Source organism: Procambarus clarkii, chromosome 38 (assembly GCF_040958095.1).
Source record: "Procambarus clarkii isolate CNS0578487 chromosome 38, FALCON_Pclarkii_2.0, whole genome shotgun sequence".
Lineage (NCBI taxonomy): Eukaryota > Metazoa > Arthropoda > Malacostraca > Decapoda > Cambaridae > Procambarus > Procambarus clarkii.
The window spans coordinates 4357477-4429565 of NC_091187.1; the positions used below are offsets into that span (position 1 = coordinate 4357477).

Sequence of the window (72089 nt, forward strand, 5' to 3'; positions counted from 1 at the left end):
TAATAACAGCAAAAGGAGTGTGGGGGGGGGGGGGAGAAGCCATTTTGGTGATGGGTGTGGCAACATCTACATGATTTGTCATGTTGGTAGGGGTGGCCACTATGCTCTTTGGGCATTATACCGGCTTAGTTGAACAGTTATGGTGAACAAAACTTGTAGATACTTACATATAATGTCTGTATATACGGTAATAACACCACAAACAGTATTGTTGGGGGTGAAATTTTAGTGCGTGTGACCTTGAATGTGTGAGGGAAGCAGCCACCAGCTGACTGTGTGTAGCGACGTCTCTTAGTGCCTGAACTAACTATATCAACTTAGTTATACAGTTGTGGTGAACAAAACATGTAGATACTTACATATAACATCTGTATATAGTAAATACAAGCAAAAACAGTATTGTGGGAGGAGAATGTGGGTGAGTCAGGTGAGTTGAGGGAGGGAGGAAATAGCAGCTAGTGGCGGGCTGCCACTGCCACTCAGCATGCCAACTTAAGTGATTCATTATGGCGAACACGAATGTAGATACTTATATATAACGCCTGTATATAGTGAATAAAAGCTAAAACAGTATTGTGGGAGGAGAATGTGGGCGAGTGAACACGGACACGGGGGAGATACCAGATGCACTTAAAGTAGCAGACATAGCCCCTCTACACAAGGGAGGGAGCAAAGCATTGGCAAAAAATTATAGACCAGTTGCACTAACATCGCACATCATAAAAGTATTTGAGAGAGTGATTAGGAGTCAGGTCACCAATTTCATGGAGACCAATGACCTTCACAACCCAGGCCAACATGGATTTCGAGCGGGAAGATCGTGCCTCTCACAGCTACTTGAGCACTACGACAAAGTCACTGAGGCATTAGAAGAGAAACAGAATGCTGATGTGATATACACGGACTTCACAAAGGCTTTCGATAAATGTGACCATGGCGTGATAGCACACAAAATGAAGTCAATGGGAATAACCGGTAAAGTAGGACGCTGGATACTCAGTTTTCTGTCAAACAGGACTCAGCGAGTAACTGTCAACCATATAAAATCTAGTCCAAGTGCAGTGAAAAGCTCTGTACCTCAGGGTACAGTCCTTGCACCGCTGCTTTTCCTTATTCTCATATCAGATATAGACAAAAATACAAGTCACAGCTTCGTATCATCCTTTGCAGATGACACAAAAATCAGTATGAAAATTACCTCGGCTGAGGACATTGAAAAACTTCAAGCTGATATTAATAAAGTTTTCGACTGGGCATCAGAAAATAACATGATGTTTAACCGTGATAAATTCCAGGTACTCAGGTACGGTAAAAATGAGGACCTTAAACATAATACAGAGTACAAAACACAATCAAATGTACCCATAGTAGGAAAACAGCATGTAAAGGATTTGGGAATAATAATGTCTGACGACCTAACGTTTAAGGAGCATAACCAAGGAAATATTGCGACAGCCAGAAAAATGATAGGATGGATTACGAGAACTTTCAAATCCAGGGATCCCATCACAATGGTTGTACTCTTCAAGTCACTTGTGTTGTCCCGTCTTGAGTACTGCTCAGTACTCACTTCCCCCTTCAGAGCAGGAGAGATTGCTGAAATAGAGGGAATACAGAGAACATATACGGCACGCATAGATGCAATAAAGCACCTAAATTATTGGGATCGTCTCAAAGCCCTCCAAATGTACTCACTAGAAAGAAGACGAGAGAGATATCAAATAATATACACCTGGAAGATACTGGAGGGCCAAGTACCAAATCTACACAGTAAAATAACAACGTACTGGAGTGAACGACATGGAAGAAAATGTAGAATAGAACCAATGACGAGCAGAGGTGCCATAGGCACAATCAGAGAACACTGTATAAACATCAGAGGTCCGCGGTTGTTCAACGTCCTCCCAGCAAGCATAAGAAATATTGCCGGAACAACCGTGGACATTTTCAAGAGGAAACTAGATTTATTCCTCCAAGGAGTGCCGGACCAACCGGGCTGTGGTGGGTATGTGGGCCTGCGGGCCGCTCCAAGCAACAGCCTGGTGGACCAAACTCTCCAAGTCGAGCCTGGCCTCGGGCCGGGCTTGGGGAGTAGAAGAACTCCCAGAACCCCATCAACCAGGTAACCAGGTATCAACCAGTGAGGTGTTGAGGGAGTGAGTGGCAGCGAGTGGCTGGCTGGTGTGTTTTGGTTATTCCTCGTTGCTTTTTGACTCATAATACCAACTTAGTGGTTCGTTATGGTGAACAAAACATGCATCTACTTATATATAACCTGTGTATATAGTGTAATAACCGACAAAGCATTTGTTCACTGTTTGATGAACATAATAATTGAATCAACAATATGCACACCATATTTTTGAGTACAGCGATGATTCACTCATTTTATTATATAAATATATCGCACTACAACACAAATATAGAATAGTGGCAAGAGGCGGCATCAGCTAGGCTGTGTTTCCACAAGCCAAGAGGCCTACCCCAGGGCACGTCCCACAGTGATAAAATACGGAAAATATATAGTGTAATATGGAAATGTGGATCTAGGAATTAGTAATAAAGTCAGTGAATACCATTGCAAGCCGGAAATTAGGCAGAAAATTCCTTGTAAGAATACAAGCAAAGAATAAATCAATGTTATAAATCCAGTAACTGGAAACTGGTGACATCAACCTGGGACAACAAGAGGTCACCTGTAGCGACCTGGGACTAGCTTTGCTACCCTACGCTAAGTACCTGCCATAAAGTTTGAACAAAATAACATATATAATATTAGAAATATACGGTATACATATAATATTATAAATATTAAATATATACATATAATTTTATAAAGAGTTAAAAGGACTGACATCAACAAGTGATCCATACAGTGAAGCACAAATACAATACAATACAATACATCAGACAATGGAGAGGTGTGGCAAGTGTTCGGGAGTATTGGGAAAACGTAATGTAGGCGTCAAGTGTTGCATCTGTAACATAAGATTTCATCTGGGCTGTACAGAATTATCTACAGAATGCACACAAAGGCAAGGAATTTACTGGGTTTGCAAGGATGACAGATTAATGTTGGAGAACATAACTAAACTGATGAAAAACATTCCCGAGTCACAGCGATTTTCATTCACAGACAGGCTACCAGTGATATATGCAGACTGGGGAAAGACAACATTGGATAATGACCAAAACTCGGGAACAGATAGTTTAGAGATCCGCAACAGTAGTGTAGAGGCAGAGGGTATTGTGGTACAAAATAACAGCAATATTGCAGAGCCAGGTAATATAAACGATGAAAGCAACAGTGAGACAGAGTGCATAAATGAAGGAATTGGGACGATAGATGGAGATAGCTCCAATAAAGAGGAAGACAAGACACACAAGTATAATTACCTTGAAAAACGCAAAACCGAAACATATTTGTAAATTCTGCGCTAAAGGAATATGCAAATATGTATGGAAAATTAGGAGCAAAATGCAATTTTCTACATCCTCGAAAATGCAGGAACATGTTGGAGAGGGGTACATACCGTTTTGGAACAGGGTGTAGATACTTTCACCCTAAATTATGTCAATTTTCAATTAGGGACAAAAAATGCTACAATCTTCAGTGTCCGGAATTCCACGTGAGAGGTACACAGCATTATAGACAGGAAGATCAGTATGACACTACTGGAAATTTTTTAGAGAAAGGCAGAAACAGAGTAGTAAATATAAGAGAGAGGAACAGTCAGATGGAACCACTACAGGATTACAGAGGGGAAGGGAGACACCCACAAGACTGGAATACAAATTATCAACAAGCACACAGGTACTACACCACACAACACCCGTCCTACTACCAAAACTGGACGAATCACTTCGAAAACAACACACCCTGGACCGGGGTAGAGTGGGGGGAGAACTACCAAAGCCCACCAAAACTGACACGCAATGTGGAAAATCATTCATATTTGCAAACATACAAGGCTTGAAACCAAAATCAAGAAATAAAGCTAAGTTCATAAATGGCCTCCTAATAGAATCGAACTCAATATTTGGTGCATTTACAGAAACCCACACAAAAGACCACATGGATAGTGAAATCTGGATTCCGAAATATAATCTATATAGATGTGACAGAGTAATTAGGTCAAGTGGAGGAGTAGGTCTGTATATTAACCCTTAAATGGCGCATAGCTATATACCATTTGACACCCACAGGCGCATACCAAAAAAAAAAAAAAAATAAATGTTTTCTTCCTAACCTGTTAATTTGTGTTCACTGATCATGGGAAAATAATAAAAAAATCGTAAGTGGCATATATTGCACTCTATAGGGCGGGGAAGTGTGACAAAAATCAGGCGCTGACTGAGCGTGCGTCCCAGGCGGTCTGTTGATCACCAGCTGTCAGGCCAGAGTTTCCACAAAGAGATAATTACCTAATTATTTCAATGTCTGATTGATTTTTTGTAGTTTTTTTTCTGTAATATTATTCAATAGTGTGTAGTGTGATATATTTATATAATAAAATGAGTGAATCATCGCTGTACTCAAAAATATGGTGTGCATATTGTTGATTCAATTATGTTCATCAAACAGTGAACAAATACTTTGTCGGTTATTGCACTATATACACAGGTTATATATAAGTATCTGCATGTTTTGTTCACCATGACAAACCACTAAGTTGGTATGCTGAGTGGCAGTGGCAGGCAGCGACTGGCTGCCACTCCCTCCCGCACCTCACCTCACCTGACATGCCACGTTGCAACCCGTTCTCGCAAATTTAATAAGTCAATATTGACTTATTAGTTGCGTGCATAGGTGACATACTAAACATAATAGTTTCCCTTGAAAAGCTTCATAGAAAACACCGACCTTACCTAACCTACTTAGTATGTTAAAATAAGCATCTTATAGCTTCGTAATTACAATTGTTACTTAACCTATTATAGGTATAGGTTAGGTAATAATTGTAATTACGAAGCAATAAGATGCTTATCTTAACATACTAAGTAGGTTAGGTAAGGTCGGTGTTTTCTATGAAGCTTTTCAGGGGAAACTATTATGTTAAGTATGTCATTTATGCACATATTTAATAAGTCAATATTGACTTATTAAATTTGCGAGAACGGGTTGCACCATTCTCCACCCACCATACTGTTTTTGCTTTTATATACAGACGTTATATATAAGTATTTACATGTTTTGTTCACCATAACTGTACATCTAAGCTTGTATGGTGAGTAAAGGCACAAAGACGTAGCTACTTACACAATCAGCTGGTAGCTGCCACCCTCAAGACCAGGCGCACTAATATTTCTCCTCCAACAATACTGTGGTGTTATTACGCTATATACACACATTATATATAAGTATCTACCTGTTTTATTCGCCATACTTGTACAAGTAAACTGGTATGGTGCCCAAAGACCATCGTGATCATCAGTAAACAACATGATAAGTCCTGCAGACGACGCTCCACCCTCACCAAAATGGCGGCTCCCAACCTCCTACTCTCGCTGTTATCTCACACTATACACACGTTATATATAAGTATCTACATTTGTGTTCACCATAGCGAACCACTAAGCTGGTATGGTGAGTGCAGTCAATAAAAGGTGGCCACACACAGTCAGAAGACAACGGCACCACCCTCCCCTCCCACAGCATTACTCCTCCCTCCATGGAGCACTGCGCTAAATATCACCACAATCCTGCTATTATCAGAACCCTGGTCAGTTTTATCACAGTCAGGGGTCTTCTGTAATAATATCATCGCTACATAAAAGCATGAACAAGTATATTATGGCATTTTTAGGCGATGCTGTGGTCACAAGCTGAACAGCAGTGCTGTGAGCTCATGCTGCGTGTGTCAGGCTTGGTAGCTCACTCAATACTGAGGCCCCTAACACCCTGGAGTTTGGCCCACGATTTTTTTTAAAAATGGCGTCTGTTTACAAGAGCCCTGATGAAGGTGTGGTGTACCCCGTGTATCCGCGGGGCGTTTAAATCTTGCGTAGTACTCCAAAGCATCACATGATGCGATGCGCAATTTACTGCAAGTCGGTCAAAGCATCATATGATGCGATGCGCAATTGAAGGGTTAAAGAGGAGCTGGCATGCACAGAGCTCCTGAACTCGTCCAATGAGGTGGTAGAGATACTTGGAGTCAAGGTAGAAAATATGAATCTACTTATTATTTTAATATACAAACCGCCAGGTGCAACAGTTGAGGAATTCACTGAACAGATCCACAAAATAGAGAATATCCTTGATAACCTACTAAACCCAGTACCAGATATCTTCCTTGGAGACTTCAATCTACCCAGTTTAAAATGGAGAATAGTAAACAATAACATTATTGCAGTAAGTCAACCTGGAAATAACCAACCACAGGTCAGAGAACTACTGAGATTCTGTGACAAATTCTCGCTCAGTCAGCAGATTACAGAACCAACTAGGAACGAAAACACGCTGGACCTGATATTCACGAACAATGAGAAACTAATCAGAGACATTACTGTCTCAGACACTATGTACTCGGACCACAAGCTCATTGAAGTGCAAACTGACATTAATAACGGTAGTAGGCCCAAGAGAAACAACAAGCGAGAAGGGGCTTTCAATAAATTTAATTTTAATAATAAGAGGATAGACTGGGAGAAAATAAACAGGGAACTTACAAACATTCAATGGGAAAATGTTCTAAGAAATAAAAATCCTACGCAAGGAATAGAAAAACTGACTTCTGAAGCATATGAAGTGTTTGAAACATGTTCCTTTGAGGAAAGCCAGAAAGAGATCCAATGTAGAAGGAGAACGCAGACGACGTTACAAAAGGAGGAAGAAATTAACAGAAAAGCTTAAGCAGAGACGACTCTCCATACAGAGAAGAAATAATTTAAACAGGGAGACTGAAGAAATCGAACAGAGACTGAAGCATTCCTATCAGACTGAAGAAAGGCAACTAGAACAGAAAGCAGTTCAAGAAATAAAGAAAAACCCAAAATATTTCTTCACATATGCTAAATCAAAAGTGAAAACCACTGCCAGTATTGAACCTATTCGTATTAGCGAAGGTTCATACACTGAGGATAACAGAAATTAGTGAAATCCTAAAAAAGCAGTATGAGGACATGTTTAGCACTCCGATACTCAGCATAAAAGTGGAAGATTCGGACAATTTCTTTATGAATGATACTCAAACACCTGTAAATATAACAGATATCAACACGAGCGTGGCAGATTTTGAAAGAGAAATTGACAATATGCCCATGCACTCAACCCCGGGTCCAGACTCATGGAATTCAATATTTATAAAGAAATGCAAAGTGCCAGTAGCACAGGCACTCAGTATAGTGTGGAGGAAGAGCTTGGACACAGCGGAGATACCAGATGTGCTTAAAGCAGCAGACATTGCCCCTCTACACAAGGGTGGTAGCAAAGCATTGGCAAAGAATTATAGACCAGTTGCACTAACGTCCCACATAATAAAAGTATTTGAGAGAGTGATCAAGAGTCAGGTCACTAGATTCATGGAAACCAATGACCTCCACAATCCAGGCCAACATGAATTTAGAGCAGGAAGATCATGCCTCTCACAGCTACTTGACCACTATGACAAAATCACTGAGGCATTAGAGGAAAAACATAATGCAGATGTTGTGTACACAGATTTTGCAAAGGCATTCGACAAATGTGACCATGGAGTGATAGCACACAAATGAGGTCAATGGGTATAACTGGTAAAGTAGGAAGCTGGATACTCAATTTCTTGTCGAACAGAACACAAAGAGTAACAGTCAATCAAGTAAAATCGAGTTCGAGTGCAGTTAAAAGCTCTGTACCTCAAGGTACAGTCCTTGCACCACTGCTGTTCCTTATTCTCATATCAGATATAGACAAAAACACAAGTCACAGCTTCGTGTCATCCTTTGCAGATGATGCAAAAATTAGCATGAAAATTACCTCTGCTGAAGACATTGATAAACTACAAACAGATATTAACAAAGTTTTCGATTGGGCAGCAGAAAATAACATGATGTTTAACGGTGATAAATTCCAGGTACTCAGATACGGCAAAAATGAGGATCTTAAACATAATACAGGGTACAAAACACAATCGAATCTGCCCATAGTAGGAAAACAGCATGTCAAGGATTTGGGAATAATGATGTCCGACAACCTAACGTTTAGGGAGCATAACCAAGCAAGTATTGCGTCAGCCAGAAAAATGATAGGATGGATTACGAGAACCTTTAAGTCCAGATATCTCATCACAATGGTTGTACTCTTTAAATCACTTGTGTTGTCCCATCTTGAGTACTGCTCAGTACTCACTTCCCTCTTCAGAGCAGGAGAGATTGCTGAAATTGAGGAAATACAGAGAACATATACGGCACGCATAGACGAGATAAAGCACCTAAATTATTGGGATCGACTCAAAGCTCTGCAAATGTACTCACTAGAAAGGAGACGAGAGAGATACCAAATAATATACACATGGAAATACTGGAGGGACAGGTCCCAAATCTGCACAGTAAAATAACAACGTACTGGAGTGAACGACATGGAAGAAAATGCAAAATAGAACCAGTGAAGAGCAGAGGTGCCATTGGCACAATCAGAGAACACTGTATAAACATCAGAGGCCCACGGTTGTTCAACGTCCTACCAGCGAGCATCAGAAATATTACAGGAACAACCGTGGACATCTTCAAGAGGAAACTAGATTGTTTCCTTCAAGGAGTGCCAGACCAACCGGGCTGTAGTGGGTATGTGGGCCTGCGGGCTGTTCCAAGCAACAGCCTGGTGGACCAAACTCTCACAAGTCAAGTTTGGCCTCAGGCCGGGCTTTGGGAGTAGAAGAACTCCCAGAACCCCATCAATCAAGTATACACACTATTGAATAATAATACAGCAAAAAAACTACAAAAAATCAGAGACATTGAAATAATAAGGTTATCTCTTTGTGGCCACTCCTGCCTGACAGCTGGGAGCAACAGACCGTCTGGGACGCATGCTGAGTCAGCGCCTGTTTTTTGCCAGACTTTCCCGCCCTATAGCAGGCAATATATGCCACTTAAATTTTTTTTTATAATTTTTCCCATGATCAGAGAACACAAATTAACAGGTTTAGAAGAAAAAATATATATGTATTTTTTGGTATGCGACTGTGGATGACAAATGCTAATTAGCCCTGAGCAACACTAGGGTTAAGGGTAAGATCTGCCGACATGAGTAAACCCAAATCCTTTACATTGCTTTTTGTTCTATGTTATGATTTGACTGTGTTTTGTACGTTGTTTCCATTTTTATATTTTAATTTTTTCCATGGCACATAAGCTGGAACTTATCTTCATTAAACACCATATTATTTTCTGTAGCCTCTAGAAAGACCTGATTTACATCTGGAGGTTTGCTGTGTCCTCTATGTTGTCTACTCTCATAAAAATCGTAGTGTCATCAGCAAAGTATGATATGGTACTATAGATTGTGTCCTTCTCGATGTCTGATATAAGGATGAGAAAAGAGTACTGGAGAAAGCACAGTACCCTCAGGGACTGAGCTCTTCACGGTCGATGGACCGGATTTTATTTTGTTGACTATTACACATTGGGTTCTGTTAGTCAGGAAATTGTAGATCCATCTGCCTATTTTTTTTGGTAATAACTTATGAACGCATTTTATATGCAATAACACCATGGGTCACATTTGTCAAAGGCTTTTGCAAAATCTGTATAAATTACATCAGCGATTTGTCTGTCTTTCATGGCATCTAATGCCATGTCATAGTGGTCCAGCAACTATGATAGGCAAGAGCACCCTGTTGTGAAACCATGTTGTCTGGGGTTATGGAGATGCTGGGATTCCATGTGTTTTGTGATCATACATCTTAGCACTCAAAGATTTTTATGATGTTTTTTATGTTAGTGCTATCGGTCTGTAATTTTTACCTCTGTCTTATTTCCTCCTTTATGGAGTGGTGCTATCTCTGCTGTTTTTTTAGTATGTCAGGAATAACGCCAGTATCTAGTCTTTGTCTCAAAAGAATGTGAAGCACCTGCGATAGTGTTTTTTTTACAGTTGTTGATGAATATAGGTTCCAAGAATCCGGGCCTGGTGCAGAGTGCATAGACATACTGTCTATGGCTTCTTCAAAATCCAGTGGGGATAGGGTTACATCTGATATATGATTTGATGTTGGTATCATATCCATGAAAAATTCATTTGGGTTATTTTACATTGTGGTAGTCGTAATATTATTATTATGTTGTGAGTCGATAGATTGTCTCTCCCAGACAACCCACCAAACCCAAAACCTCTGTAGAGTGCTTACACTTAAATCAGGAGATCACCCTGCACGCTTCTTACTTTTGGAGAGGGGCTCAGCGTCACATTTCTAGGGGATGCGGCTCCAACACCAGCCTCGTTGTCATGTGCGCACACCCACTTAAGCCGCCATGACTCCCCACTATCTCCTCAGATGGTATGATCTCCCAAATCCCCTTTCCTGAATTATTATTCTGTACTACCCTGTCCACAGCTGTGGTGCTTTCTCTCTCTCTCTTGCTTCCTGGGAAGCCTCACTAAGACAAGGGCAAACACCTGATGATTATGAACATTTAATAACAACACAGAACATATATAAAACACTCACATACAGTATATTAGTATATAAACCTCAGCATCTTATGATGTAGTCTGGTTGCAAACCACTACCATCAAGACTATCAGTTGCTTATACCAAGTGGTAACCCAACTCCTGGCTTGCCACTTATGCTACCAACCTCACTTAGTGAGTTAAACCTTGTAAACAAATATGGCACTATCAGCCCTAAAACATATATATAGGTATGGCACTATCAGCCCTAGAAAATATTTATCTCTGCAGGTACTCCAGCCTACAGTTGTAACTCTTTAACCCTTGAATGGTGCCTGGCTATTTAGCATGTCACTCACAGGCACATACCAAAAAAAAATATATATATATTTTTTCTTCTAAACCTGTTAATTTGTGTTCACTGATCATGGGAAAAATAATAAAAAAAATCGTAAGTGGCATATATTGCCTGCTATAGGGCGGGGAAGTCTTGATAAAAAACAGGCGCTGACTCAGCGTGCGTCCCAGGCGGTCTGTTGCTCGCCAGCTGTCAGGCCGGAGTTTGCCACAAAGAGATAATTACCTAATTATTTCAATGTCTCTTGATTGATTTTTCGTAGTTTTTTTGCTGTAATATTATTCAATAGTGTGCAGTGTGATATATTTATATAATAAAATGAGTGAATCATTGCTGTACTCAAAAATATGGTGTGCATATTGTTGATTCAATTATGTTCATCAAACAGTGAACAAATACTTTGTCGGTTATTACACTATATACACAGGTTATATATAAGTATCTGCATGTTTTGTTCATTATAACGAACCACTAAGTTGCTATTATGAGTCAAAAGTAACGAGGAGTGACCGCCACACACCAGCCAGCCACTCACTCCCTCCCTCAACACCTCACTCGCCCACATTCTTCTCCCACCATACTGTTTTTGCTTTTATTCACTATATGCAGACGTTATATATAAGTATCTACATTCGTGTTCACTATAATGAACCACTAAGTTGGTATGCTGAGTGGCAGTGGCAGCCACCACTGGCTGCCACTCCCTACCTCCCTCACCTCACCTGACTTGCCACCATTCTTCTCCCACCATACTGTTTTTGCTTATATATACAGACGTTATATAAAAGTATTTACATGTTTTGTTCACCATAACTGTACATCTAAGCTTGTATGGTGAGTAAAGGCACAAAGATGTAGCTACTTACACAGTCAGCTGGTAGCTGCCACCCTCAAGACCAGGCGCACTAATATTTCTCCTCCAACAGTACTGTGGTGTTATTACGCTATATACACACATTATATATAAGTATCTACCTGTTTTATTCACCATACTTGTACAAGTCTCCGTGGTGTAGTGGTAAGACACTCGCCTGGCGTTCCGCGAGCGCTATGTCATGGGTTCGTATCCAGGCCAGGGAGGATTTACTGGGCGCAATTCCTTAACTGTAGCCTCTGTTTAACGCAACAGTAAAATGTGTACTGGATGAAAAAACGATTCTTCGCGGCAGGGGATCGTATTCCAGGGACCTGCCCGAAACGCTACGCGTACTAGTGGCTGTACAAGAATGTAACAGTTCTTGTATATATCTCAAAAAAAAAAAAAAAAAAGTAAACTGGTATGGTGCCCAAAGACCATCGTGATCACCAGTTAAACAACATGATAAGTCGTGCAGACGATGTACCTCCCTCGCCAAATTGGCGACTCCCAACCTACTCTTCTTGCTGTTTATACCCTCTATACACATGTTATATATAAGTATCTACATTTGTGTTCACCCTAACGAACCACTAAGCTGGTATGGTGAGTGCAGTCAATAAAAGGTGGCCACACACAGTCAGAAGACAACGGCATACCCTCCCTCCCACAGCATTACTCCTCCTTCCATGGAGCACAGCGCTAAATATCACCACAATCCTGCTATTATCAAGAACCCTGCGTCAGTTTTATCACAGTCAGGGGGTCTTCTGTAATAATATTATTGCTACATAATAACATGAACAAGTATTATGGCATTTTTAGGCGATGCTGTGGTCACAAGCTGAACAGCAGTGCTGTGAGCTCATGCTGCGTGCGTCAGGCTTGGTAGCTCACTCAATACTGAGGCCCCTAACACCCGGGAATTTGGCCCACGATTAAAAAAAAAAAATGGCGTCTGTTTACAAGAGCCCTGATGGTGTGGTGAACCCCGTGTATCCGCGGGCCGTTTAAATCTGCGTAGTACTCCAAAGCATCATATGATGCAATGCGCAATTTAAGGGTTAAACTTCAATATAAGTATTCCTTAGCATAAAAATGATAATCAGTCACCCACCTTTCACTGCGTCTTGCATGCTAATGGCACTCAAGCACTCTTCTAACTCCCTACAAGTAGTCAATAAGAACTTCCCTCCCACATCTGAAGTTCTCTACCCTAACATCATGAGGTTCTTCCAGGTTCATCTACTAGGATCCTCTACAGCTTTTCCAGGCTGCTGCACCATAAAGTTTTCCTTGGACTCCAGTGGTACTCCATCACTGATTCCACAGAAGCATGTGAGACTTCACTTCACTGCTCCTCTTCACACAATTTGAGGTCCAATTCCTCATTATGGGGCTTGCTCTTCCACAGAGTACAACATCTACTCCTACAGTCTTGGAGTTCCATTCATTAACTTCTTCTCTGGCCTCAGAGTACTCCCATCAACTCCTTCCTCAGAACAAACCTGCAATCCATTGATACACCAATAAAAATGTTCCTCTACAAACATATAATTGTAACCCTTACACTGTTCAGGGGTCCTGGGGACATTTACACCCCTGTGCGCAAGAAAAAAAAAATCAAATTTTTTTTTTTGTCTTCTATACATGTTAATTTGTGTCCCCTGAGCACGGGGGGAAAAAAAAAATTGTAGGTGACATATTTTGGGCGCAATTGACCGAGGAAGTCTGGCAAAAAGTGGGCGTTGACAGAGCGGTCGTCAGACCCGGTCAGCGTCACCCGCGCTGACAGGTGGGAGTTGCCACAAAGATATTACTACCTAATTGTTTCAATGTCTCCGATTGATTTTTTCTTAGTTTTTTTGCAGTAATATTATTCAATAGTGTGTATTGTAATATATTTATATAATAAAAGTGGTGAATAATTGCTATACTCAAAAGTATTAGTGATTCAATTATTATGTTTATAAAACAATAAACAAATAGTTTTGCTGCTATTACACTCTATACACAGGTTATATATAAGTATCTGCATGTTTTGGTCACCATAACGAACCACAAAGTTGGTATTGAGAGTCGAAAAGCAACGAAGAGTTACCACCACACACCAGCCAGCCACTCGCTGCCACTCCCTCAACACACGCACTAAACTTTCTCCCCCAACAATACCATTTGTGGTGTTATTACACTATATACAGACGTTATATATAAGTATGTATATATTTTGTTCCCCACAACTGTACAGCTAAGCTGATATAGTTAGTTCAGGCTCTAGGAGTCGTCGCTATACACAGCTGGTGGCTCCCTCACTCATTCAAGGTCACATGCACTAAACTTTCTCCCCCAACAATACTGTTTGCAGTGTTATTACCCTATATACACATATTATATATAAGTACATATTATATATAAGTATATACATGTTTTATGCACCGTAACTGTATACCAAAGCTTGTAGTGTGCCCAAAGAGCATAGTGGCCACCCTCTACACAGCCAGACAAATCGTGCAGACGACGTCACCTCCGTCACCCATATGGCTGCTCCCAGCATAATCCTTTTGCTGTTATTACACTAACACACACATTATATATAAGTACTTATCTACATTTGTGTTCACCATAGAGAACCACTGAGCTGGTATGGTGAATGCAAACAATAACAGGTGGCCACGCAGTCAGTAAACGATGCTGTCTCCCTCCGTCTCTCATCATCACTCCTCCCACAGCACTGATTATTACAACAATCCTGCAATTATCACAACCCTGGTTATTTATATCACAGTCAGGGGTCATCTGTAATATTGTCATCGCTAAATAATAACAATTATATATTTATTTTGACATTTTTCGGCGATGCTGTGGTAGCAAGCTGAACAGCAATGCTGTTCGCTCATGCTGCGTGCACCAGCCTTGGTTGCTCCAACAGTACTGTACCTCTCACACCTGAGAATATTGCCCACGATTTTTAAAAAAAATAGCATCTGTTTACAAGAGCCCTGAGGAAGCTAATGTGAACCCCGTGTAGCCGCGGGCCATTTGAATCGGGCCTGGCACCCTATGGCATATATATACGCCGGGCCTGGCACCCTATGGCATATATATATGCCATGCGCACCGTGGGACATGTTACTCAGGGCGTATATATACGCCAAGCGCAGTTTAAGGGTTAATGAACTACACACAATAAATGTTTCACCCGACATCTCTCTGCTTCCCTTAACACCATAAGTATGGACTCTCCCGTTCGGGCGAATCCATCCTCCGCCTCGCCCGCTGAGCAGTTCCTCCGCCTGCCACCACAAGGCAGCTACTCTGCCAGGAGCTAAGCTCTGTCACCCATGAGTGCTTGGAGGGGACGAACGTTGCTCCGTCCTCCAGGACATTCCTCCGTCTTTACTCTAAGTTTTGAACTTTCTGCTTCAATAAATTTGCCTAACATATCAATAAATACTGGCTACGCCTGCTGGGCACACGACCAACTACAAGCAAACACTGTTAACTGATTAAAACTGTGCCTACAGAGCACCACTTGGTTTCCGAACCCCTTGGGGACGAGACCCGTCGGTTAACATGTAAGTTCGTATACGAGAAATGGAGGAAAAAATAAAAAAAATAATTTGAACAAAATCTAGGGGAAAAAATCGACAGGTTCATAGCGTAAATGCGTGACCGTATTTTGTTTGTACTCACCAATAATTGAAGTCCTGATCCGCTTATGTTGATGTAGCATAGTTATTTACATGGAAGAGGTGGTGGTGGATGTTGATGGTGTTGGATTGACTGAAGTTGTTGGATTGACTGGGTCAACATGCGATGAGTCAGGTGCTGGTGATGCAATGCGAGCTTTCTTGGAAGCCATTGCAAAAGACTCTGTAATTGACATTTGTTTCATTCCGTTGGCTCTTGTTTTTAAAAACTTCATATACAAATTGTACTGAGTCATCATGTCCTTAGTTTCAAATTCGCTGTAACTCGTGTCCATAAATGCCAGAATGTATTCAAAATTTTGCTGAACTTTTTCCATATCACATTTTTCCTTTAACGTTCTTCATCCTCTTCCTCTTCCTCTCCATCTTCTTCATTGCACTCGTCTGGCTTTTTGCTGTACATACTAATTCTATAATTTCATCATTAGTCATGTTTCGATTGTTTGGGGCTTCTTCATCAAAATCTATCCATCTATCTATGTCATCTTCGATTGTTTCAGTCACCAGTTCTGCTCTAATCTCAGGGGACTTAATCCCCTTGACATAGGCTAGGAGTTCCTCTCTTAATTTTTTCTTCTCGCTAACTTTCTTCACCGCAAATCCTTCAAAATCTGCCTCGTCATCTTCCTCAGGAAACAGACTTGACGCGGGCCAAAGTTTTTTCCAACCATTTCTTAGTGTTGTCTGCTTTACCTCATCCCACGCACTAGCAATAGTCCAGATAGCTGACTTTATTGTGAAGACTTTATAAAAGTCCTTAAGTGTTCCAAGCTGATTGTTAAGACGTCTGGCAAACATCCTCTTGTAGTGGTGTTTAAGGTTCTTAATTATTCCTTGATCCATGGGTTGGATCACTGAGGTTGTATTGGGTGGCAAGAACGTTCCAATAATATTGCCATTTATAAGCTCATCACCTCGTGGATGCGTTGAACTGTTATCTAGCAGCAGCACAACTTTGCTGTTTTGCGGGAGACCAACACTTTTCAGGTCTTCCTTCACCTCGGGTACAAAGTTCTTATTAAACCACTCGACAAATATTACTCGAGACATCCACGCACTTGGCTGGTCCTTATAAATCACAGGGAGGCACCTGGCTGACTTTAAAGCCCTGGGGTTTTTACTAATTCCAATCACAAGTAACTTTAATTTGTGCGTGCCAGCTGCATTTGCACAGCACAACAAAGAAATTCTCTGTTTGTTCTGTTTATAACCACCTGAAGGATCGTCCTCACCACTATGAGCCATCGTTTCTGTGGGAAGCATACGCCAGTACAAACCTGTCTCATCAGCATTATAAATTTGCTCTGGAGATAAATTTTGTTCCTGCACCATGTCCGCAAATTTACTCACATACTCATCAGCACCAACAATATCAGCAGATTGTCTTTCACCATGCACTTTAATAAACCTAATGCCATGACGGGTTTTAAAACTTCTGAGCCAACCATCACTGTATACACACTTTTGAGTAATTTTCATTGCTTGGTGAAATTCACGCGCCTTTTCCACGAGGAGCCAGCCTGCCACTGGCTTCTTCGTCACTTCACGTCTCTGTTTGTACCACTCCCACACTGCGTTATCAACACTCTCCACTTTTGCTTTACTTACTACCTTTCTATTTCGTATTGCTTTATCACTTTCACTTCTAGAGAAATAGTCAAAAATGATAGGTTTAGCCTTAAGAAGATCAAAAACAGTACTTTTACTAATGCCATACTCAGCGCACACGACACTTCTCGGGACACCGCTTTCCACCTTCTTAATTATTTCAACTTTCTTTTCAAATGTCATCACTGACCTCTTTCTTTTACGTAACCCGCTTGTAGATGCTTTCACTGACACAATGCGTGCATTTGGAGCCGACATGGTGCACGGATGTTCCTTGATTGTGCTGATATGTAAAACAAAAGCACAGAATGAACATTCCAGCCAATTCAAAATACTGTAATAGGAATAATAGGCCGAGAATCTGTGAAGTCACAGTGGGCACCCTGGACCATCTCCCACCCACCACCACAAGCCGGCGTGACGCTTGGTGGACCCCTTCCTACCCGAACTTTGTTCGGGTAGCATGACTCCCCAACCCCAATCGGGAAACTGGAAGTTTCGGATAACTAAAGTTCGGAAACCAAGTGGTGCTCTGCTACTACAAAAATGTCTCTTCCGAGGGCGCTCACTTGATGACGCCTGACCAGGGCGCACACACGGCTGCCCACGAAAATGTTTCTGGATGGCTTCACAATTCTTCCTGCTATCCAGGACTCGTGACCACACGTTTCAAGATTAATTCCACAGCTGAAACGTCTGCACACTTCCTTCCTCTTGAAGGTATATCAACTAGGTTTTTTTTTCTCTAACTGGAACCCAATGGAGCTCAACTTTCCCTCACAATTTCTGGTGCTCAAGTGAGGTCAACATCCTTATAAGCGAGCCTCACACCCCCAGCAAATTCTCCACATCTCATGACCAGCCATTTCTTTATATCCTTATTCACTGCCATACATGCAAACCGTTTGTCAAATTCAATCAAATGTATACTATATAAATATCCAGGTCTACATCTCTTTAACCTCTTAGGTCAAATCTGGTAAAATGACTCTCAAGGGAAGACTCGTTTCTCCTGCAGGCTGAGATCATAACAGTTATCAATCTTAAGTGTGTTTAGTGGCTCGCATACGGCTTCCTCAGTAATTCGCTCATTTCTTTGTTGTCTTCTGTGAAAATTTCACATGTCTTTTGCAGGGGCCCGATGCTAGATGTGGTTTTTTATCTTGATTTTACATAGGAGAAAAAATACAGTGGTACCTTGCATAACGATCGCCCCACAAGGCGAATATTTTGGGTAACGACTGGCCCGATCGGCGAGAAATCGTCCCATATGACGAACGCTCGTTTGTGTAACGTCAACACCACATGGTGGGGTCACGCCGCCACTGTCTACAGTGTTGTATTGGTGTCTCACACGACCAGTATCCGTCTGTATCGCTCCACACACAATTCTGATATTCGTGTTTTTTTTTTGTGGTTTTGTGACTACAATTCTGAACGCACGATGTCGTCCAAGAAGCAGCCTGCGAAAGCAGGAGTTTGCAAGGGGAAGAAAGAGGCAATCACTGTGGAAGTGAAGAAAGAGATCATAGCAAAGCACGAGCGTGGTATTCGTGTGGTTGATCTTGCCAGGGAGTATGGCAGGGCTCCCTCAACAATATCCACCATACTGAAGGGCAAGGATAAATATAAGACGCTTGACATGGCCAAAGGAGTTAGCAAGCTCACCAGCAAACGTCCAAAACTCCTGGAAGATGTGGAACGGCTACTGCTGGTGTGGATGAATGAACGACAATTGCATGGCGATTGTGTCTCTGAAGCTATCGTTTGCGCTAAGGCTAGGATGCTGTATGTGGACCTTGTCAGGAAGATACCAGGTGCGTCGTCTGAAGATGAGGAGGTATTTAGGGCAAGCCGTGGCTGGTTTGAGAACTTTAAGAAAAGGAGTGGTATACACAGTGTTGTGCGACATGGGGAGGCTGCCAGCTCTGATAAAGGTGCTGCTGAGGCTTTTGTGCCAGAGTTCCAGAAATTTGTTGATCAGGAGCAGTTTCTGCCACAACAAGTTTTCAATTGTGACGAGACCGGCCTTTTTTGAAAAAAAACTGACGAAGAGGACCTACATCACGCAAGAGGAACAATCATTGCCTGGCCACAAACCGATGAAGGATCGCCTTACTCTCGTGCTCTGCGCCAATGCAAGTGGCGATTGCAAGGTCAAGCCGCTGCTCGTCTATCACTCAGAAAATCCACGAGTGTTCAAGGCGTTTAAGGGTCACAAGACACGGCTGAATGTGATGTGGAGGTCGAACAAGAGGTCCTGGGTCACGCAGATCTTCTTTAGTGAGTGGGTAAATGACGTTTTCGGCCCCACAGTGAGAAATTATCTCGTCGACAAGCAGTTACCACTCAAGGCCTTGCTTGTGCTCGATAATGCACCTACGCATCCTTGCCAACTGCAAGATGATCTGTTCCCTGAAAATCAGTTTATCACCATCAAGTTTCTTCCTCCAAACACCACGCCACTCCTCCAACCCATGGATCAGCAGGTCATTGCTAACTTTAAGAAGCTCTATATGAAGGCCTTGTTGGAGAGATGGGTTCATGTGATTGACACCACAGAGCTGACCCTCAGACAATTCTGGAAGGAGCAGTTCAATATCATGGGGGCCTTGCGTTTGATAGATAAGGCCTGGGAAGGGGTGTCACAGAGAACCCTACACTCTGCATGGCGAAACTTGTGGCCTGAGGGTGTCCCTGAGCGAGACTTCGAAGGTTTCGGTCCTGCACCTGCATCTGCATCCGCACCTGTGGATGACCCGGAGGCTCTTTTAGTGGATGATATTGTCGCTCTGGGACACACACTGGGTCTGGAGGTGGATGCTGCTGATGTGCAGGAGTTGGTGGAGGAGCACAGTGATGAACTGACCACCGAGGAACTCCTGGAACTGCAGAAAGAGCTGGTGCAACAGGAGGTACAGGAGCTCTCATCGGGGGAGGAGGAGGTCTGCGAGGATGCTATCCCATCTAGTGAGATCAGGGACGTGCTGGGCATGTTCGAAAAGGTGACAGCATTTGCGGAAAAGCATCACCCTGATAAGGCGGTGACAACACGGTGCGTGAACCTGTTTAATGACAATGTGCTGTCTCGATTTAGGGACATCCTCAAACGAAGACAACAGCAAGTGACACGCGATATGGTCAGTGGACAGGGTGGGAAGAGACGTGCTAGTGATATTGAACCACAACCCGGTCCTAGTGGGGTTAAATTCCCAAAGAGAGCGAGCCCGCCTGACCCAGAGGTGGTGTCTCCCTCCTCCCCATAAGCCCTCTCCTCCCTCCCTCCCGATCGGCTCCCTCAAGCCAGCAACGACTCTTCATAAGGTAAAGTGAATATACACATGGAAACAGTCAAACAAACATTTATTTAACTTGTACAGTATAATATTACCAGTGTATAATGTCATATTGTTGTTTTAGGGGGTGGAACGGATTATTTGTATTTACATTGTTTTGGGTGGGGAAAATTGTTTTGCATGACGCCGGTTTCACATGACGACAGCGGCGTTGGAACGGATTAAATTCGTTATGCGAGGTACCACTGTATTTTATTTCTCTCTGTTTCACTGATGGCCTTTTGCTCTCTTTGCCTCTCCTGGGTTTTGTATGAATTTTGTAGCTTTAGTTCAATTGTTTCTATTTCTCTACCTAACCTTCTTCGCCGTTCATGAGAGAGGGTGCGACTCTCGAGTTGTTTCATGATTTGTTTTCTTCGCCTATATAGGGAACGACGTTCCTGTTCCAATCTGCATCTCTTTTTGTTTTTTTCTTAGGGATATGCGGGTTAAGCATATTTCTAGTGCTACTGAGCTTATTTTTTTCAGACACTGGTTCAGGTTTGCATTTTCTAGCTGTTCTTCCCAGCTTATTTCTGTGAAGTCTTGGTTCATTTGCCCCCAGTTTATCTGTTTATTATTGAAGTTGAATTTGCTGAAATCTCCTCCACTGGGAATCGAGACTGGTTTTGAAGGTCTATTCCCCATGCTTATTAGAACTTCAATTAAGTTGTGATCTGAGTAACAGGTATTTGTAATCATTATGTTCCTGATCAATTCAACATTATTAGTGAAAATGATGTCCAGCGTGTTCTCCTTCCCAGTTGGTTCTACTATTTGCTAATTTCAGGCAAACCTGTCGCACATTCGTAGCAGGTCATTTGCATGTGACTGTTCATTTAGGCTACTTCCCGGAATTCTGTCTGATAGAACTGTATTAGCTAGGGTCTTCCATTTCAGATGCCATAGGTTGAAGTCCCCAAGCAGGATGATGTTTGGGGCTGGATTTGTGAGATTTTCTAAGCAGTGTTCTATTTTCATTAGTTGGTCTTTAAACTGCTGATGATTTGCCTCTGGAGACTTATATACAAGGACAATAACTACATTTAGGATCCCTATTTTGATTATCAGCACTTCCACCATATTGTTTGTGGTAGCATCTATAATACCCACTGTCCAATGCTAACTAAACAAGTCACAACTAAAAGGTTAAACAATCCATGGCTTACTAAGGGTATACCTAAATCTGTTAATAAAAAATATGACCATGAGAAGTAGTACCAGTATAGGTTAGGGGTCATCTCCAAAGCAGTTTCAAGGAGATACTCATCAATGCTGTCTAAAATAATTAGGTGAGCCAAAATAAATATACCCAACCATATCTTTCCTATAAAATCTCTGTGGCTAGATCCTAGAAACCGAGTAAATTTGTTACACAGAATTTTCCAGATCGAAAATCATACTGTCTGTCTGTTATTATATAGTTTTTCTCTAGTGGTTCTACCCATTTAGTTTAATTATTTTTTCCAATATTTTGACTATTACACTTGTCAATGATACAGGTCTATATTTGATGAGATCTTCCCTGCTGCCATTGTTGTACAGTGCTGCTGCGGCCTCTAATATCAACTGGGAGTCTGAAATAGGTAGCATAGTGAATATCAACCTTGTAGTGCAAACATTTCTTCTGTGTTAGCCTTTTTCCCACACATCTGCTAGGACTCCTGTTCACGGGGATGCCTGAAAAATCTGTTGAAGTGGAATGCTGAGCTCAGGTGCACATTCTCTCAGGACCCATGGTGAAACTCCATCTGGGCCAAATGCTTTGTTCTTACTTAGCTCCTTTAGCATTTTTTTCACTTCATATCTAGACACCTCTATGAAATGTGAGAAATCGATAAAGAATTTGGATAAAGAAAGAGAGCTAGGAGTGGTTCTAGATAGAAAACTATCACCTGAGGACCACATAAAGAATATTGTGTGAGGAGCCTATGCTATACTTTCTAACTTAAAAATTGTTTTTAAATACATAGATGGCAAGATACTAAAGAAATTGTTCACAACTTTTGTTAGATCAAAGCTGGAATCCAATATGCAGTGGTTGTATGGTGCCTATATCTTAAGAAGCACAGCAACATACTGGAAAAGGTGCAAAGACATGCAACTAAATGGCTCCCAGAACTGAAGGACAAGAGCTACGAGGAGTGGTTAGAGACATTAACCCCTTAACTGCGTGGCCTCCAAATATGACCCCCCAATGCGCAAGAAATAAATTCTCAGGAAACAATTCTTTTTTTGTTCTAAAAGTGTCAAAAACCCCTCCCTGTATTTGGGTATAGCAATGGAATGTCAAAATTGTACTTACTTTGGCTGCTATGGGGTTCGTAAGGTGGCACGTGACGTCGTCATTCCCCGTGCACCCATGCCGTAAGCTCCCGGAACCGGTGGGGTACCCGGGGCGGGATGCGCGCGATGCCGCGAATATATTTTTGCTCATTTTTTGCGCACAGTTCCAAATACAATTTATTAGATTTTACGTGCTGATCCAATGTATGGTGAACACGTATACTATATTATGGCAGTAGAACATCCGTACTGTCTGTAGACACTGTGTTATGTGCATCACAAACAAGTACACTTATCCTGCAATTGTTTCCAATTTATCACGCTGATATATTTATATTTACATTATATATACACACTGTACAGTATCACACACTACATACACACACTCAGTACTCCGCAAGTGTGTGATATGTTGCGAAACAGCCAACGGGGCAGAGTGGCACCTTGCACTCTACGCACCAGGTGCTGATGCATCTTCACTTCTGTGATCTGTGTGTAGTGTTCCTGCATACTATGCATGCATGTTTACCCTTCTCCTGTGATACTGTGCCTGGCATATACTCCAGCATGTGTACCCCGAAGTTCTCAATCCCCCGCAGTCTGGAGCTGTGTGTGGCATTGTTGCTTGCACCCCGCGCGGTACTATGAAGCCCTCCCTGCCATACTTTACCAGCAGCTATGACACAACGCTAGCACTGAAGGTACGTATAGGTGGTTTCCTGCTGGACTTCACTAGGTACATATTGAAGCAGTTGAGCACTGCAAGATCCATGAGGTGGAAGAAGAACTTTTTCATCCACTTCACAGACCTGCGCACGCATTCCACACCACCAAGAATCATGTCACATTTATCGACGAGGCACATGTTCACGTTACAGTCTAAGACACAATCTGGCTTATACATGGGGTTGCGTGTCTGAAAATGGACCTTCCCACTGTCCAACATGGCACCGGTGTGAATCTTCGTCAGTATATTCACCTCGCGTCTGTCCTTCCACCGCACTGACAGCATATTGTCACACTTGCGCAGCTGGCACTCGCCCACGGATATACCTATACCGAACACTGGCATTTCCTTCCCGAGGACCTTCACAGTGCCACATATGCCAGTGTTGTGGGCAAGGAGGTATCTGGTCAACAGGGGGCTGGTGTAATAGTTGTTGGTGAACAGTAACATGCCCCCTGTTCAGCAACAGTTCCATCAGGGTTTTTACGACACTGCTGGAGAACCCGTAGTCATCTTGAGCTGGTATGTCGACGTCTGAACCAAAATAGAAGATCATGTCCAGGACGATACCAGTCTCACAGTCGCATAGCACGAAAAACTTCAGTCCAAAACGGTGCCGCTTGGAAGGGATATTCTGCTTGAATGCCAGTCTGTCCTTGAACAGTACAAGCAACTCGTCCATAACGACATTCTGTCCAGGTACAAAATAATCCCTGAAGTTCCCTCTCAGGTCGCTGAATACCTTGCGTACCTTCCACAGTCTGTCGGGTCTGTCCTCATTTGCATTGTTCTCGAAATGCAGGCACCTGAGAATCAAGTGGAACCTATCCCGCGACATATACCGGTTGAAGACGGGTGATGGAACAAGGCTGTCTTTGTTCCAATAGTCCTGGACGACAGCTTTCTCGGAGTGTTTCATCATCATGCATAGTGCCAGAAACACATACATCTTGTCGATTGTCGTATCCTTCCATCGCGTGAGGCGTAAGGCAGGTAATATGCCACCGTCTATGAGGGTGTGGGCGTACATGTTTGTCTCGGTCACAAGATGCCTCATGAAGACATTGTCAAAATATGCCTGGAAATATTCCATGTCCACCATATCATCACCGGTATACGGGAATAAAACTTTAACACCATCATCGGTATCATCAAACGTTGGTATTTGAGGGACAAATGTGGCGCAATCCTCCCACACAAGTACACCAGGGAGTTTGGTGTTGATGCCAACACCACCACGAGCACCAAAACCACTGGCTACGTCGTCTGCTGCTGGAGCTGCTTGTGGGTATGCTTGGATCTGAGGTAGATTTTCGTACCATAGGCCTACCACGAACACCTGATGTTGAGGGCCCACTGTCGTCATGCTGCGAGACACGCTGTCACCTGCCTTGACGTGTTGCTGAGGCAGCAAAGCCTCGCCTGGTACCACCCCTGCTGCTAGTACTCGGGTTGTCCACACTTCTTGTATTGGAGCCAATGTTACTGAAGCCCGAGAAAGATTCGTCACATGTACTGTCACTGAATAAACTAGCGTCTGGGGACTTACATGATGGTGGTGAGGATAACGGTGTTGACTCAGGGTGGCGAGACAGGCAGGGCGAGGAGCGTGTACCGTACACGCTTGCCACATCATCCACTTGCGTCTCTCCCTCACTTGTATCAGACCTCTGTGTCAGATCTTTCTCTGGATCATAGTCCAGGTCATCATCCACAGCACCGTCGTCGTACAAAATATCGCGAATCTCTTCCTCAGAGTCATTTTCCATGACCGCAGGTCACCGTGGAGCGGGAGCTGGGTGACATCAGACATGGTTGCTGCTTGGGAACTGGGGCTCCCCACGGCCGCGGGGCATGCTAAAAAAAAATTTCAAGATGGCGGACAATCACTGGGGTCCCCAGCCATCCATTCCATACCCACATCACGGTGCGCCACTTTTAAATTGAACGTGAAAAATACTAATACCCGGAGGTGCGTAGCGCACCCCAAGCGTAGGCCTGCAGGCACGTTGCGCAGTTAAAGGGTTAAATATTCCAAAACTAAAAGATAGAAGAAAAAGAGGCGATATGATTACTATGTACAAAATAGTAACGGGAATTGATAAAATTGATAGGCAAAAATTTCTGAGACCTGGAACTTCAAGAACAAGAGGTCATAGATTTAAACTAAACAAAGGTGCCGAAGAAAATTAAATTTATTAGAAGTGAATAAGAAAATTCACTTTCGCAAACAAGTGGGGTAGACGGTTGGAACAAGTTATGTGAGAAAGGTGGTGGAGGACGCATAAAATGAGTCCAAAAGGAATTACCGGAAAAATAGGCAGATGGATCTACAATTTCCTGACCAATAGAACCCAATGTGTAATAGTCAACAAAATAAATTCCAGCCTATCAACCGTGAAGAGCACAGTCCCCAAGGGTACTGTGCTTGCTCCAGTACTTTTTCTCATCCTCATATCGGACATAGACAAGAACACAGCCTATAGCACTGTATCATCCTTTGCAGATGACACTAGGATCTTCATGAGAGTAGGCAACATAGAGGACACAGCGAACCTCCAGTCAGATGTAGATCAGGTCTTTCTATGGGCTACAGAAAATAATATGGTGTTTAACGAAGATAAGTTCCAGCTCATGCGCTATGGAAAAAATGAAAATATAAAAACGGAAACCACGTAAAAAAACTCAGGCAAATCATAACATAGAACGAAAAGGCAATATAAAGGATCTGGGTGTACTCATGTCGGAAGACCTTACCTTTAAAGAACACAATAAAGTAGCCGTCACAACTGCAAGAAAAATGACAGGTTGGATAACAAGAACTTTTCACACTAGAGATGCTATACCGATGACACTTTTCAAAACGCTAGTACTCTCTAGAGTGGAGTACTGCTGCACAATGACAGCCCCTTTCAAAGCTGGAGAATTTGCTGACCTGGAGAGCGTGCAGAGATCCTTTACTGCTAGAATCCACTCAGTAAAAATCTAAACTATTGGGACCGACTAAAGAGCCTAAATCTGTACTCCCTTGAGCGCAGGCGGGAGAGGTACATAATAATTTACACGTGGAAAATATTAGAGGGGCTGGTCCCAAACCTGCACACAGAAATAACATCACACGAGACCAGAAGACATGGCAGGATGTGCAGAATACCCCCGTTGAAAAACAGAGGTGCAACTGGTACTCTGAGAGAGAACTCTATCAACATCAGAGGTCCGAGACTGTTCAACACGCTTCCACTACACATAAGGGGCATAACTGGCTGACCCCTCACAGTGTTCAAGAGAGAACTGGATAAGCACTTCCAAAGGATACCTGATCAACCAGGCTGTGACTCATACGTCAGGCTGCAAGCATCTGCGTCCAACAGCCTGGTTGATCAGTCCGGCAACCAGGAGGCCTGGTCGACGACCGGGCCGCGGGGACGCTAAGCCTCGGAAGCACCTCAAGGTAACCTCAAGGAGGCCAAAAGCGTCAGTAATTTCAAAGTGTTATATGACAGAGTGCTTGGAAAACGGGACATCATGAGCATAGCTCTCATCCTATAACTACACTTAGGTAATTATATAATTTATAGGTTGTGTGGGGTCTATGTTCTCCTATTCCACATTCCATAACATGGCATTTGTTCACCCTAAATTCCACTTGCCAAGGGTGCTGATACACTTATTTTGTTCAGGTCTTTTTGAAGGGCAGGACAAACATGAATTTATGATCTCTGCCAGTACAATAGTCAGTTCTGTACATGCGGAGCACAATGACTTAGAAAGGAAAATTATTATTATTAATAATTATATATCCTCCCCAAAGCAATGGAATAGTATAGGAAACACTTATTTAAGACTTTCACTGGTTGAAAATATATATAGAAACAGCAGTGTTAAATGTTGAAAACAGTCTAGAACTCTGTAAGACATACAAATGACCAATTTTGGGATATGAGTTTTGTGTGAAACATTATTGGAACCAAGTGAGTGCACACAGAGTGGAGAGCGGCAGCAAGTTGTCCACTCAGGCGGCGACTACTCCAGTGTCCAGTAGACGTCAATGCGACGCTTGGGTGGTCTTCTACAGTAATGATAAGTGCATTAACTGTACTAGTGCTTTTTTTCTTTGTTAGTTTAGGGATAAGAATTTTAGGAATGTGTGTTTGTAGAACCCTGTGTGTCTTGTGTTATTTTGGGCTCATTCTCCCACTTTAAGGAGTACTGTAACAAGTGGTTTAAACTCCATCAACCTTGGTCCCCGTTAGTAAAGTGATTAAGTGTAGAGACCTTATATTGTAAAAATCCATGCTACATTTGTATATTACCAAGAGAGTCTACAGTAAAATAATGACTAAGCCCAGATTTGTGTGGGACCAATAGTCAATTCATCCATTATGTTTATGTTTGGTGAAGAGTATCACTCAATCTCAACAATCCAGTAACGTAATCGTGTGTTCCCATAGTTAATAAGTGTAGAATAATCCGGAATTGTTCAATAAAACCCCATATGTTGTAAGGATTTAACCCCAGTGCACTTATTGTCCAACTTAGACTAAGAATACTTGACCCTTCCCCAATTATCATATATGATACATACGTTTCCTTCCATTATTCATAAGAAAGTAAGGACAGGTATTGTTGGTCTGTACTCTCGGGTACGGCTTACAGGCAGCCCTGCTGCTGCAATATGTTACCAAAAAATATTATCCCATACTCCAGGATATATTTATAAAAAATATTGGCCCTTGTGTGAATATGTTAATCTGTAAGTAATATTAACTGTGCTCTAGAATAGCTAATGCAAAGCATGTATGTAAATATTATGTAATTTGTATTAGTAAATCAAGTACTGTAATACTCCTTTATCTTGTATGTATCTTGTTCTTGTAATTTGTATATTATGTATAATTTGTAATATTATGTATATTGTATATTATGTAATTTGTATAATTTGTATATTATGCAATTTGTATTAGTAAATAAAGTACTGTAATATTACTTTTTTGTTGTAAATACATCTAGTTTAACCAAATATTCTTTTCCACAGGATAACAAGCCAGAGGCATGTTCAGTGTGTTTTAACGATTATGATGACAATCGGCTACGGCCTCGCAATCTGCCGTGTGGCCACACATTCTGCTCCCAGTGTATTGACAATGCTATCAAGAATGGTCAGCTGTCCTGCCCCAGCTGCCGTGCCCAGCACACTGCCACAGCTGCTACTCAGTTCCCAATTAGCTATGCTGTGGAGGCTTTAGTTAGGAAACTCAAAAATATCCAGCTAACAACTGAGGAAGTAGTGCCAGCAAAACCTTATGAAGATCCAGCCAGAGGCATCAGTAAGACGTTACGTTCCCTGGTGCAGGAGCAGAAGAACATCATCAGCAGCCTCATTACTAGCTGTGAAGAGGTGCTGTCCCAGCTGGGGAAGTACCGGGGGCAGCTGGGGGACTGGAAGACTCACCACCTCCAGCTCCAGGACAGACTCTATGCTCTGGTAGAGCAGAACAAGTCAGCAATGAAGCTCTTGGAACTGGAGGATACGAGTGTGGTAGATATGACAACACAAGGAGAGGAAGGGAAGACTCAGCTGCAGGCCATGTTGGGGAGCCTTGACACAGTCAACACCCCACAGGAGGTTGGCACAACCATAGACACAGCTGATGGGTGCAAGATGAAGGTAGAAGATTGGCTCCAGAAGTGCCAGGAACTCTTCCCTGATGTCAAGACTGTCCACACCTCAGTGAAGGTACGCTGCTGAAGGTCACATTGTTCTCACCCAACTGAGTGTAGTTTTGCCTCTATATAAACACTTTTGACATAGTGACACATCAAGATGAGAGTAGACTTTATATAGGAAACATTTTTATTAATAAAGTCAACTGTCATCTTGGTGTTTCTCTACACTGTGGTCAGTGTAGAGAAACACCATTACTTATATTGTGAAATTATTTTACTCAGAGCCTGATGCTTCATTATAGTCCAGTAACTTTACTCAGAGCCTGATGCTTCATTATAGTCCAGTTACTTTACTCAGAGCCTGATACTTCATTATAGTCCAGTTATTTTACTCAGAGCCTGATGCTTCATTATAGTCCAGTTACTTTACTCAGAGCCTGATGCTTCATTATAGTCCAGTTACTTTACTCAGAGCCTGATGCTTCATTATAGTCCTGTTACTTTACTCAGAGCCTGATGCTTCATATAGTCCAGTTACTTTACTCAGAGCCTGATGCTTCATTATAGTCCAGTTACTTTACTCAGAGCCTGATGCTTCATTATAGTCCTGTTACTTTACTCAGAGCCTGATGCTTCATATAGTCCAGTTACTTTACTCAGAGCCTGATGCTTCATTATAGTCCAGTTACTTTACTCAGAGCCTGATGCTTCATTATAGTCCAGTTACTTTACTCAGTGCCTGATGCTTCATTATAGTCCAGGTTCCACATTAATGTTTGTGTTGGTAATGACAGGTGCAGGAGACCATCAGGGAGGCCCTGGAGATGATGACCACAGAGACAGGTGCCACAGCTGACCCCGTACACCTGGGAGACTCAGCCTCCACCATTAATGTTTGTGTTGGTAATGACAGGTGCAGGAGACCATCAGGGAGGCCCTGGAGATGATGACCACAGAGACAGGTGCCACAGCTGACCCCGTACACCTGGGAGACTCAGCCTCCACCATTAATGTTTGTGTTGGTAATGACAGGTGCAGGAGACCATCAGGGAGGCCCTGGAGATGATGACCACAGAGACAGGTGCCACAGCTGACCCTGTACACCTGGGAGACTCAGCCTCCAGCATCATGAATAAAGTTCAGGAAATCACTGGAGAGATCCCCCAGAAGCAATTAACAGTAAGTTTTTTATTTTCTCTCATAGGTCATATCACAAGATACTGAGTTGCATTTTGAGGAGAGGAAGCCTGTTCTTAGGTTTATCGGGGTTCCCCAAGGTCAACTACTGACTTTCCTTAACATACAATCTAAAATAGTTGTCTAACTCCTGGATAAATATGTTCTGGTAGGTGAACAGAGACATCAGGTGAAAGGAAACATGGGATACATTTCTGTCCTGCATGGTGATTAAACCCGTGATCCACTATTGAACCCGGGATCCTGGCCCCCGCACAGAGGCACAAAGAGCAGGTGACACTCCACCAACCTACCGGGAAAGCATCCAGGAAGACAGTGAACCAAAACAGACCACTGATGGGTTCCAAGAGACTGAAGCAGTGAAAATGCTAACAAACTCCCAAACAATGCCAGCACCAACCACCCTGCCAGTAGAGGGGGGCTGGAGCTACACGCTCGGCACCAACCCCCCCTGACAGTAGAGGGGGGCTGGAGCTACAGGTCCAGCACCAACCCCCTGCCAGTAGAGGGAGGCTGGAGCTACAGGTCCAGCACCAACCCCCTGCCAGTAGAGGGGGGCTGGAGCTACAGGTTCGGCACCAACCCAGCAAACAATTTTAGGTTGCCACAACATATCTGGAAAGTATTTGAAAGTATTGGAAACGTTTGTTTTATCGTATCAGATACGATATTGTGTGTGGACTTAAATAGGTTTCCAAAACTTATAACCAAGACATATGTATCTAACTCTAATTTGAGATGTTGTGGCAACTTTACACTCCTAACATGAGTCATTCATAATCCATTCATATACCAATATGAATCTCTTATGAAAGGTTTGAGCCAATAATCTGAACCCTTTTCACATCTTTGTGTTTAAAGTTAAATTTCTTGAAATTAAATTATATTTTATATTATATTATTTTTATTATATTTTATATTATATTATTATTTTCAATTTAAATATTAAAACCAATTTAAGGGTAAAAAAAATCTAATAGTTTATATTTCTTTTATTATTTACTAACAATTATAATTATTTACTAACGGAGAGAGGGGAGGCTGTACGGCGGAGAGTGGCGGCTGTGGCGGACAGTGGCGGCGGTGGCGGATAGTGGCGGCAGGCGGACAGTGGCGGCGGTGGCGGATAGTGGCGGCGGGCGGACAGTGGCGGCGGGCGGACAGGGCGGCGGCGGGCGGACAGGGCGGCGGCGGGCGGACAGTGGCGGCGGGAGGACAGTGGCGGCGGTGGCGGATAGTGGCGGCGGGCGGACAGTGGCGGATAGTGGCGGCGGGCGGACAGTGGCGGATAGTGGCGGCGGGCGGACCGTGGCGACTTTGGCGGCGGTGGTGGACAGTGGCGGCGGGCGGACAGTGGCAACGGCGGGCGGATAGTGGCGGCGGCGGGCGGACAGTGGCGGCGGCGGGCGGACAGTGGCGGCGGCGGGCGGACAGTGGCGGCGGCGGGCGGACAGTGGCGGCGGCGGGTGGACAGTGGTGGCGGCGGGCGGACAGTGGTGGCGGCGGGCGGACAGTGGTGGCGGTGGCAGACAGTGGTGGCGGTGGCGGACAGTGGTGGCGGATAGTGGCGGCGGGCGGACAGTGGCGGCGGTGGCGGACAGTGGCGGCGGTGGCGGATAGTGGCGGCGGTGGCGGATAGTGGCGGCGGGCGGACAGTGGCGGCGGGGGGACAGGGCGGCGGCGGGCGGACAGGGCGGCGGCGGGCGGACAGTGGCGGCGGGAGGACAGTGGCGGCGGTGGCGGATAGTGGCGGCGGGCGGACAGTGGCGGCGGGGGGACAGGGCGGCGGCGGGCGGACAGTGGCGGCGGGAGGACAGTGGCGGCGGTGGCGGATAGTGGCGGCGGGCGGACAGTGGCGGCAGGCGGACAGTGGCGGATAGTGGCGGCGGGCGGACCGTGGCGGCTTTGGCGGCGGTGGTGGACAGTGGCGGCGGGCGGACAGTGGCGGCGGCGGGCGGACAGTGGCGGCGGCGGGTGGACAGTGGCGGCGGCGGGCAAACAGTGGCGGTGGCGGGCGGACAGTGGTGGCGGCGGGCGGACAGTGGTGGCGCCGGGCGGACAGTGGCGGCGGGCAGACAGTGGCGGCGGTGGCGGATAGTGGCGGCGGGCGGACAGTGGCGGCGGGCGGACAGGGCGGCGACGGGCGGACAGTGGCGGTGGGCGGACAGTGGCGGCGGGAGGACAGTGGCGGATAGTGGCGGCGGGCGGACAGTGGCGGCGGGCGGACAGTGGCGGCGGGCGGACCGTGGCGGCTTTGGCGGCGGTGGTGGACAGTGGCGGCGGGCGGACAGTGGCGGCGGCGGGCGGACAGTGGCGGCGGCGGGCGGACAGTGGCGGCGGCGGGCGGACAGTGGAGGCGGCGGGCGGACAGTGGAGGCGGCGGGCGGACAGTGGTGGCGGCGGGCGGACAGTGGTGGCGGCGGGCGGACAGTGGTGGCGGCGGTGGCAGACAGTGGTGGCGGTGGCGGACAGTGGTGGCGGTGGCGGACAGTGGCGGCGGTGGCGGACAGTGGCGGCGGTGGCGGACACTGGCGGCTGTGTCTGGCGGTGGTGGCGGGCGGTGGCGGGTGGCGGCGTCTGTGATGAGTGGTGGCGGCTGGTGGTGGTGGCGGCGGTGGTGGTGGCGGCGGTGGTGGTGGGTGGTGGTGGTGGTGGGTGGTGGCGGCGGTGGTGGTGGGTGGTGGTGGCGGCGGTGGGTGGTGGCGGCGGGTGGTGGGTGGCGGCGGCGGCTGGTGGTGGTGGGTGGTGGCGGCGGGTGGTGGGTGGTGGCGGGCGGTGGCGGGCGGCGGCGGCTGTGATGGGTGGTGACGATCGGCGGTGGGGGGGGCTGGTGGCGGCTGGCGGTGGCGGCTTGCGGTGGCGACTGTGGCAACGGGCGGTGACGGCTGATAGCCGGCGGTGGTGGCGGCTGGTGGCAGGTGGTGGTGGCGGTGGTGGCGGCTGGTGGTGGTGGCAGCTGGTGGCGGTGATGGCGGCTGGTGGTGGTGGCAGCTGGTGGCGGTGATGGCGGCTGGTGGTGGTGGTGGTGGCGGCTGGTGGTGGTGGCAGCTGGTGGCGGCTGGTGGCGGTGATGGCGGCTGGTGGTGGTGGTGATGGCGGCTGGTGGCGGGCGGTGGCGGCTTGTGGCGGCTGGTGGTGGCGGCGGTGGTGGGTGGTGGTGGTGGGTGGTGGTGGCGGCTGTGGTGGGTGGTGGCGGTGGTGTCGGCGGCGGCTGTGGTGGGTGGTGGCGGCGGCGGCGGTGATGGGTGGTGGCGGCGGTGGTGGTGGGTGGTGGTGGCGGCGGCGGTGATGGGTGGTGGCGGCGGTGGTGGTGGGTGGTGGTGGCGGCGGCGGCTGGTGGTGGTGGGTGGTGGCGGCGGGTGGCTGGTGGCGGGTGGCGGTGGCTGGTGGCTGGTGGTGGGTGGTGGCGGGTGGCGGCTGGTGGTGGCGGGTGGCGGTGGGTGGTGGGTGGTGGCGGCTGGTGGTGGGTGGCGGGTGGCGGCTGGTGGTGGGTGGTGGCGGGTGGCGGCTGGTGGTGGGCGGTTGGTGGTGGGTGGTGGCGGGTGGCGGCTGGTGGTGGCAGGTGGCGGCTGGTGGTGGGTGGTGGGTGGTGGCGGCTGGCGGCTGGTGGTGGGTGGTGGCAGGTGGCTGCTGGTGGTGGGTGGCGGCTGGTGGTGGGTGGCGGGTGGCGGCTGGTGGTGGGTGGCGGGTGGCGGGTGGCGGTGGGTGGCGGTGGGTGGTGGCAGGTGGCGGCTGGTGGTGGGTGGTGGCGGGTGGTGGGTGGCGGCTGGTGGTGGGTGGTGGGTGGTGGCGGGTGGCGGCTGGTGGTGGGTGGCGGCGGCGGGTGGTGAGTGGCGGTGGTGGGTGGCGGTGGCGGGTGGCGGCTGGTGGTGGGTGGTGGCGGGTGGCGGCTGGTGGTGGGTGGTGGCGGCGGGTGGTGAGTGGCGGTGGTGGGTGGCGGTGGCTGGTGGCGGGTGGCGACTGGTGGTGGGTGGTGGGTGGTGGCGGGTGGCGGCTGGTGGTGGGTGGTGGCAGGTGGAGGCTGGTGGGTGGTGGCGGGTGGCGGCTGGTGGTGGGCGGCGGGTGGCGGCTGGTGGCGGCCAGCTGGGACACACCCTTCACCAGTGAAGGTCTGAGAACAACTAACCATATGTCTCTCTCACCCACCAGCCCAGTGTTGCCAGCTCGCGCACTCAAAATGTTTCCTTCAAAGATTGTATATTATCTTTGAACAACAAGTTTGATTATCAAGGAAATAATGCATATATTATTGTCACATTAATACTGTGCAATATCTTATTACATTCCTGCTAAATAATTATAATTTGAAACAGGACAAAAAATCCCACATATATATAAAAACCAACATTAGAGATCACGAGGCCTAAGCCTCGCCTGTGACCACACATCCTGCCTCCCTGGCCTGCTACTCTCTCACACCTCACACTCTTAACTCTCTCATAATCACTCTCTTCTCTCTTACTCTGTCACTCTTACTCTCTGTCACTCTTACTCTCTGTCACTCTTACTCTCTGTCACTCTTACTCTCTGTCACTCTTACTCTCTGTCACTCTTACTCTCTGTCACTCTTACTCTGTCACTCTTACTCTCTGTCACTCTTACTCTCTGTCACTCTCACTCTCTGTCACTCTTACTCTCTGTCACTCTTACTCTCTGTCACTCTTACTCTCTGTCACTCTTACTCTCTGTCACTCTTACTCTCAGTCACTCTTACTCTGTCACTCTTACTCTCTGTCACTCTTACTCTCTGTCACTCTTACTCTCTGTCACTCTTACTGTCATTCTTACTCACTCTCAGTCACCCTTACCCATTCATACTCACTCTCTCACTCTTACTCTCATACTCTTACTCTCAATTACTCTTACTCTCAATCACTCTTACTCCCAATCACTCCTACTCCCAATCACTCCTACTCTCAATCACTCCTACTCTCATTCTTACTCTTACTCTTACTCCCAATCACTCTTACTCTCAATCACTCTTATTCTCATTCTTACTCTTACTCTCAATCTTACTCTTACTCCCAATCACTCTTACTCCCAATCACTCTTACTCCCAATCACTCTTACTCTCAATCACTCTTACTCCCAATCACTCTTACTCTCAATCACTCTTACTCTCAATCACTCTTACTCTCATTCTTACTCTTACTCACTCTTACTCTCAATCACTCTTATTCTCATTCTTACTCCTACACCCAAGCACTCTTACTCCCAATCACTCTTACTCTCAATCACTCTTACTCCCAATCACTCTTACTCTCAATCACTCTTACTCTCAATCACTCTTACTCTCAATCACTTTTACTCTCAATCACTCTTACTCTCAATCACTCTTACTCTCACTAACTCTCAATCACTCTTACTCTCACTCTAACTCTCAATCACTCTTATGCACTATTACTCACTCTCTCTGTCATCCTTACTCACTCTCATACTCACTCTTACTCTGGCACTCTTACTTTCTGTCACTCTTACTCTCTGTCACTCTTACTCTCTGTCACTCTTACTCTCTGTCACTCTTACTCTCTGTCACTCTTACTCTCTGTCACTCTTACTCTGTCATTCTTACTCTGTCACTCTTACTCACTCTCAGTCACCCTTACCCATTCATACTCACTCTCTCACTCTTACTCTCATACTCTTTCTCTCAATTACTCTTACTCTCAATCACTCTTACTCCCAATCACTCCTACTCCCAATCACTCCTACTCTCAATCACTCCTACTCTCATTCTTACTCTTACTCTTACTCCCAATCACTCTTACTCTCAATCACTCTTATTCTCATTCTTACTCTCACTCTTACTCTTACTCCCAATCACTCTTACTCCCAATCACTCTTACTCTCAATCACTCTTACTCTCAATCACTCTTACTCTCAATCACTCTTACTCTCATTCTTACTCTTACTCACTCTTACTCTCAATCACTCTTATTCTCATTCTTACTCCTACTCTCACTCTAACTCCTACTCCCAATCACTCCTACTCCCAATCACTCTTACTCTCAATCACTCTTACTCCCAATCACTCTTACTCTCAATCACTCTTACTCTCAATCACTCTTACTCTCATTCTTACTCTTACTCACTCTTACTCTCAATCACTCTTATTCTCATTCTTACTCCTACTCCCAATCACTCCTACTCTCAATCACTCCTACTCTCATTCTTACTCTTACTCTTACTCCCAATCACTCTTACTCTCAATCACTCTTATTCTCATTCTTACTCTTACTCTCACTCTTACTCTTACTCCCAATCACTCTTACTCCCAATCACTCTTACTCCCAATCACTCTTACTCTCAATCACTCTTACTCTCAATCACTCTTACTCTCATTCTTACTCTTACACTCAATCACTCTTATTCTCATTCTTACTCCTACACCCAAGCACTCTTACTCCCAATCACTCTTACTCTCAATCACTCTTACTCCCAATCACTCTTACTCTCAATCACTCTTACTCTCAATCACTTTTACTCTCAATAACTCTTACTCTCAATCACTCTTACTCTCACTAACTCTCAATCACTCTTACTTTCACTCTAACTCTCAATCACTCTTATGCACTATTACTCACTCTCTCTCAGTCATCCTTACTCACTCTCATACTCACTCTTACTGTCACTCTTACTCCCTGTCACTCTTACTCTCTGTCACTCTTACTCTCTGTCACTCTTACTCTGTCACTCTTACTCTCTGTCACTCTTACTCTCTGTCACTCTTACTCTCTATCACTCTTACTCTGTCATTCTTACTCTGTCACTCTTACTCTCAGTCACCCTTACCCATTCATACTCACTCTCTCACTCTTACTCTCATACTCTTACTCTCAATTACTCTTACTCTCAATCACTCTTACTCCCAATCACTCCTACTCCCAATCACTCCTACTCTCAATCACTCCTACTCTCATTCTTACTCTTACTCTTACTCCCAATCACTCTTACTCTCAATCACTCTTATTCTCATTCTTACTCTCACTCTTACTCTTACTCCCAATCACTCTTACTCCCAATCACTCTTACTCTCAATCACTCTTACTCTCAATCACTCTTACTCTCAATCACTCTTACTCTCATTCTTACTCTTACTCACTCTTACTCTCAATCACTCTTATTCTCATTCTTACTCCTACTCTCACTCTAACTCCTACTCCCAATCACTCCTACTCCCAATCACTCTTACTCTCAATCACTCTTACTCCCAATCACTCTTACTCTCAATCACTCTTACTCTCAATCACTCTTACTCTCAATCACTCTTACTCTCACTAACTCTCAATCACTCTTACTCTCACTCTAACTCTCAATCACTCTTACTCTCAATCACTTTACTCTCACTCTTACTCATTCTGTCACCCTTACTCTCACTCTTACTCACTCTGTCACTCTTACTCTCAGTCACTCTTACTTATACTCACTCTTACTCACACTTACACACTCTCTGGCACTCTCACTCACCTTCAGTCACTCTTACTCACTCTTACCCACTCTCGCTCACTCTTACTCACTCTAGTTAATAAGAACACGCCAGTATAAGACAACAAAACGTTTTCAGATTCTTTCTCACCACTTTCCAGCAACTTTTATAATTTATATAAATTATCTTAGGGAATAATACATAAATTATATATTTAAACATGATATTAGTGTTTAGTGGAATGCATAAGGAGTCAAATTGTGTTAAAAAGAGCGATTTTTAGAAAATTTGGAAAACTACTTTTTTCTGTTCATATTATAACTAAATGGATTTTAAAGGTTTCACTCAGCCAATATATATCATTCACAATTTATTAATGAATTTTACAAAAAAACTCCATAAATTTTATATTTAAACATGTAAAAACTATTTGTTTTACATTTGGAAGAAAATAATTGTAGAAAAACAATTTATAATTAAACCTTTGTGTTTGGATTTTTTGAGTAAAAGTTTCTCAAAGGCTCTCCTGCACCATTCTCAATGCAAATCATTCCCACACCTATGGGAAGAGATAGGCGAACGTTGTGTAGATGATTTGTGTTTGCTGGGAACCCCCCTGACAGTAGAGGGAGGCTGGAGCTACAGGTCCTGCACCAACCCTTTGCCAGTAGAGGGGGGGGGGGGCTGGAGCTACAGGCCCAGCACCAACCCCCTGCCAGTAGAAGGGGGCTGGAGCTACAGGTCCAGCACCAACCCCCTGCCAGTAGAGGGGGGGTTGGAGCTATTGGTTCGGCACCACCCCCCCCCCCCTACCAGTAGAGAGGGTGCTGGAGCTACAGGTCCAGCACCAACCCCCTGCCAGTAGAGGGGAGCCATGAGCTACAGGTCCAGCACCAAACCCCCTGGCAGTGGAGGGGGGCTGGAGCTACAAGTCCAGCACCAACCCCCTGCCAGTAGAAGGGGCCTGGAGCTACAGGTCCACCACCAACCCCCCTTCCTGCCAGTAGAAGGGGGGCTGGAGCTACAGGTCCAGCCCCAACGCCCTGCTAGTAGAGTGGAGGGGGCTGGAGCTACGTGTCCAGCACCAACCCCCTGCCAGGAGAAGGGGGCTGGAGCTACAGGTCCAGCACCAACCCCTCTGCCAGTAGAGGGGGGCTGGAACTACTGGTCCAACATCAACCCCCTGGCAGTAGAGAGGGGCTGAAGCTACAGGTCCAGCACCAAACCCCCTGCCAGTAGAGGGGGGGCTGGAGTTACAGGTCCAGCACCAACCCCCTGCCAGTAGAGGTGGGCTGGAGCTACAGGATCAGCACCAACCCCCTGCCAGTAGAGGAGGATGGAGCTACAGGTCCAGCACCAACCACCCTGCCAGTAGAGAGGGGTGGAAGCTACAGGTCCAGCACCAACCCCCTGCCATTAGAGGAGGGCTAAAGCTACAGGATCAGCAACAACACCCTGACAGTAGAGGGGGGGGCTGGAGCTACAGGTCCCGCACCAACCCCCTGCCCGTAGAGGGGGAGGGGCTGGAGCTACATGTCCAGCACCAACCCCTCCCCTGCCAGTAGAAGGGGGGCTGGAGCTACAGGTCCAGCCCCAACGCCCTGCCAGTAGAGGAGGGCTGGAGCTACAGGTCCAGCACCAACCCCCTGCCAGTAGAGAGGTGGGCTGGAGCAACAGGTCCAGAACCAACCCCCTGCCAATAGAAGTGGGCTGGAGCTACAGGTCCAGCACCAACCCCTTGCCAGTAGAGGTGGGCTGGAGCTACAGGTCCAGCACCAGCCCCCTGCCATTAGAGGAGGGCTGAAGCTACAGGCCTAGCACCAACCCCCCTGCCAGTAGTCAGCGGTAAGAGCTACAGGTCCAGCACCAACCCCCTGCCAGTAGAGTGGGGCTGGAGCTACAGGTTCAGCACCAACCCCCTGCCAGTAGAGGGGGGCTGGAGCTACAGGTTCAGTACAACCTTCCCTGCCATTAGAGGAGGGCTGGAGCTACAGGTCTAGCACCAACCCCTTGCTAGTAGAGAGGGGCTGGAGCTATACGTCAAGCACCAGCCCCCTGCCAGTAGAGGGGGGGCTGGAGCTACAGGTTCAGCACCATCCCTCTGCCAGTAGAGGGGGACTGGAGCTGCAAGTCCAGCACCAACCTCTGCTATTAGAGGGGGGCTGGAGCTACAGATCCAGCACCAACCCTCTGTCAGTAGAGAGGGGGGCTTGAGCAACAGGTCCAGTACCAACCCCCTGCCATTAGGGGAAAGGTTGGAGCTACAGGTGCAGCACCAACCCCGTGCTAGTAGAGGGGGGCTGGAGTTACGGGTCCAGCACCGTCCCTCCCCTGCAAGTAGGGGGGGGGACTGGAGCTACAGGTCCATCACCATCCCTCTGCCAGTAGAGGGGGACTGGATCTACAGGTCCAGCGCCAACCCTTGCCAGTAGAAGGGGGCTGAAGCTACAGGTCCAGCACCAACCCCCATGCCAGTAAAGGGGGGGGAGGGGGGCTGGAGCTACAGGTCTTGCACCATCTAACAGTAGAGAGGGCTGGAGCTACTGGTCCAGCACCATCTTCCAGTAGAGGGGTGCTGGAGCTACAGGTCCAGCATTTGGGGGCTGACACTGTCCACAGGTGATAATGGAGCTGACACTGACCACGGGTCATAATGGGGGTGACACTGACCATAGGTGATAATGGGGCTGACACTGACCACGGGTCATAATGGGGGTGACACTGACCATAGGTGATAATGGGGCTGACAATGACCACAGGTGATAATGGGTCTGTCACTGACCACAGGTGATAATGGGGCTGACACTGACCACAGGTGATAATGGGGCTGACACTGACCACAGGTGATAATGGGCTGACACTAACCACAGGTAATAATGGGGCTGACACTGACCACAGGTGATAATGGGGCTGACACTGACCACAGGTGATAATGGGGCTGACACTGACCACAGGTGATAATGGGGCTGACACTGACCACAGGTGATAATGGGGCTGACACTGACCACAGGTGATAATGGGGCTGACACTGACCACAGGTGATAATGGGGCTGACACTGACCACAGGTGATAATGGGGCTGACACTGACCACAGGTGATAATGGGGCTGACACTGACCACAGGTGATAATGGGGCTGACACTGACCACAGGTGATAATGGGGCTGACACTGACCACAGGTGATAATGGGGCTGACACTGACCACAGGTGATAATGGGGCTGGCACTGATGACAGGTGATAATGGGGCTGACACTGTTCACAGGTTGAGGACCTCCGCAGGATGAGGGAGCCCGTCAAGAGGCTGGTGGAGGCTGGCCGGGTGGTGGCCGTCCAGGAAGACCAAGATGGCCGCCGCTCCGCCAGGATAACTCTACAAGACGGACAGCTGTTCCTCCACCCACTCCTGCGTCAGCCCACGCCCGCCCACGCCCACACCCTCCAGGTGACTTTATTACACCCACTAGTCTTACTGACATTACTGATTTACTGAGTTATGATAACTAATATGATAACATTTTGTTATAGAGTTATCAGCATGATTTGTTTCATTTCCTGCAGGAGAGTGAGGTTGTGGGCGTGCTGGAGCCCTCCTGCACCCTGGCGTTCCTTGACCTCGGGTGGGCGGGGTCAACAAGAGGGCGGGTCACCATCCGGCTGACCCCTGACACTCCGCTGGCCAGACAGTTTGTGTTGTTGTGTACGGGCCAGCGGGGCCACACCTACCGCAACACTAAACTGTTGGAGGTGTGGGACAAGGGTCAGCCGGGGGAGTGTGTGGGGGGCGGAGACTACGGGAGTAATGATGGTAAGGGAGGAGCCCCACTGCTGTCTGACCTCCAGGGGCAGTACCGGAGGTCAGACCGGGCAGGAGCTGTGTTGTGCTGGTTGGCGCCGGGGGATCCCAAGAGTGCCCAGTTTACCATCACCACCAGGGACCTCCAGGGTGGTAAGCAGAGGGTAAATGTCTTTGGTGATGTGGTGAGCGGCCTGGATGTGGTGAGGGCAGCAGTCAACCACAGTAACATTAGGGAGGTGACTGTGGTGGACTGTGGTGTTGTGCTACCACTCTAGTTCACTGTACCACCACCATCACTACTGTGGTGTTGTGCTGCCACTCTAGTTCACTGTACCATCACCATCACTACTGTGGTGTTGTGCTGCCACTCTAGTTCACTGTACCATCACCATCACTACTCTGGTTTTGTGCTGCCACTCTGTTTCACTGTACCATCACCATCACTACTCTGGTGTTGTGCTGCCACTCTAGTTCACTGTACCATCACCATCACTACCTGGTTGATACCTGGTTGATGGGGTTCTGGGAGTTCTTCTACTCCCCAAGCCCGGCCCGAGGCCAGGCTCGACTTGTGAGAGTTTGGTCCACCAGGCTGTTGCTTGGAGCGGCCCGCAGGCCCACATACCCACCACAGCCCGGTTGGTCCGGCACTCCTTGGAGGAATAAATCTAGTTTCCTCTTGAAAATGTCCACGGTTGTTCCGGCAATATTTCTTATGCTTGCTGGGAGGACGTTGAACAACCGCGGACCTCTGATGTTTATACAGTGTTCTCTGATTGTGCCTATGGCACCTCTGCTCTTCATTGGTTCTATTTTACATTTTCTTCCATGTCGTTCACTCCAGTACGTTGTTATTTTACTGTGTAGATTTGGTACTTGGCCCTCCAGTATCTTCCAGGTGTATATTATTTGATATCTCTCTCGTCTTCTTTCGAGTGAGTACATTTGGAGGGCTTTGAGACGATCCCAATAATTTAGGTGCTTTATTGCATCTATGCGTGCCGTATATGTTCTCTGTATTCCCTCTATTTCAGCAATCTCTCCTGCTCTGAAGGGGGAAGTGAGTACTGAGCAGTACTCAAGACGGGACAACACAAGTGACTTGAAGAGTACAACCATTGTGATGGGATCCCTGGATTTGAAAGTTCTCGTAATCCATCCTATCATTTTTCTGGCTGTCGCAATATTTGCTTGGTTATGCTCCTTAAACGTTAGGTCGTCAGACATTATTATTCCCAAATCCTTTACATGCTGTTTTCCTACTATGGGTACATTTGATTGTGTTTTGTACTCTGTATTATGTTTAAGGTCCTCATTTTTACCGTACCTGAGTACCTGGAATTTATCACTGTTAAACATCATGTTATTTTCTGATGCCCAGTCGAAAACTTTATTAATATCAGCTTGAAGTTTTTCAATGTCCTCAGCCGAGGTAATTTTCATACTGATTTTTGTGTCATCTGCAAAGGATGATACGAAGCTGTGACTTGTATTTTTGTCTATATCTGATATGAGAATAAGGAAAAGCAGCGGTGCAAGGACTGTACCCTGAGGTACAGAGCTTTTCACTGCACTTGGACTAGATTTTATATGGTTGACAGTTACTCGCTGAGTCCTGTTTGACAGAAAACTGAGTATCCAGCGTCCTGCTTTACCGGTTATTCCCATTGACTTCATTTTGTGTGCTATCACGCCATGGTCACATTTATCGAAAGCCTTTGCGAAGTCCGTGTATATCACACCAGCATTCTGTTTCTCTTCTAATGCCTCAGTGACTTTGTCGTAGTGCTCAAGTAGCTGTGAGAGGCACGATCTTCCCGCTCGAAATCCATGTTGGCCTGGGTTGTGTAGGTCATTGGTCTCCATGAAATTGGTGACCTGACTCCTAATCACTCTCTCAAATACTTTTATGATGTGCGATGTTAGTGCAACTGGTCTATAATTTTTTGCCAATGCTTTGCTCCCTCCCTTGTGTAGAGGGGCTATGTCTGCTACTTTAAGTGCATCTTGTATCTCCCCCGTGTCCAAGCTCTTCCTCCACACTATACTGAGTGCCTGTGCTACCGGCACTTTGCATTTCTTTATAAATATTGAATTCCATGAGTCTGGACCTGGGGCCGAGTGCATGGGCATGTTTTCAATTTCTTTTTCAAAATTTAGTGCGCTCGTGTTTATATCAGTTATATTTACAGGGGTTTGAATATCCCGCATAAAGAAATTGTCAGGATCTTCCACCTTCATGTTGTTTATTGGAGTGCTAAACATGTCCTCATATTGCTTTTTTAGGATTTCACTAATTTCTTTGTCATCCTCCGTGTATGAACCTTCACTTGTACGAATAGGTCCAATACTGGCAGTGGTTTTTGCTTTTGATTTCGCATATGAGAAGAAATATTTTGGATTTTTCTTTATTTCCTGAATTGCTTTCTGTCACCACTACTGTGGTGTTGTGCTGCCACTCTAGTTCACTGTACCATCACCATCACTACTGTGGTGTTGTGCTGCCACTCTAGTTCACTGTACCATCACCATCACTACTGTGGTGTTGTGCTGCCACTCTAGTTCACTGTACCACCACCATCATTACTGTGGTGTTGTGCTGCCACTCTAGTTCACAGTACTATCACCATCACTACTGTGGTGTTGTGCTGCCACTCTAGTTCACTGTACCACCACCATCACTACTGTGGTGCTGTGTTGCCACTCTTGTTCACTGTACCATCACCATCACTACTCTGGTGTTGTGCTGCCACTCTGTTTCACTGTACCACTACCATCACTACTGTAGTGTTGTGCTGCCACTCTAGTTCACTGTACCATCACTACTGTGGTGTTGTGCTGCCACTCTAGTTCACTGTACCACCACCATCACTACTCTGGTGTTGTGCTGCCACTCTAGTTCACTGCACCACTACCATCACTACTGTAGTGTTGTGCTGCCACTCTAGTTCACTGTACCATCACTACTGTGGTGTTGTGCTGCCACTCTAGTTCACTGTACCACCACCATCACTACTGTAGTGTTGTGCTGCCACTCATGTTCACGGTACCACCACCAATCACTACTCTGGTGTTGTGCTGCCACTCTGTTTCACTGTACCACCACCATCACTACTGTAGTGTTGTGCTGCCACTCTGTTTCACTGTACCACCACCATCACTACTGTAGTGTTGTGCTGCCACTCTAGTTCACTGTACCATCACTACTGTGGTGTTGTGCTGCCACTCTAGTTCACTGTACCACCACCATCACTACTCTGGTGTTGTGCTGCCACTCTAGTTCGCTGTACCACTACAATCACTACTGTGGTGTTGTGCTGCCACTCTAGTTCACTGTACCATCACCATCACTACTGTGGTGTTGTGCTGCCACTCTAGTTCACTGTACCACCACCATCACTACTCTGGTGTTGTGCTGCCAATCTAGTTCACTGTACCACCACCATCACTACTGTGGTGTTGTGCTGCCACTCTAGTTCACTGTACCATCACCATCACTACTGTGGTGTTGTGCTGCCACTCTAGTTCACGGTACCATCACTACTGTGGTGTTGTGCTGCCACTCTAGTTCACTGTACCATCACTACTGTGGTGTTGTGCTGCCACTCTAGTTCACTGTACCACCACCATCACTACTCTGGTGTTGTGCTGCCACTCTAGTTCACTGCACCACTACCATCACTACTGTAGTGTTGTGCTGCCACTCTAGTTCACTGTACCATCACTACTGTGGTGTTGTGCTGCCACTCTAGTTCACTGTACCACCACCATCACTACTGTAGTGTTGTGCTGCCACTCATGTTCACGGTACCACCACCAATCACTACTCTGGTGTTGTGCTGCCACTCTGTTTCACTGTACCACCACCATCACTACTGTAGTGTTGTGCTGCCACTCTGTTTCACTGTACCACCACCATCACTACTGTAGTGTTGTGCTGCCACTCTAGTTCACTGTACCATCACTACTGTGGTGTTGTGCTGCCACTCTAGTTCACTGTACCACCACCATCACTACTCTGGTGTTGTGCTGCCAATCTAGTTCACTGTACCACCACCATCACTACTGTGGTGTTGTGCTGCCACCCTAGTTCACTGTACCATCACCATCACTACTGTGGTGTTGTGCTGCCACTCTAGTTCACGGTACCATCACTACTGTGGTGTTGTGCTGCCACTCTAGTTCACTGTACCACCACCATCACTACTGTGGTGTTGTGGTGCCACTCTAGTTCACTGTACCACCACCATCACTACTGTAGTGTTGTGCTGCCACTCATGTTCACGGTACCATCACTACTGTGGTGTTGTGCTGCCACTCTAGTTCACTGTACCATCACTACTGTGGTGTTGTGCTGCCACTCTAGTTCACTGTACCATCACTACTGTGGTGTTGTGCTGCCACTCTAGTTCACTGTACCACCACCATCACTACTGTAGTGTTGTGCTGCCACTCATGTTCACGGTACCATCACTACTGTGGTGTTGTGCTGCCACTCTAGCTCACTGTACCATCACCATCACTACTGTGGTGTTGTGCTGCCACTCTAGTTCACTGTACCACCACCATCACTACTGTGGTGTTGTGCTGCCACTCTAGTTCACTGTACCACCACCATCACTACTGTGGTGTTGTGCTGCCACTCTAGTTCACGGTACCATCACTACTGTGGTGTTGTGCTGCCACTCTAGTTCACTGTACCACCAATATCACCATCACTCCTGCATCACCATGGACAGCATGTTTTGATGCCAATGTAATTTAAGGACAGACTTTTATCACTATATCATCATAATTTCACTATCTTTGGTATTTATACTTTGGTATCATATACCTGACAATCACGGCTGTATCACCATCAGTGCTATATCTTCCCAGTACTGTAACCTGTCATTGCTGTATCACTATAGCTTCACTATTACCACTATATATCACCATCACCTCAGGGCCCACACTTGGGGTCATATACTGACCATGTTGAGTAACAAATTGTTGGTGTCACTATGACAGCTGTTGTCACTGTTATATCACTAACAGCTCACTATCACATAACACTATCACTGCTACACCAACATCATTTCACTTTCACTGCATTATCACCTCACTGATATTTTTCCTCCTTACATTTACTGATATATCACTATCACTGCTACAGTACCACTACCTCGCCATCACTGCTATATCACCATCACTGTCATATCACAATCACCTCAGTGTCACTGCTATATCACCACTATACTATTACTGCTATATCACCACTATACTCTCACTGCTATATCGCCTCACTATCACAGCTATATTACCATCACCTCACAATCACTCAGGTGAGTTGTGATATTACCATACTGGACCATGGTGTGTTGTGATATTACCATACTGGTCCATGGTGTGTTGTGATATTACCATACTGGACCATGGTGTGTTGTGATATTACCATACTGGTCCATGGTGTGTTGTGATATTACCATACTGGACCATGGTGTGTTGTGATATTACCATACTGGTCCATGGTGTGTTGTGATATTGCCATACTGGACCAAGGTGTGTTGTGATATTACCATACTGGTCCATGGTGTGTTGTGATATTACCATACTGGACCATGGTGTGTTGTGATATTACCATACTGGTCCATGGTGTGTTGTGATATTACCATACTGGACCATGGTGTGTTGTGATATTACCATACTGGTCCATGGTGTGTTGTGATATTGCCATACTGGACCATGGTGTGTTGTGATATTACCATACTGGTCCATGGTGTGTTGTGATATTACCATACTGGACCATGGTGTGTTGTGATATTACCATACTGGTCCATGGTGTGTTGTGATATTACCATACTAGTCCATGGTGTGTTGTGATATTACCATACTGGACCATGGTGTGTTGTGATATTACCATACTGGTCCATGGTGTGTTGTGATATTACCATACTGGTCCATGGTGTGTTGTGATATTACCATACTGGTTCATGGTGTGTTGTGATATTACCATACTGGACCATGGTGTGTTGTGATATTACCATACTGGTCCATGGTGTGTTGTGATATTACCATACTGGTCCATGGTGTGTTGTGATATTACCATACTGGACCATGGTGTGTTGTGATATTACCATATGCATGTGAGATGGTGTTAAGACCACTCATACACCAGTATGATCATACTGTAGCTGGTGTATGATGTGCTCAAAATGTATAGTGATGTCTTGGCTGATTAGCCTAGTATCACAAATATTAATTTATGTAGTTATTCTTTTTTCGACAACACACTAGTATTAAATGTGTATTGCCAATGTATTCCACATATATCGATGTATATTATATATCAGTACCATAAGTCCTTGCCATGTATTTGTGGATATATATTAGAAGTCTAGTGATTAGCAGTAGCCTAATGTAATGTAGCTTGAAAAACATCCGTATATGCTTATATTATGGAATGCTACATAATGCTGTATAGGAAATATTATGTGAACTATGATGGAGAATGTATAAATTTAGGTTTCGGATGTATTACTGTCATGTATACTGTGTAATTTCCCTTTCATTATTGTTCATTACATTGTCCTCTAACATTAAATTAGATTTTGGCTCTGTGAGATGTATACCACATAGACATAGTTTTGATACACATGTTGTATATATTTATATTTTATATTGTATTCATGTATACTTATGTATAATGGCTGGCTGGCAGACGTCTTGAAATCCTCCCTTAACCCCTCCTCCCCTCTCTCGCCAGTGTTACCATGTCTTGCCAATATGAATTCTTTGTTCACATATTTTTATATCATGATATAATTTTTAATGTACTGAATTATTGATATGTATTATTATGTAAGGTTGTGTGTTATAGTCTTTATTTTGTTGATATATGAATTAGAAGTTCTTGATCGAGATATGTCTGTATATGAGCTTGAGATATTTGAAAGAGAGGAGTCAGCTGACTCATAGAGGTGGATACAGTGTCGCTCCCGGCCAGCATGGCTCTGGGCGGTCACTCTTTGATTTTCTCAGTCGAGCGCATGTGTTGCCGCTACGGTCCGGGTTTTGTGACCTTATTTGTGTCATTTGACTGCTAGGATATTTGTCATGTTGCAGTAATGTATACCATGGATCAATTCTACCATTGTGCATCCTTTATACCAGGTGATAGGTGCTGTTATATATCTTAGTGAGGTGGGTACCTGAGGATCTTAAGTGATGCCATTGTGCTGTATATGATATTGATTCCTCATACCTCATTTGTTAATGGTTGTGACACCACCACCACCACCCTGTATTGGTATTAGCAGCATAATAGGCGCCAGTGTCCCACTGCGCCACGATAGAGCCTGGCGTCAGCTAGTGCTGATTGTATGCAGTTTTGAGACCTGTTGATGATCATGTCCAGCTGTGAGAAGCTGGATAAATCATTGAGTGTGAGTTTATAGATTGTATTCTTTTTTATGTTATGTTCATTTATGTTAATGCCCAGTAAACTGGAATGTTTTTTGTTAGCCCTTCATTCCCCTAGACACTTATTGATATTTGGCCAGGCTATGTTTTACATTGATGCTGTAGGTTACTCCCTCTTAACATATATATATATATATATATATATATATATATATATATATATATATATATATATATATATATATATATATATATATATATATATATATATATATATATATGTCGTACCTAGTAGCCAGAACGCACTTCTCAGCCTACTATGCAAGGCCCGATTTGCCTAATAAGCCAAGTTTTCATGAATTAATGATTTTTCGACTACCTAACCTACCTAACCTAACCTAACCTAACTTTTTCGGCTACCTAACCTAACCCAACCTATAAAGATAGGTTAGGTAGGGTTGGTTAGGTTCGGTCATATATCAACGTTAATTTAAACTCCAATAAAATAAAATTGACCTCATACATAATGAAATAGGTAGCTTTATCATTTCATAAGAAAAAAATTAAAGAAAATATATTAATTCAGGAAAACTTGGCTTATTAGGCAAATCGGGCCTTGCATAGTAGGCCGAGAAGTGCGTTCTGGCTACCAGGTACGACATATATATATATATATATATATATATATATATATATATATATATATATATATATATATATATATATATATTATATATATATATATATATATATATATTGGTGTATACTGGCAGCAGGTTTTCTTTCAAACATGTTTCATTGAATATGACCGCATATTCTGTATTTATTATTTTCTGGTTTAGGGCTTCTATCCCTCTAACTATTTTCTTAGCATCAGGGCTTAATTGCAATAGGAGTTCTCCAAAACTCATTTTCGTACTTTTAAGGTGAAGAAAAGAAGTGATTTACTATATAGTGTATTACACTTATTTGTATAATTTGCACGACGTTTCGAACCTCCATGGTTCATTCTCAAGTGAACAGATCTTACAGTACTAGTTGATTTTATACCCGCATTAGGTCAGGTGATAATACAATGAAGGTGAAAAACATGGGGGGATACATAAGGGATAAACATAGGGGCTGCAGAAGGCTTATTGGCCCATACGAGGCATCTCCTATCTAAACACAAAGATTAATCCAGTGTAATTGGCCTGTTATGTTGGACATTGTCTTCTGTGTTGGCATCGATATGTTCTTGTCTTGTCCTTACTCTCATGGTGGGTAGAGTAAATAGTTCCGTGATTTGGGTGTTCATGGTAGGTCGCTCTATTCTTATGTGAATTGCCTCAAGAATTTGTAATCTTCTTGAATCTTGGGTTTTGTCTATTATGCAAGTATTCTTGTTCAACATTTCTCTTGTTAGAGTAATGTCATGGGCTTGTCTCATGTGATTCCTAGGGGCACCAGATTGAAGATGGCATGTCAAACGCCTCGTCAGCTTGGTCGACGTCATACCTATGTACTTACATTGAAGGTTACATCCTTCGTGGGGGCAAGTGTACATGTATACAACGCTTGACTGCTGTAGAGGGTTCTCCGTCGGCTTCGGGCTGTTTTTGATAAGGAGTTCGGAAGTCTTCTTGGTTTTGTAGAATATTATCAGGTTTATGTTTTGGTTAGGAGTAGTGCTTTTTACTCCTTTACGGATTATTTCTTTCATTATTCTTTCCTCTTTTATATGTTCACTGTGCATGGTTGATTTGTAATATAATTTTATTGGGGGTGTTGTGGTTTCTGTTCTAGGTTCTGAATTATACCAACGGTCCAAGTGTCTTCTTATAGCAGCGTTTATTTCCGCGTTGCTATATCCGTTGTTCACCAATACCTGAGTTACTCTTTCAAACTCTCTACTCACGTTGCTCCATTCAGAGCAGTGGGTAAGCGCTCGACGAATATAAGCATTGAGAACACTGGCTTTGTATCTTTGGGGGGCACTCACTTCTACCGTTCAGGCATAATCCTATGTTGGTGGGCTTGGTATATACGTTGGTGCTTAAAGAGGTTCCTGTTTTTGTTATTAGTACATCCAAGAATGGCAGACTGTTATTTCACTATTTTCATGTGTAAATCGGAGTACTGACTCTCTCTCTAGGTGTCTTTTTAGGTCAATTAGTTCATCTGAGTCTTTTACTATTACGAATATGTCATCTACATAACGGCAGTATACAGTTGGTTTTTGTCTGCTACTGAAGATTTTTATATGGGAACCATCGAAGATAGGGTCTTCAGTAGCAGACAAAAACCAACTGTATACTGCCGTTATGTAGATGACATATTCGTAATAGTAAAAGACTCAGATGAACTAATTGACCTAAAAAGACACCTAGAGAGAGAGTCAGTACTCCGATTTACACATGAAAATAGTGAAATAACAGTCTGCCATTCTTGGATGTACTAATAACAAAAACAGGAACCTCTTTAAGTGTCGGAAAATCCGACACCATTTAATATATCATACAGATAATAGCTGTGTTGTATAAACAAGTTACCCATAGAAAACGTAACTTGTAGTGGAATTACCATCTAAAGAAAACGGGATATCATCACCACATACCATTATAATTCACCAGCTATTCTGCTGGGAATTATTCTTAAATACATTAGTCTTTGGACTTTACCATCATAAAAACATCTTATATAAATTAACTTAATTATCAATATTAAAGTAGAGTAAATGTGACCCTTCTATCACTTTCTGAAATCTGGACAAAGTAGGCCAGGCGTCAGGGAGGAAGGAGGGAGCCGTTGTTGTGTCACCTCCGAGACGTGTGGAGCAAATTCGGCTCCTATCATTCTGGACAATGTCGGCCAGTAACGTCAATAGTATGGAGTGTTAAACAACCATTGTTTATATTGAGACCAGAGGCTCACACGGGAGCAAATTCGGCTCCTGTTAATTTTACTTGGACGTAGTGTTATGGAAACCAAAGGTACCATCTCCAACACGATGTCTACAATTCAAGTTAAGTCTATCCGAAACCCGTTTATCATTCATTTATGGCCATTAATGTCAGGATATAGGGTGACCCGGTTAGATCACGTGGAAGCCTCAAACTAAAGGTAATTAAGCCAGGTCTTCAATGTTCCATGTACAGTTTTCTCTGAAATACTTGTCATATATAGGATTCTGGCTTCACAGCTAGCGCACTTTTGACAGGTCAAGTCGAGGATGCAAGATTATGTGCACCAGTTACTGGGTGATGGAAGCTACCTCAAAGAGGATAATTTGGTGTCTACACCCTAGTTATACCTGGTGGACTAACCTGCTGTACTATAAGATAAGGAACCTCTTCAATGTATGTAGTTAATTTTGTAGTTTGATTGGCTGCATATATATATAAACTATTAAACCCCCCCTAATGTGTAGAGGATCGATTTGTGAGATTAAGAGATTATTGCAGAAATACAGTCCACTCATTATCATACAAATTGCTATCGAAGTATATAAATTAACGTAAATATAAATTCATATAAATTAAATAAATATAAATCTCACAGGTCGGTTCCCACATTATTTGGTCATCTTCGAACCGGATGACGGATTATTTGATCCTATGAACCCACATTTGGTCATCTTAGTACCGGATGAACCAGTTAACCAGTGGATTCATTAAATATACTAGTGCAGTGTTATTTAAACAAAGCCAGTCAAAGACAGCGGCGAAGCCTCGTGGGAGTTCAGGAGCCTCCCTCAGCCCAGTTCAGCTTCGTCAGCGGTTTCATGCACACCCACAGATATTTGGTGGCGTGTTATTTCGTGAAATGACAGCGCTAATATAGAAGCCAGCCTAATTAGTGACTGTGTCGCGAGATTGTTCACGGATTTCGTGGTGTTACATTTCGCGAGAGATTATCCACGAATTTTGTGGACTTTATTTCGCGGTCACTAATAATATTTAATACTTCTAGATAATATTAGAAGTTTCATAGAGGCTAATTAAGAGGCTATTATCAATAATTGTGTATATTATTTCTCCAAATAGAGAATTATTTAATATATATTGCACTAGTGATCACAGTATAATATTTACTAATTGCCAACCCACATCAGGGTAGGATATTACCATTGACTAGTTGAACTATTATCGTTCATCTTAGTCCCATTATTACCATAGTCAGTTGTACTATATTCAACAACCTAACACCATTAATGAATGGTCCAGACCCTATTTTGGGTGTAATTTTTATCAACTCGAGTTGAGTTGTATATATAATAATTTACTTATGATCATTACACCTTTGAGTGATTAATTAGTGTCTCTACCATCCTAGGGTGATATAGAAGAGCTAACCTAAAGGTACTTCCAGTGACACTGGTTTATCACTCAAATCATTAGTGTGTATGATTGTATATATATAATGTGTATTAATTTTAAGTGCTAACCTCTAGTAGAGGTAGGATTATTGCCTAGTGAGTTCAGAATTTACCCTAGGCTACCATTAGTGTTTGTTCAGTATTATGAGCAGCCCAAGTACAAGCCCCACAAGGCTTCACCAACTAGCCAGGATGGATAATGCAGGGAGAATGAAAAGAACCCTTGCAGGTCTTAAAGGCCACTTAACAAGACAGATCAAGAAATGTGAAGATTTGTCACAACAATCTCAAGTTGATTATGCTGACCTGGAAAGCTATTATCAAGCAGCTGCAGGTAAATTTGAGCAAATCAAATGTCAAATAGCAACATATGTGGCTGAACTTGCCAACACTAATTTATCAGAAACAGAAATAGACGACATTATGGTTGATCTTGCGAATTATGAAGATCACACTCAGGCCACGTTACAGCCTTATGTCAAATTAATTGCCCAGAACAAGGCAACAGCAACAACAACAACAGTTGCATCTAATACGAGTCAAGCAGAAGCTCGACTCCCTCCAATTAATTTACCCACTTTCTCAGGAAAAGATGAGGAAGATTGGGACGAATTTTGGAACAAATTCGTTGACCTTGTAGACTCAAAACAATCTTTACCAAAGAGTAGTAAATTCTCTTATTTGCAAGGCCAATTATCAGGTGAGGCTAAAACAGTAGTATCCCATCTGAGATTAACTAATGACGGCTATGATCTGGCAGTAAAACTCCTCAAGGATAATTATGCTGATCCAGAAGTAAGAACATCACATTTAGTTCATGAGCTGTTGCATTTACCCCCACCGGAGGCTTCAGCTGATTCACTCCAAGTCTTCAAGCTGGAGGTAGAATCATTGATCAATGCCCTCAGCCTGACAGCAGATACAAACGGGGCTGAGTGGGTCTTGAAAATAATTGTCCAGGAGAAAATACCTAGGGACATATTGAGACAAATGAGTGCTCATTACAATAAAAGCATCTTATCCATGAATGAAATATCTGAAGGTTTAAAGTCAGTAGTTCATCAATTACGAACACATGATAAATTAAAACCACCAAGTAAACCCTCAGAAACCAATAATAGTAAACCACAGAGTACCAAAGGTACTCCAACTCAATCTAGACAATATAATTCAACACCAAAGTGGAACAGTAGCAGTGTGGGCGTATATGCAGTGGGACCCTCCAAGCCTATAGTTACTGTGTCACCCAAGAACGTGACACCAAAGGGTACTGGAAGCTATGGAACATGTTTGTTCTGCAATGAGAAACATTCAATGTACCACTGCCCTAATTTTCCTGATAGTGACGCCCGTGTTGAGCGACTCAAAGATTTGCAACATTGCACGAGGTGCCTCAGGAAACATAACATCAACGACTGTGAGACCCAATTACACACCTGTAATAGGTGTAACAAAGGTCAGCACCATGCAGCATTATGCAGAGACACCAAAACAACGTCTCCAAACCCCAAGGTGGAAGATAGCATTCCCACCACAGTACAGTACTGCAAGGTGCAACAAACAAAGAGTGTCCAATCGGCAAAGTCTAAAGGTAATACGACTTTGCCTACTGCCCAAATTACCATCCTGAATAAGAGGGCCAAGGTCCATACCCGTGGGTTGTTTGACCAAGGATCCCAGAGAACATATATCACTAAAAAGTTGGCAGATGAACTACAATTAAGGCCTGTAGCCCAGATGTCATTCAACATCTCAGGGTTTGTAACAGATGCAGGACCTCAAGTCTACCAGGTGGTACAACCATCAGTACGTTTAGGCAGGTACATCTGTCGAGTACAAGCCATTGTGGTGGACAAAATACCAGTAGACCTACAAGTTCAAGGTCTGAGAGCAACAGCCAAATTCCTGAGAAATAGAGGAATAAAATTGGCAGATAATATTAAGTCTGATCACCTCACCGACTTCGGTCTCCTTGTAGGGACAGACTATTGCCATCGATTCATCGGTAGCCCTACTAAATATCAGGGTATAACCATGTTAAACTCTGCAGGAGGTAAATTACTCTCAGGCCCAGTATCAAGCCTGAGGAGACCTATGCCTGCAGATAAACAATACCAGTAGAAATCTAAATTTGTCAGCTGATTATATTTCTCCAGTAGCATTATACTAAGGAGATTACAGCTGACTATACCAACAGAAGTTGATGTTAGTATCATCATTTGAAGCTGAAGATGAGTTCATGAGGCCTCAGTGGCAAATCAGTGAACAGTAGCCTAAAACAGCTACAAGTCACTGCGACCAATGTCACTGAACCCACTGCAGTCTCAGAACCATACTTTACTTTAATGATGAGCTATTCAATCTTCTGAATCAATTAACTAAATTAAACCCCAGTAAATCTGATGACTGATTTGATACATTTATTATTTAATCAAGATGTATTCCATGGGCCTCAGTGTTTATATATCAGTGACCAGTTACCTGAAGAAACTTCAAGTTATATCTAATGTCACTGATCTCACTGCAGTCCCTGAATCATACTTGACTGTAGTACTTGATCACATTCAGTCTTCTGGGTTAAATAATATGTAATTAGGCTTGAATATTAGCCTTTCAAGAGTTGACAGGGAAATGAAATCGCATTAGACTTCTAACCCCTACAACTCTAGTACGGGACATCCGTCCTGTACGAACAGACACACAAATGTGTGATTACTAACTACTAACATCAAATTAATCTAATAATTCGAAGGAGGAAGTATCGGTGTTCGTCTGTTCTAATTAGGACTTCGACCCGTGAGCAGCCCCCTGGGGAATTATGTCGGAAAATCCGACACCATTTAATATATCATACAGATAATAGCTGTGTTGTATAAACAAGTTACCCATAGAAAACGTAACTTGTAGTGGAATTACCATCTAAAGAAAACGGGATATCATCACCACATACCATTATAATTCACCAGCTATTCTGCTGGGAATTATTCTTAAATACATTAGTCTTTGGACTTTACCATCATAAAAACATCTTATATAAATTAACTTAATTATCAATATTAAAGTAGAGTAAATGTGACCCTTCTATCACTTTCTGAAATCTGGACAAAGTAGGCCAGGCGTCAGGGAGGAAGGAGGGAGCCGTTGTTGTGTCACCTCCGAGACGTGTGGAGCAAATTCGGCTCCTATCATTCTGGACAATGTCGGCCAGTAACGTCAATAGTATGGAGTGTTAAACAACCATTGTTTATATTGAGACCAGAGGCTCACACAGGGAGCAAATTCGGCTCCTGTTAATTTTACTTGGACGTAGTGTTATGGAAACCAAAGGTACCATCTCCAACACGATGTCTACAATTCAAGTTAAGTCTATCCGAAACCCGTTTATCATTCATTTATGGCCATTAATGTCAGGATATAGGGTGACCCGGTCAGATCACGTGGAAGCCTCAAACTAAAGGTAATTAAGCCAGGTCTTCAATGTTCCATGTACAGTTTTCTCTGAAATACTTGTCATATATAGGATTCTGGCTTCACAGCTAGCGCACTTTTGACAGGTCAAGTCGAGGATGCAAGATTATGTGCACCAGTTACTGGGTGATGGAAGCTACCTCAAAGAGGATAATTTGGTGTCTACACCCTAGTTATACCTGGTGGACTAACCTGCTGTACTATAAGATAAGGAACCTCTTCAATGTATGTAGTTAATTTTGTAGTTTGATTGGCTGCATATATATATAAACTATTAAACCCCCCCTAATGTGTAGAGGATCGATTTGTGAGATTAAGAGATTATTGCAGAAATACAGTCCACTCATTATCATACAAATTGCTATCGAAGTATATAAATTAACGTAAATATAAATTCATATAAATTAAATAAATATAAATCTCACAGGTCGGTTCCCACATTAAGCACCAACGTATATACCAAGCCCACCAACATAGGATTATGCCTGAACGGTAGAAGTGAGTGCCCCCCAAAGATACAAAGCCAGTGTTCTCAATGCTTATATTCGTCGAGCGCTTACCCACTGCTCTGAATGGAGCAACGTGAGTAGAGAGTTTGAAAGAGTAACTCAGGTATTGGTGAACAACGGATATAGCAACGCGGAAATAAACGCTGCTATAAGAAGACACTTGGACCGTTGGTATAATTCAGAACCTAGAACAGAAACCACAACACCCCCAATAAAATTATATTACAAATCAACCATGCACAGTGAACATATAAAAGAGGAAAGAATAATGAAAGAAATAATCCGTAAAGGAGTAAAAAGCACTACTCCTAACCAAAACATAAACCTGATAATATTCTACAAAACCAAGAAGACTTCCGAACTCCTTATCAAAAACAGCCCGAAGCCGACGGAGAACCCTCTACAGCAGTCAAGCGTTGTATACATGTACACTTGCCCCCACGAAGGATGTAACCTTCAATGTAAGTACATAGGTATGACGTCGACCAAGCTGACGAGGCGTTTGACATGCCATCTTCAATCTGGTGCCCCTAGGAATCACATGAGACAAGCCCATGACATTACTCTAACAAGAGAAATGTTGAACAAGAATACTTGCATAATAGACAAAACCCAAGATTCAAGAAGATTACAAATTCTTGAGGCAATTCACATAAGAATAGAGCGACCTACCATGAACACCCAAATCACGGAACTATTTACTCTACCCACCATGAGAGTAAGGACAAGACAAGAACATATCGATGCCAACACAGAAGACAATGTCCAACATAACAGGCCAATTACACTGGATTAATCTTTGTGTTTAGATAGGAGATGCCTCGTATGGGCCAATAAGCCTTCTGCAGCCCCTATGTTTATCCCTTATGTATCCCCCCATGTTTTTCACCTTCATTGTATTATCACCTGACCTAATGCGGGTATAAAATCAACTAGTACTGTAAGATCTGTTCACTTGAGAATGAACCATGGAGGTTCGAAACGTCGTGCAAATTATACAAATAAGTGTAATACACTCTATAGTAAATCACTTCTTTTCTTCACCTTAAAAGTATGAAAATGAGTTTTGGAGAACTCCTATTCCAATTAAGCCCTGATGCTAAGAAAATAGTTAGAGGGATAGAAGCCCTAAACCAGAAAATAATAAATACAGAATATGCGGTCATATTCAATGAAATATATATATATATATATATATATATATATATATATATATATATATATATATATATATATATATATATATTTTATTAAATATGACCGAAAAAGTAAGATTAATAATTCTAACACGAATTTTCTCAATCTTTCGTACATTATGCTTCACTGTTGGAGGTAAATCAAAAATCACTTCTCCAAAATTCATTTTTATTTCTAGTCTGACGCGACACGGGCGCGTTTCGTAAAACTTATTACATTTTCAAAGACTTCACAAATACACAACTGATTAGAACTTGCGTTTCCCTGATTTTATATCTACATTTGAGTGAGGTGGGAAGGGTGATGTGGCATTACATTTGAGTGAGGTGGGAAGGATGATGTGGCATTAGAGGATATTAATAGGGTATTAAAAGTATCAACACAAGACAGAACACGAAACAATGGATATTGAATAGAAGTGTTTGTAGAAAGCCTATTGGTCCATATTTCTTGATGCTTCTATATTGGAGCGGAGTCTTGAGGTGGGTAGAATATAGTTGTGCAATAATTGGCTGTTGATTGCTGGTGTTGACTTCTTGATGTGTAGTGCCTCGCAAACGTCAAGCCGCCTGCTATCGCTGTATCTATCGATGATTTCTGTGTTGTTTACTAGGATTTCTCTGGCGATGGTTTGGTTATGGGAAGAGATTATATGTTCCTTAATGGAGCCCTGTTGTTTATGCATCGTTAAACGCCTAGAAAGAGATGTTGTTGTCTTGCCTATATACTGGTTTTTTGGAGCTTACAGTCCCCAAGTGGGCATTTGAAGGCATAGACGACGTTAGTCTCTTTTAAAGCGTTCTGTTTCGTGTCTGGAGAGTTTCTCATGAGTAGGCTGGCCGTTTTTCTGGTTTTATAGTAAATCGTCAGTTGTATCCTCTGATTTTTGTCTGTAGGGATAACGTTTCTATTAACAATATCTTTCAGGACCCTTTCCTCTGTTTTATGAGCTGTGGAAAAGAAGTTCCTGTAAAATAGTCTAATAGGGGGTATAGGTGTTGTGTTAGTTGTCTCTTCGGAGGTTGCATGGCTTTTCACTTTCCTTCTTATGATGTCTTCGATGAAACCATTGGAGAAGCCGTTATTGACTAGAACCTGCCTTACCCTACAGAGTTCTTCGTCGACTTGCTTCCATTCTGAGCTGTGGCTGAGAGCACGGTCGACGTATGCGTTAACAACACTCCTCTTGTACCTGTCAGGGCAGTCGCTGTTGGCATTTAGGCACATTCCTATGTTTGTTTCCTTTGTGTAGACTGCAGTGTGGAAACCTCCGCCCTTTTCCATGACTGTTACATCTAGAAAAGGCAGCTTCCCATCCTTTTCCGTCTCGTAAGTGAAACGCAGCACGGAACTCTGCTCAAATGCCTCCTTCAGCTCCTGCAGATGTCTGACATCAGGTACCTGTGTAAAAATGTCGTCAACATACCTGCAGTATATGGCCGGTTTCAAGTTCATGTCGACTAAGACTTTTTGCTCGATGGTACCCATGTAGAAGTTTGCAAACAGGACACCTAGGGGAGAACCCATAGCGACCCCATCTACTTGCTTATACATATGCCCATCCGGGCTCAAGAAGGGTGCCTCTTTAGTACAAGCTTGGAGTAGTTTCCTCAGAATACTTTCTGGCATGTCAAGAGGAGTACAGGCTGGATCACGATACACTCTGTCGGCTATCATTCCGATTGTCTCGTCCACAGGTACGTTGGTAAACAGCGATTCTACGTCCAACGAGGCTCTTATCCCTGTGGCCCGTGCGCCCCGCAGTAAGTCCTGTGGACGAGACAATCGGAATGATAGCCGACAGAGTGTATCGTGATCCAGCCTGTACTCCTCTTGACATGCCAGAAAGTATTCTGAGGAAACTACTCCAAGCTTGTACTAAAGAGGCACCCTTCTTGAGCCCGGATGGGCATATGTATAAGCAAGTAGATGGGGTCGCTATGGGTTCTCCCCTAGGTGTCCTGTTTGCAAACTTCTACATGGGTACCATCGAGCAAAAAGTCTTAGTCGACATGAACTTGAAACCGGCCATATACTGCAGGTATGTTGACGACATTTTTACACAGGTACCTGATGTCAGACATCTGCAGGAGCTGAAGGAGGCATTTGAGCAGAGTTCCGTGCTGCGTTTCACTTACGAGACGGAAAAGGATGGGAAGCTGCCTTTTCTAGATGTAACAGTCATGGAAAAGGGCGGAGGTTTCCACACTGCAGTCTACACAAAGGAAACAAACATAGGAATGTGCCTAAATGCCAACAGCGACTGCCCTGACAGGTACAAGAGGAGTGTTGTTAACGCATACGTCGACCGTGCTCTCAGCCACAGCTCAGAATGGAAGCAAGTCGACGAAGAACTCTGTAGGGTAAGGCAGGTTCTAGTCAATAACGGCTTCTCCAATGGTTTCATCGAAGACATCATAAGAAGGAAAGTGAAAAGCCATGCAACCTCCGAAGAGACAACTAACACAACACCTATACCCCCTATTAGACTATTTTACAGGAACTTCTTTTCCACAGCTCATAAAACAGAGGAAAGGGTCCTGAAAGATATTGTTAATAGAAACGTTATCCCTACAGACAAAAATCAGAGGATACAACTGACGATTTACTATAAAACCAGAAAAACGGCCAGCCTACTCATGAGAAACTCTCCAGACACGAAACAGAACGCTTTAAAAGAGACTAACGTCGTCTATGCCTTCAAATGCCCACTTGGGGACTGTAAGCTCCAAAAAACCCAGTATATAGGCAAGACAACAACATCTCTTTCTAGGCGTTTAACGATGCATAAACAACAGGGCTCCATTAAGGAACATATAATCTCTTCCCATAACCAAACCATCGCCAGAGAAATCCTAGTAAACAACACAGAAATCATCGATAGATACAGCGATAGCAGGCTGCTTGACGTTTGCGAGGCACTACACATCAAGAAGTCAACACCAGCAATCAACAGCCAATTATTGCACAACTATATTCTACCCACCTCAAGACTCCGCTCCAATATAGAAGCATCAAGAAATATGGACCAATAGGCTTTCTACAAACACTTCTATTCAATATCCATTGTTTCGTGTTCTGTCTTGTGTTGATACTTTTAATACCCTATTAATATCCTCTAATGCCACATCATCCTTCCCACCTCACTCAAATGTAATGCCACATCACCCTTCCCACCTCACTCAAATGTAGATATAAAATCAGGGAAACGCAAGTTCTAATCAGTTGTGTATTTGTGAAGTCTTTGAAAATGTAATAAGTTTTACGAAACGCGCCCGTGTCGCGTCAGACTAGAAATAAAAATGAATTTTGGAGAAGTGATTTTTGATTTACCTCCAACAGTGAAGCATAATGTACGAAAGATTGAGAAAATTCGTGTTAGAATTATTAATCTTACTTTTTCGGTCATATTTAATAAAATATGTCTACAGGAAAGACTGCTACCAAAATATATATATATATATATATATATACATATATATATATATTATATATATATATATATATATATATATATATATATATATATATATATATATATATATATACATATATATATATATATTATATATATATATATGTATATATATATATATATATATATATATATATATATATATATATATATATATATATATATATATATACATATATACATATATATTTATATATTATTGGGAGTCAATAACCTCATATCATAACAGGTGGGGATTATTTCTTAGTTCTTTCTCACCCAACTTGGGAGTGTCGACAAGAATCACTGCTGTCGTTGCTGAGCAGCAATATGAGCCCAGAGGTCCACTTTGGATAGTCGTTGTCCCTGTGAGGCTTTGGGCACCCCCAGCTCCACTGGTTCCTCCCCTCAACTGTGAAGGAAAGAAAGCTCTGCTTCTGGCACTTCACTGATGCCAGTAACACCCAGAGAGTCACCTGGTGAGGCCTCACATCAACCATACGTGCACCAACCATACCAGATTGAAGAAAAGCAATTTATTTATTTATTTATATACAAGAAGGTACATTTGGTTTATAAGAATACATAGCAATGATGTTTTTACATTCTTGTAAAGCCTTGTAAATTAGAACAGAAAGCCACTCAAGAGATAAAGAACACTCCAGAATATTTCTTCAAGTATGTGAAATCGTAATAAAAAATCTCCTCCAGTATTGGACCTATTACTATAAACAAAGGTTCATGCACAGAGGACGACAAGGAAATTAGTGTAAGCCTAAAAAATCCGTACGAGGGGGCATGATTAGCAATCCTCACCAATGCTAATTTGATTCACAGGGAGTAATCACACTAACAAACCTGTGTGTTTGGTAGTCCAATGCACATGCCTCAGACAATCAGGCCACAGCATGGAAAAGAATTGCAAACTGGAGTTCTGCTGAACACACGAGAATGTCCTGAGGCTTCCACTGAAGCCTGACCAGGATTTTCACACAATTTCCCCCCCCCCTTCCCTTCCCCCATGTACTCTCGCTGTCATCTAGGAATGTTCTATCTCTGATGCTCCTCTTTTAATACACAGAGTAATGACACTAACATGTGATTACCCCCCATGCACTTTGTCAGAGTGAAAGGTGGGGGGGGGGGGGGGATTGTGCGAAAATCCTGGTCCGGCTTCAGCAGAAGCCTCAGGAAACCCTCGTGTGTTCAGCAGAACTTCAGATTGCAGTCCTTTTCCATGTCGTGGCCTGATTGTCTGGGGTGTGTGCGTGGGAATACCCACCACATAGGTTCGAATCCTCATCACGGCTCCTAAGGATTTTCTCACTAATTTAATTATTCCCATCCTGATTTGTATTTATATGTATTCGAGAAATAGTGATGGACTTTAATTACTCTCGGTTCACTTCCACACCTGCAGAGGTAGGAAATAAACTCCTAAATCAAAATGAAGAACATTTTATACAAATAAAGGACAATGGCAAATAATGGTTTTAACTGAGGCTGGACCCACAACCCCTCAGTGTACTCTTCTTGAACTCTCCTCAACACTCCCGTTACACCATGTCACAAACATTTTGTTAATTATCTTACATCACACTTGACTGTCTCCTCTGTAACTGAGGTGAACCTTTGGTCAAAACTGTACATATATCTAATGTGCTCACGTGCTCAATATCTTCACCACATAACCTTCACTTCCTGGACAAAAATAGTTACCAATACATCAACATATGGTGAAACACTCCACATAATGGACAACAATAATGGGTACACTAACTTGCACATATATGTCTAATATTGGTAAGTCCCTTGACGATTGTTCATCAATAACATTCCCTGAGGTAATTAAGATCAGCCATTCTCGACACCAAGACAAAAGAATATTACATGCATGGAAAGGTATGAGCAGTTGGTCATAGGAGACACTGCTAACGACCCGTTGTTGAGTGCCTTAAACACTCCACTGGGATGTTGGGGTAATGTTTACACTGATGCATCTGGCAGCGTGGCGTCTCCCTTGCTGGCTGATACCCAGTAAAAAAAATAAAATAAAATAAAATAAAATGTTTATTTAGGTAAGGTACATACATACAATAAATTTTTACAAAGATTGGTTGACTTATAGGTAGAGCTAGTACATACAATGCCTAAAGCCACTATTACGCAAAGCGTTTCGGGCATGATAAACTTAAATGACAAGCTTAATACTAATTGAGCATAATGAGTAGAATGAAAACAAGAAATGAAAACATAGCTGAAAAAGCAGCACAAATACAATTATGTCGACAAACAGCGCTCTTTAAAAAAAACAGACATTGGTTGACAATAGAAGGGTAAGGTAGGTTACAGGGAATTTATTAGGTATAGCTTCGTTTTTATCTTAAACTGGTTGAGAGAGGTAGAGTCTTTAACATGGTTGGGAAGGTCATTCCACATTCTGGGCCCCTTGATTTGTAGAGCATTTCTAGTTTGATTAAGTCGTTCTCTAGGAATATCAACACTGTATTTATTTCGGTGTGGTGCTCATGGGTTCTATTACATCCTTCTATGAATCTTTTGAGATCAGGATTGGCATTATAGTTTAGCGTTTTATATATGTATAATACACATGAGAGAATGTGCAGTGACTTAATGTCAAACATATTGTCTAACATGTCATGTTAATGTCTAACATATAATGTCTAACATGTCTCCTAGACAAGAGACTCAACTTCAGCACCCACATTCAACACATAACTAAGAAAGTCTCTAAGACAGTTGGTATACTCTCCAAAATCAGATATTATGTTCCTAACTCTGCTCTCCTCTCACTATATTATGCACTAATCTACCCCTATCTTAATTATGGTATCTGTGCATGGGGGTCTACCACTGCAAACCACCTTAAGCCCATCATCACACAGCAAAAATCTGCTATCAGAATAATAACTAACTCTGCTTTCAGACAACACTCAGCTCCCTTGTTTAAATCCCTAAACTTGCTAAATATTAACTCCCTCCACACATTCTCTTGTGTCAACTACATTTACAAAACCCTGTTCTTAAATGCAAACCATGCTCTGAAACTCTCCCTGGACAGATGTAATAGGACCCATTATCACCACACCAGAAATAAATATCTCTTTGATATCCCCAGGGTCAAACTTAATCTGTGTAAACACTCAATGCAAATTAAGGGACCTAGTCTATGGAACTCACTCCCTAGTGAATTGAAAAACTGTAAAACTTTTGCCTTATTTAAAAGCAAAACCAAAAAGTACCTAACTTCATCTTCTTAGTTTCCTACACTGAGCTTTAAATTTGCTCTGTACCTAGTGTTACCCAATCTCCTAATTTTTATGTAATATCAAACAACCTTATCATTGTGTTCATTGCTGTCTTCTTTTATGTGCTAGCCATATGCTGTATTGTGACTACCAATTTTTGACAACTACCATTCAAGCTGTCATTGCAATCAATCTTATATTGTTTCTGCTGTATTGTGCCTACCTATTTTTTGTCAACTACCATTCAAGCTGTCATTGCAATCAATCTTAGCTACCTATGTGCTTTAATATACTGTACCTACAATTTTCTCTCATCTTTTTTTTTTTCATTTCATGTAATCTGTTATCATTTTTTGTCTATAAATTTTGCAAGTATTTACCTCCTTAAAATTTTCTTAGATTAAGGACCTGCCCGAAACGCTGCGCGTGCTAGTGGCTTTATAAGACTGTAATTACCATATTTGTATCCTCACATTCCTTATGTACATTCTTGTATATGCATAAATAAAATAAAATAAAATAAATATTCAGAGATTTGAGTAGGGGTACCGAGTGATGTCTGGGGCCAGAGTTGGATATTGTCCTAATAGCAGCTTTGTGTTGAGTAATTAGAGGACGTAAATGATTTTGGGTAGTAGAGCCCTAAGCACAAATACCATAGTTGAGATATGGATAGATAAGGGAGTAATAGAGAGTCACCAGGGCAGGGCGTGGTACATAATATCTGATCTTAGAAAGAATGCCCACAGTTTTTGAAACTTTTTTTGATATATTTAGAATGTGTCCCTGGAAATTCAGCTTGTGGTCAATGAGAATGCCAAGGAATTTGCCATCTAATTTGTTACAAATTTGGGTAACAAAGTAACAGTCTGGGCTTCACACTGTCCTCCAAATATATCAACCCAGCCTCTTGTTTACACGCTGCTTTTGTAACTGTGTGCACTTGTGTACTGCTGTGGGAGTGGACGGGGTTAGAAGGAAAGACCCGGCTTAAACACTTTAATGCGCCGGGGCCTCGTGAAAAAAAATAGTGCATTGTGCGCGCGGCGTTTTGGGCTCTTGAGCGTAAACCCCAAAAAGGGTGTAATCTTTTCACTCTCCTAACACCAATTCTGAAGCTACGTATTTCATTTTGGTATCAAGGTGTTGGCAATAAAATTCTCTACAAGATCATATGTATAAAATGTCACCAAAGCATTAGCTATCCAACCACGAAATAAATAAAACGTAGATCACTCGCCGTGACGCCCAAACAGCAACAAAATGTTCATACTCTTTTGTTTGTTGTCAGCTCCACATTAGTCCTACAGCGTTAAATTTTATATCACTGAACTCGCAATAAAATTCCCTACACAGACATATGCATATAAATGTAGAATCATGATTGCGGCCCACACCAAGAGTGTGTGAAGTGGGCGATTACCCTCGTTGCGTCAACAACTCAATAGTCTCTCCACTAAGTTACAAAACAATGCCGTTTTCCCAAATAGGCCATGTGCCTATTAGAGAAAACGAAAATTTAATGGCAAACATTTTCATACTAACCCCAAGTCGATCGAATAAGAATTGGATTTTATATGTTTCTTTTTTTTTTACATCGCGCGGCTATTTACGACGCGGTTGTGGAACCCGTTAAGCAAGCCCGTCGTGTAGGTACGACGCGTGTGCATCAAAGTGTTTTAAAAAAGGTGAAACGTATAAGAGTCAATATCTTCACTAGTTTATAATCACATCTCCACCATTCTAGTTCTCTTCACACAATGGGACTTTCCACCTGCAGAGTTCATAATGATGTAATTTAAGAAGAAGGTTTTGGTGGTTGACAGTGTCAAAACCCTTACGCAGGTCCACAAATAACCCAACAGGGAAATCATTTTTATCAAGAGCTGCATGTATCAAGTTAATGATACTAATAAGTGCACCGTTAGTGCTTTTTTGGGGGGGTCTGAAGCCATATTGGCAAGAGCTAAGTACTGTATATTGTGTTTGGCTAGATAAGAGTAAAGCTGCTTGTAGATTAGTTTTTCAAATATTTTGGACAAGTTTGCCCCCTCCCCGCTCAGCTCGTTGTTGCCGTGTGGGGGCTTATTGGGCGGCTGCCGGAGTGTGATGCTCCTTGGGACAGTCCTCTGTCCTTTTCTAGCCTTGTGCTCCTGCTGCCGTCCTCTCCAATTCTGCTGGGCACCTTTTCCTTTTCCTTCTGTTTCGTTTTTCTCCCCCCTCTTCTCCTATCTGCTTGCCGTTTCCTGCCGACCTTTTGCTTGTTCTGGTTCTTCCCTTGGACTTCTTCTATTTTGACGCCCGGGTGCTTGAGGAGGCATACTCTTGCACCCGTAGAACTGTAGTACCCGACGTCGAGAGCGAGGGGAACCTTTTATTGTCAATCCCCCTTTCGTCACTGAACCCGATCTCGACGGACTGACGGTTCTTAAGGTGGCGTTTGTGGGGCGTATACTCACGACGCACCCCTAGGGGGCCCCGGCAAGATCGGCGATAGCTTCTTGTTGGGTGTCCTGCCTCTAATTGTGGCTCCATGGTGGGTGTGGGGGCACATTCGTGAATGAATTTTCTTTTTCGTAATGATGATGACCCCTGTTTCGGCTGTTTCTGGTTTACCTTCCCAGGCTCGTGGGGTGGGCGACCAAGCCCCCGAGTCGGTCCATGTTGGAAGACCGGGCTCTGTAGCCTCCGCTGCATTGGGCCTCGACCTTGCTCCTCCTTTGGCCTCTCTGACTCCTTCCCTTGGCTCCCCTTCCTCCTCTGTAGTTGGGTCGAGCCCTAAGCCCCCAGTGGTGACTACCTCGTCCCCTGGCGCGGCTCCTTCTCTAGTTGTAACTACTGCGCCTTTTAACCCCTCTCTCTCTAGGGGTTCTCACCGCCGTCCTCGTCACGGCCGCCCTCGCTCGATTCCTTCCAGTTCTGCTACCTATCAAGCCTTGTTTGGTCCCGCTTCGTAAACCAAATATTTTTATCTCCCTCTTGATTCTGCGCCTCCTGACGATTTCTCCCTAAATCGACATCTCGTTGATTCCGTGGATGCCTCCATTACTTTCAACCCCACTCGTCTCGGTACACGTGTCGTTGCTGCTCCTTCTCAGGATGCTGCTTCCCGCTTGGCTGCCTTATCCTGCCTTGGCGAGACCCCTGTTCGGGTCTCAAAGAACGCTCAGTTGAATGCCAGTGTTGGCACTATTTTGCTCCCGCCCCATGTTGCGACTGGTATTTGGGACCTGCGCGACTGCCATGACGATATTCGACATATCCTCGCTGCCCAGGGCCATTCTATTCTCCAGGTGGACACGTTTACTCGTCCCCCTCGTGGTAGTCGCCGTCAACCCCTCCGGGTTGTGAAGATTACCTTTGATGGTAGGACCCTTCCACCCTCTGTCATTCTTGCTGGTGCCAGGTGCTCTGTCCAGGAGTTCATTCCTTCTCCTCGGCTCTGCAACAAGTGCGGGAGGTTTGGGCATGGTGCCCTCTGCTGCTCCGGGACTGTCTCTCTCTGTCCTTTGTGTGGTGGCGAAGGTCACTCTTAAGTCGGAGTGCACTTCTCCCCAGGCTCGTTGCCTCAACTGCGGTGAGGCCCATCCTGCCTTCTCCCGTGCGTGTGTCCATTACAAGTTTGAGGCAGCCGTCCTCAACTTGAAGCACCGGGAGCGTTTATCTTTTCCTGAGGCGAGGCGCCAGGTTCGCCGGCTCCCGCCTTATGCTAATCTCTCTTATGGTCGCGTGTTGCGCTCTTCCTCTCCTCGTCCTTCCCGCCTTCCTCAGACTCACAACCGTTTCCGGGCCTTGGACCCTGATACGCCCACTGCCCCCTGCTCTGTTCCTTTGGGTTCTCTCCCGAAGGATCCACCTCCTGGTCCTCTGTCTGGGGTTCCCCTTCTTTCTACCCGGTCTGTCGTGTCTCCTGTGTCTTCTTCCTCGTCTCCTCCGTTCCTCCTTCCCATCCTTCCCCTCCGTCTCTTGACTCTCCCCGCCGCCTGTCAGTGCGGGCTGATGTCCATCGCTCTCCAAACGGCCGTCATGTGTGCTCTCGTTCAGCTTCTCCTGTTGAGACGCTAGAATCCGTTGCCCAGTACGTGGTTGCTGGGACGCCTGTCTCTTTAAGTCAGAAGCGTAAACCTGGCTCCTCTCCTTCCTCCTCCCCGGCAGGTAAGAAGTTTCGCTTTCTTCCTTGGCCCCTACTTCTGCCTCTCTCGCTCCTTCCCCTCCCATTTCTGTGGTTGCGCCCCCTGTTCCTGCTATGGAGGTTTCTTTAGCCCCTGCTTCCCTCTCGGTTGCTGCCCTTGCTGAGGTACGCTCCCCTCTTTCTACCCCTCTTCCTGCTGCTGTCCTTGACTGTTCCTCTTCGTTGTCTCCTCCTCCTCCTCCGGACCCTGCCCACCCACCTCTGATCTGTTCTCCCGTTTCCTTCCCTCCGTCTTTGCTCAGTTTACCCATGCCCCTAGCCCTGACTTTGCTGACCCTGATCCCGACCCTGATATTCTTTAACGTGCTCTGTTGCTCTTTCGCCTTTGTTTCTTCCTTGTTCTCTGTTTTTGTCCTTTCTCTTCTCGTCGATGTCTCTTCTTTAATGGAACGTTCGAGGTTATTACGCCAATTTCCTCGAACTCCAACTTCTGATTTCGCGGTTTTCGCCCCTTTGTGTCTGTCTCCAGGAGCCGATGCTTGGTGCTCGTCCTGGTCGTTTTCGTGGCTATTCCTTTTTCTCCCCGTCCCCCTCCAGCCGGTGCTGGAGCTCCTAATTCTTCTGCTCTTTTGATTCGTGCTGATGTTCCCTTTGTTTCTTTACTTTTTCCTTCGCCTCTCCATTGTTCTGCTGCTCGTATCTTTGTGGGGAAATGGTACACAGTTTGTTCCATTTATCTCCCCCCGAGTGTCCCGCTTTCACTTCCTGATTTGAAACACCTCCTAGACTCCTTGCCGGAGCCTGTGCTCCTGCTGGGTGACTTCAATTGTCGTCATTGTCTTTGGGGTGACGTTCTGACGAATACCCGGGGTCGCCTTCTTGAGCCGTTTCTCCTCTCTTCTTCCCTGTCTCTTCTGAATTCTGGTGAGCCCACTCATTTGGACTCTCTGACTCGCACCCTTTCCTGTCTTGATCTTTCTCTCTGCTCTTCCTCTATTTACTTAGATTTCACGTGGCAGGTTCTTGATGACCTCCATGGAAGTGATCATTTCCCCATCCTTGTTTCCTTTTTCTCTTTTCGCCCTTCCCTCTCTTTCCCTAGGTGGCAGCTTGCTAAGGCGGACTGGACCCTATTTACCCCTCAGTGCTATTCTCTCTGACCTCTCCTTTTCTGCCTCTCTCTCGCGCTCTCCTCCTTTTTCATGACACTGTCTTCAACGCTGCCCTCTGCTCTATCCCTCGCTCTACCTCTCGGGGTCCACGGAAGTGCGTTCAATGGTGGAATGCGGACTGTGCTCGGGCTGTCCACTGTAAGCGTGCAGCTTGGAAGAGGCACCGCCGTAGGCAGACGACCGATTCTTTTCTTTTCTTTCGGAAAGCGAGTGCGGTGGCCCGTAGGGCCATCCGTACGGCTAAACGTGAATGTTGGGCATCTTATGTCTCAACAATTACATCCGAAACTCCTCTGGCCCAGATCTGGAAGCGTATCCACAAGATAGCGGGTAAATTCGTTCCCGATGTTTCACCGGTCCTTCACCTCCATGATACTCTTGTGGCGGACCCGTTGCAGGTCGCTTCCGTACTGGGTTCCCACTTTTCTTCTGTTAGCTCTGGTCTTCATCTTCCCCAATCTTTTCTTCTGTTAGCTCTGGTCTTCATCTTCCCCAATCTTTTCTTCTTCGTATACCTGTCCTTGAGTCTCGTCCTTTAGATTTCTGCACTCGTCTTCAACTTCCCTATAATGATCCCTTCTCTCTCTCTGAACTTCGTTCTGCCCTGGTCCTCTGCGGTTCTACGGCGGCGGGCTCCGATGGTATTCATTATGAGATGCTTCGCCATCTCCTTCCGTGCACGTCTCAGTATTTACTGAGTCTGTATAATCGGATCTGGGAGTCGTCGTCAGTCCCTGAGGACTGGCTCGATGCCGTTGCCCTCCCTGTTCGCAAACCGGGGTCTCTGGGTACTTCCCCTAAGGACTTTCGCCCTATTGCTCTCACAAGTTGTGTCTGCAAACTCTTTGAACGTATGGTTAACGTCCGTCTGATGTGGTTCCAGGAACACCATCACCTCCTCTCCCCTTCTCAATTTGGTTTCCGCAAGTGCCGCAGCACGACAGATGTCCTGGTGAAATTGGAGGTCTATATTCATACTGCTTTTGCTGCGAAGACCTCCGTTGTTGCCGTCCTTTTTGACCTGGAAAAGGCTTACGACACCACTTGGCGATATCATATTCTATCTCAACTTCATTCTTTTGGCCTTCGTGGTCATCTCCCTCTCTTTCTCCGCAGCTTCCTCTCTCGTCGTTCCTATCGGGTGCGCCTTGGTACCGCTCTCTGCCTCTTTTCAGCAATACGAAGGTGTGCCCCAGGGTAGTGTTCTGAGCACTACTCTTTTTTCTGGTTGCCCTCAATGGTCTTCTTTCCTCTCTTCCTTCTGGTGTCTTCTCCGCTCTCTATTTCGATGATCTTACCCTTTGCTGTCAGGGTGATGATTCGCCTCTCCTTCAGCGCCGGCTTCAACTTGCAATTGATGCCGTGTCGTCTTGGGCCACCGATCATGGCTTCAAGTTCTCTACTTCTAAGACTTGTGCCATGACTTTTACGCGGAAACGGGTTGTTCTTCGTCCCTCTTTGTCACTTTATGGTCATCCCCTTGAATACAAAGATTCCGCGAAGCTTTTGGGGTTATTCCTTAACACTCGTTTGTCTTGGTCTCCCTATGTCTCTTACCTCCGTGTTGAGTGC

General features: G+C 44.4%; 3 protein-coding genes across 3 annotated transcripts; all 3 read left to right on the top strand.

Annotated features, from left to right (window-relative positions):
• Nucleotides 1-18568: 18568 nt before the first annotated feature.
• Nucleotides 18569-19162, top strand: LOC138372146 (tigger transposable element-derived protein 2-like). The gene has a single exon (XM_069337458.1). The coding sequence runs from the start codon at nt 18569-18571 to the stop codon at nt 19160-19162; it is 594 nt and encodes a 197-aa protein (XP_069193559.1).
• Nucleotides 19163-19226: 64 nt separating this feature from the next.
• LOC138372147 (tigger transposable element-derived protein 1-like) lies at nt 19227-20390 on the top strand. The gene has a single exon (XM_069337459.1). The coding sequence runs from the start codon at nt 19227-19229 to the stop codon at nt 20388-20390; it is 1164 nt and encodes a 387-aa protein (XP_069193560.1).
• Nucleotides 20391-30175: 9785 nt separating this feature from the next.
• LOC138372365 (peptidyl-prolyl cis-trans isomerase-like) lies at nt 30176-47136 on the top strand. Its single transcript, XM_069337654.1, has 3 exons — nt 30176-30318; nt 41025-41204; nt 41321-47136. Exons 1-3 carry the CDS (start codon nt 30202-30204, stop codon nt 41831-41833), a joined length of 810 nt encoding a protein of 269 aa, XP_069193755.1. The 5' UTR covers nt 30176-30201; the 3' UTR covers nt 41834-47136.
• The last annotated feature ends 24953 nt before the right edge of the window (nt 47137-72089 follow it).

What these genes read in the sequence shown, in the direction of transcription:
- LOC138372147 (XM_069337459.1), top strand. Translation starts at nt 19,227, where the DNA reads ATGAAGGATCGCCTTACTCTCGTGCTCTGCGCCAATGCAAGTGGCGAT.
- LOC138372146 (XM_069337458.1), top strand. Translation starts at nt 18,569, where the DNA reads ATGTCGTCCAAGAAGCAGCCTGCGAAAGCAGGAGTTTGCAAGGGGAAG.
- LOC138372365 (XM_069337654.1), top strand. Translation starts at nt 30,202, where the DNA reads ATGATGACCACAGAGACAGGTGCCACAGCTGACCCTGTACACCTGGGA. An exon ending in TCCCCCAGAAGCAATTAACA is followed by an intron (nt 30,319 to 41,024) that starts GTAAGTTTTTTA and finishes CACTGTTCACAG; the next exon opens with GTTGAGGACCTCCGCAGGAT. An exon ending in CCCACGCCCACACCCTCCAG is followed by an intron (nt 41,205 to 41,320) that starts GTGACTTTATTA and finishes CATTTCCTGCAG; the next exon opens with GAGAGTGAGGTTGTGGGCGT.